Genomic DNA, 67,611 nt, shown 5'->3' with positions numbered 1-67,611 from the left:
TTAGAAAATTCTCATTGTTTTCCTATAAATTTAAGTTGTTGCAGTTTTTAAATTTAAATAATAAATTATGTTTGGCTCTATGATCATTTGGTCATCGGTTTAAGACGGTTTTTTGTGACAATGCTAAAATGAGCCTTATGGCTCTTTGATCATCAGTTGAAGATTGTAAGAAATATGATCATGCAGTGTTCATTAAAATATTAATTTTTTGGAGGACCAGAGGACCTCGTTCGGTTGAAGATTGTTTAATATGATTTAATAAGCTTGTTCATATGAGAGTATAAAAGATGCCTTGAGCCAACGTTGATGATGTATTTCAAAGCCAGAGATCCTCAAACTGAACGGATTTGTGGTTAGTGACGTAATCATTGGTTTTGCTTTCGAATAAAGCTAGAAGATGCAGAGCACGACCAAGCGATGGACGATTCTATTGTGGACACCTTTTTGCAGAACAATGCCATTTTGCTAATAATTGTGTTCGTAAAGCCACTTAGGATTACAATTTAATAGTTTTCTTTTTTATTTATAAGAGAGAGATCTAAAGTTTAATTTTAGTTAAAAAAATATTTTGAACTACATTATTACTAACTCATTGTAGTTTTATATTATATTATCTTTTTTTTGAAGTCATGATATTTTGGTATTGCAAACCCAAATTGAATAATTACATTACTAATTAAAATTTTGGATATCTAAGATGCGTTAGTGACCAACTTGACCAACCGTTACACTAACATGTCTTGTTTTGCTATTAAAAACTGCTATTGTTACGACACATCTGAAGTTATAGATAAAAATGATTAAAAAAAATTGTCAAACTTTCATTAATAATATGAAAAATGAATAAAATACAAGTTATACAACCGTAAAAGTTGTTTAAATAGTCTTAACAAACCCTAACTTCAAGTAGGAAAGAAAATAAACAAATAACAAAATATAGAAAAGATCGTAAAATATTGAAACCCGAATTACATGCATTAAACGACATTAATTCGCCCAAATTCACGCTGAGCTTGTAGCCATGTAACAAGGTTTGAAGATCTCATCGTTCTCTTCGAATCCATATATAGTGGACCAAAATTAACACGCCAACTGAATGTTATGTTAATCCGAACAACTTGAAAAGCCCAAAACATCCACTTCAAGGATATGATAGCACCAAATAAACAATTAATCTTTGAATTTCCAATTCTCCAATCACTTTTCCTAAATAAATAATACTTCATTCTTTTAACTTTTCCGCATTTAAAATAACACCAATTATGTTATTACACTCTGAAACGGTCATTCCATACTTGTCCCGCGTCTTTATGGTTGAGCTGACATGCAATCAATTTTTTATGGTGACGAAGGAAAAGAAATATGGGTTTTATGACCGGTTAAGCGTTCAATGTTTCTAATGGAACCAAAAGAAGTAGTCTTATTTGCTTTTTGAAGTGGTACTCAAACACACGGTTGTCTTTTATATTCCAATAGAGGAATATGTGCAAATGAAGAAAATAACATGGTCAAAAAGAAGAAAAATATTCCAATAGAGGAAGGGATTCCTCCTAAAACCTTTGGACCAAAATGAAATAAAAACAGAAAAATACATAGCTAGTCAAATATTCCATGCTTCTATTGTCTCATTTTATTTGGATTTCTAATTAATTGAATAAAATGAGTGGAGGAAGAGGTGTGACATTGTGGTATTCCATTATCTTATCAGAAAGATTCAGTCTTGCATCGATTCGATTCATATATAAAAAAGTATTCATGACTTTGGTACCAGCAAGACCCAACCCTTTGGCCCAGTCAGGTAAAGTTGGGCCGGCATCCGTTAAGAGTAGAATCCAACCCTTTGGTCAAATCTGTTTGGGTGGAGAGTTGGCATCCGGAGGAAAAATATAAAGACTCCTACATTGTAAAGGAATTTTTTTTTTTTTTTTTTAATATTTTTTATTGCAATTGTGTAGATACTAGAACATACTTAAAATATTGATAAGTTACCCAATCTCGTCTTAGAGAGCATACTAGGTATTGCCCTGTTGTACTAATGCACAGGCTTTCATTTTTGTATAGGGTGGTGCTATCTACACACAAAATTTTACCTTCACGAATTTTTCTTAATTTTTGGTTGTCGGGTCAAATGAATTAAAGGAGATCAATGACAAAAAAATTAATGAGAATGTGCGGGAGGTAAAAAGAGGTGTGTAAATGATACTACATTTTTTGTTATATTAGATGTTAGATTAGCCAACGATGATGTTCTAAACTTACGTAAGAGCTCAACACATTTCCACCACTGTGGTAAATGACCCGTTGCGACACTACATTTTTAAAATATATTTGTTTCTCTTGTGTGAGTTTCCATAAATTGGCCTCGGATGACCATGACCATGTCGGGCCGATCCAAAATAGCATGTTTGGCCCATGGCCAACCCAACAAGATGCAACTACTGCCATTTCTTTTATCGGACATTCTGCCCACCCAGTATTGTCGAAGTCGGATTCTAAATTCAATATAAATAACTTCGTGATAAACATGTTTAATAAGTTTGAAATCAACTTATTATATGTGCTCAACAAGGAAATAGAAGTTTGTCAATATCCTTCATCACTACGGGACAGCCGTTTCTTAGATAGAAAATCTTAGGTAGAGATATTTAAATCACGTCATTCGTAAACTTCTCACAAAGATAAGACTTTTTGTACGTATTCAGTTTCACTTGACTAGAAAATCCGTCTTTCACGTTGATGTACTTATATCACGAGCTTTTATCTTATCGTTTGGAGAGGATGACTAAATTTAAGTCGTGAGATTATGTTTTTAAGTGGAGTTATTCCACAATCACGTTTTCTCTCTTTAGTGTTTTTCTTTTCAATAATTTAAAACTTGTGAAAGAAGAGAACATGAAAAAGGAAGACAAGACAAGTAAATAGAGATTAGATGGGCCTATGAGATACAACAAACAAGTACTAAAATACAAAATGATTCGAGGTTGATTGATTCTTACGGAGTTGTTTATGGATCAATAATTAAACCAATTAACAAACAACAAAAAAAAGTGTAAATAGCTAGTAACATCAACACTAGGCCACCTCCTCCATGAGAGTGATATCCGAGATAGAGAGAGAGAGAGAGAGAGAGAGAGAGAGAGAGAGAGAGAGAGATATATATATATATATATATATATATATATAAAAACAAAATGGTAAGCCAAATACGTAATTTGTGGGGCAAAAGTTCAACAGCCGGCCCACTCGAGTAAAAAGTGACTCCTAACACAAACTTACATGCAAATAGCGCGAAAGCTTTGATCATCACAAAACCAATCTCTTTTGTGTGTTTTTATCTTTTTGACGTTTCTTTTACTACCCCACTTGATAAGATAAGAGGCATGCTATTTTTTTAAGAGTGGAATTGGTTAGGCAGGCGATCATACATTTGATTGTCAACAACACATGTCGTTGAGTGTGCTCGGGTCAATCGTTCATACGTACAAATGGTGAAAGATTTATGAAGAAAGTTGAGATTTCATTATAAAATCATAAAATCAATTGGTAACAACACATGTATCCGAGTCTTGTTCTGAGGTCAATCACTCATACGTACACATGGAGAAAGATTTATGAAGAAAGTTGAGGTTCTATTATAAAACCAATTGATAATTTAGAGAGTATTTCAACTAACTTATAAATCCATGCATAGTCTCTCCTCTCACCAATGTGGAATTCATTCTCAACATGCCCCCTCACATATGACGAATTTTTAAGCCTAACACATGGCCACTGTTCTAAAAATCGGCCTAGACATTGGGCGGTGGAGCCTTGTCCTGATTTTGGGCAAGGCGTTTGGAAAAATAAGCTGGAAGTTAGGCGGCTCATAGGCGGAGAGCTAGGCGGCCCTAGGCCCTTTTTTATATTTTTTTATTAATTGTGTGCTTTTTTCTTTTTTGGTTTCATGGTGGTATACTTATGGAAATGGTGTACCTAATTTGCAAATGATGGATTTACTACAAGTTCATCTAATAGTGAAACAAATTGGAGCACTTTTTAGGGGATACATACAAAGAAAAGAAATAAACTAGATACAACAATGTTAAATAGGCACTTATTTGCATTTTATCATTCTTTTATTATCCATACAAGTATAGTTTTTTTTAGGTGTAAATAGGCACTTATTTACAAGATATATAATAAATTTACATAAATCTGCATAGGTGCCCGCCTAGCTGCCTAGCAGCTAGGCCCCTGCCCGCCGCCCGACTAGCGCCTAGCAATTTTTAGAACCTTGCACATGGACACACAACAGGGTGATATGGAGCGCATGTGGCCGTCTAATTTCACGCGTAAGACAACCTGCTCTGATACCATAAAATAAGTTGAGGTTCTATCATAAAACCAATTGACAATATGGGGGACAATATGGAGAGTAGACCAACTAACTTATAAGCTCATGCAATGTCTCTCCTCTCACCAATGTAGGATTCATTATCAACAAGTTACATGGAATGTGAATGCATGTTGTGATAGTATCTTATTGTCAATCACTTATTGCTAGCAAATGAGAAAGTTAAAATGCATTAAAGTGCATGATTTACATGAGATATTGTCGCTATTTCATTCTGGTTATAGGTTAGTTTTTCTTGTGTGAATGATGAACGATTTCCAACCGTTTTGCATGTGAAGATTCAGATGTGGGTGATTGCCTTCCGCATTTATCGTTGCATGCATGCAACTAGCTAATTTTTGCCGTGCGAAATTGGAAGAGCCTTTGCATATTGCGTTTGAACTGGTAATTAGGCAGAGTGATGCTACAAGTACATACTAGCACTAGCCGAAAATGTTTGACTAAAATGAGCATTTCTTTTGCTAATCAAGCAGCCAATATCTTCGTTTGTGTGCCTTGATAAAGTGAAAAACTAATCAAATCGGCTCTTTGCGATTTATGATGCATGCGCTTTTGTTTTTCATAATAATCTTGGGCAACAAAAGGCACATGAATCCATGATAAGGATCTAAAATGATAGGGAAAGCTGGTAAACAGACACAAAATCAATGATGATCAGGTAAGGAGAGAGGTGCACGTCAAGGTTAGCATTATATGACACAAACATGTACTGTTATCATGAGATTTCATGTTAATAGTACAACGTCATGTGAATAAAAACTTACACTTATATTATATCATTAATAGGAAATGCTACAATAGTAATGCACCCATATATAGAAGTCAATAATGTCCATGCCAAAGAGGTGGTCTTCTCTCTCTAGTCCTCTAATTGTAAGTCTTTTTTGTGCCCTTTAGTTTACGTTGGTCAGACTTTGAAGGCATTGGAGAAGGTCTAGAAGCATTAGACAAAGTGAAAAGGCATGCATGTTATACTGCACTCGCAGAGTTTACAGAGGCCACAAAGAAAATGGCCACCACATTAAATCACATTTGATCCACATGCATGTTAATTTGATAACTAATCTAATTAACATAATTAGTGGTAGGAAAATGGGGTTTTCTAATCCTTCTGAAATCATGTGATCTCCATATGAAATGCATTGCCAACCAGCTGCCCGCAAAATGGAAGTGTCTTCCCCATGATTTTATGGTTTGGACTCGGCATGGCTTCAGAACTTGGTCTGCAACATTAATTAGTTACTGTAAGAGATTAACTATTATCATATCCTTCGATCTTAAACAATCTTATGAGAAAAGAGAGCAAATTTATCAAATCCTTGATTTGTAACTCACTTTTTTCCATGTAAATATAGGGAGAGAATTTGCTCCCTCTTTGAATGTGTACACTCAGTACACTATGATAAATAGTGATACACGTTATGTTAATGAGAGACACGAGAGTATAAATTTACTGACACATGAACAGTGGCAGAAGAAGGATGGGGGCATTGAGTGCTTATGCCCCTAGTAAGGTGTTTTCGTTTCTCCTGTTGAATTCTAATGTTGACCGCAAAAGAAGTGAGATAAAGGAAACGAGTGATGTTCATTTTATATTTGTTGATGAGGAATTTAGGGTTTTGTATTGACAGAAAGACAATTAATATAATATGTGTTTGATTAAAGTATGTGAATGCTACATGTATTAATAAATATAAGTGCATATTTGTCTTCGAGACAAGTGGAGTGCCATCAATATTTAGGGCACGCTTAGCTTATGAAGTACGAGAACTCGTTGTGAAATATTATAAATGAAGTATTACAATCAATGTTTGAAGTTTCTATCTTACTTCTCCATTGCAATAAATTTCTAACTCTACTATTACACACTAGTGTATACAGTTAGTTATACGCTAAACCTTCTCCTATGAAGAAGAAAACCAAAATAATAATAGAAACTTTAACGAAAAGCACCTGGTACTGTTCACTTTAACGAAAAACCACATTTTTACACTAAAAAGTCAATCCTAGTACTATTCACTTTACCCTTTATTTTATCCTTATCATTAAAACTCAAAATTTTCAAACCATTTCCATTAGTTTTCCTAATAATATATGCAAAGCCTGTAGCTATTGATGAATTAGTGACTAGGTCGTTGCTCTTTTTGTCTTTGTTTGCTTGCTTTTTGTAGGGAGAGAATCTCCATGTGTGGTGTTGTCAAGTCTTGATTAAGCTTTTTATGTTATGTTTTGTCTGCATAAAAACAAAGTCACCAGCTCCCACTACATTAACTTTTGACAAATGCCCTTCAGTGCAGTCAAGTTTTCGTTCGTAGACATCTTTTTCCACAACATTAGTAGACAAAACTAAATCCAAAAGTCACATACGGCAAGCTATAAGCCTATATGTTTGAAAAGGACAGAGGACATGTACATACGAGTCGGAGGAATGAAAACCACTTTTTTTTTCACCTTTTACACATTTTAATTAATTTTTTTATTGCTCTATTTTACTTATTTAATTAAATTATTAAAAATGAATGATAACGTGTAAAAAGTTAAAAAAAAGTGTGTGAAAATTAACTCTCACGTTCCATTTAACATAGAACATATTTTTCTCCTTTTGCAAGCATCTTAAACCAATAAATGACTTGAACAATAATTCCTTTTATATTGGGCAAAAATGAAAAAGGCACACGAGACATGATGATAGGAAATGAATAATGAGTTCAGTGAGTCTGAGTTGTTATAGACAGGGAGGGGTTCCAACTCACCTATATTTGTTTTATTATTTTTTGTATAAGCAATATTTTATTTTAGACTAATCAAAACTATAAAGAAGAAAATGCAAACTCAAATGCATAATTGAAACACATATGTTTTTTTAATAGAAAAAGGTATGATATTCATTGATATGAAAGAGAATACATACCTAGTTGAGAATATGGTGCACAAATGGGCTTGATAGAAACCTTGCCGTGGATTTTAATCTGGTCGAATTGAAACACATATGTTGTAGTCAATGTGATTATGTCCTCGTTTGCTTTCTATACTTGTTAATTACGGTATCATTCAATGTTACGGTGTTTTAATTGTTAGATTTGATTCCATAACTATTTAGGTCTTTTATTTCCAATTTCAATTATTTATTTATGTATCATTCAATATTCATATTAATTAAGCCAAAGTTGCAGTGCCAATCTAAAAGAGAATTAGAGGAGCAGGTAACAGTAATACCTAAATCAATTAAATTGTAGCTAAACAGCAAACTTGCAAGCTAAAAAAGTAGATATATATCATCACCAAAACCACCATTCCTGCCCTACTTTTTAACCAATTTTCCCATGGATATATGCTTTTGTCCTCAAATTTTCCAGATCTCCATGAAATTAAAGGATCCAACATATTATGCATGCAGGATCAGAATGTTGGGGAAATTTGATAGTTGACCTCATTGGAATAGATGTAGAAGATGCACATACAAATTGCAAAGCAGTTTGCCTACCATTTGATTAAGGCTTTTTAGCCAAATTCGTCAAATAAGATCGAACACCTGCACATCCATGAAGCTCTTCTGTTTAGTTTCCGTCAATAACTCCATTTGAAGAAAATATACAACACAAACTGAAAATTTATGTGCTTTTTTCTGTTTACACATGTAAAATATGAAGACTTGTAAAATGTGAATACTTGGATATGAAGTCAGAGAGGCTAAGGGGAGGTGGTGGTGATGATGGTTTAGTTGCTTCTTTCTTGTTGACTCAAAAGAAATCTCAAGTCAAAATCACTTCCCTAGTTGTTCCTTTTAATCCTTCAATATGAAACCCAGAAAAAGCAAACCTACTCAATTCATCAATGTTTGACTTGGATTCATTTTATTTTATTTTTCTTTAATTATTTTCTTAAATTTCAGAATTAGTTAATAAGAGGCAAATCAAATATTAGTTTAGCGTATTTTTCTTCTTAGAAATGAAAGAGATTCTAATAAAGCGTTAAAAAAGAAAAATCTGTTGTATGCATAATTTACTGAACAATTATGGAGGCCTTAGAGAGAGGGGTGCGGCAATAGGTAGAGAGAATGAGAGAGATGTGTAATTGTGGGTATGTTCTATTCCACCCCATTGTGCCTTTATTTATAGTAGTAGAAAGGGTTAATTCCTTTCCCTTTAGGATTACAACATTTAATAGGTAATCTACTCCTAATAAGAATATAAGATACATTTCCATATCTACTAGGATTTACACAATCACATTCCTAATCTAATAGGACTGCAACACTCCCCTTTAAGTGTGTAAATACTCAAGTAAATGGCACATCAGGTCTTCAGCGATGAAGTAAATATAGTTAATGAAGTCGTCGGCACAATGAGTGAATGTGAGTCTCATATCAACATAAGAATGCATGAAAAGTAAAACTCACAAAACTTTACTATGGTAAGACCCAAGGTGGGAGAAAAACCCATAGTTTAAGGAGAAAGTGAGAAGTTGCATTAAGTCAAAACTATACGTCTTTTGGACGCAAGTAGAAGAGCTCACAAGGTATGATCAGCCCAGGATGGGTGCCTCGTTAAAACCTAGTTAGGTAGCAAAAACCCAGTAGGAAATATGCTCCTAATTGTAGGGAAAAAGAGTACATTAAAATCAAGTGAGTATACTTTTGGACACTCCCCCTGAGTTTGACATAACTTCCAAATGAGAACTACAAACATTGTATATGAATAGTTAGGCATACCAATTCCTCGGACAAGCTTCTGGAAGGTTGACTTCAGTAGTGACATCGTGTAGAGGTCGGCAAGGTTGTATGGGATCGGCTTGCATGACTTCAATCTCCTGATGATTTGCTGATGTAGATGCAATATGTCTTGGCGTTGACTTTGTTGATGTATCATGGCTTGGTCGGATGGATACATGCGACATAGTCTTTATGGATTGTCGTTGAGATTTCAACGATGGATGAAAACAACAAGTACTTGGAATATGCTCAACAAGAACTTCTAACCATGTCTCACTTGTGGCGTAGTGAAGTGAGGTGAGTCTTGGAGCGATTCGAAGATTTTGTAACTAAGGTCATATCGTGTACCTCCAAGATATTGTGATGTCTCTTAACGGTAAAGACATAACCATTCGGGGATTTTACCTTGTGCGGGTTTGATAAGTAACATGTGTCAGCATAACAAACAAGGCAAGCATCATTTCGAGGATTAAGGGGGTTGGATCCACTAAGATGCATTAGGATTTGCCCATGTAGTACCTTCAGGGTACGTCTTTAATACCAATTCAGTGGATGCGTGTAAGCGCGATGTTGCATCTTTACCAAAATCAACAGCGAATGAGATGTCCTGTCTAAATACAATGAGCTAAGTACAACGAAGCGCAAAGTTGAACTTTAGATATGGAATTTCGGATTCCATAACCTCTTCAAGGGTCTCATTTACATATAACGTATGGACGATCAAAGGTATACTCAAAGGTAACACATTCGGGGTGTAGTTCAACTGGTAGACCAAAATACTGTCAGAACAATGCTTCAAATTTAGGTCAAGGCATAAATGAGTTTTCCTAAGATCCTTCATCTCAAATTCCATCTTCAGGTGCGAGGCGGTTTTCTCAAGCTCTTCCGGAGTCTTAGTGAGATTCGTGTTAACGACATAAACTGTAACTCTAGTAATTTGGAATAAGACTTCATAGTTTAACACGCAAGGGCATAATTCATATCACTGGCTGATCAAATAATCACTCAGACGAGTATACCTCATCTGTCGGATTGTAAATGAACGCCTCAAACAAGTTAAGAGGGTGTTCCGTGGTTTTGGAATTATTTGAACCAGTCCATGTAATTCTTCAAGAACATACATGTAAATCTTCGTATCTATATCCCCATGGAGAAAACACTAATCACATTTCATAATGCTGTTATCAATCACAGGAAGTTTGAGAGAAACCTTACGCCGTAAGGCGTGCATTATATCGCACTGTTTCATTCATCTCAATACGCTTCCTTTCCCACTTGTAACACAATAGGGTTACCTTGGGCAATAGGAATGACAGGTCCAATACACACTTTGGTAAGGAATTTGACCTGGATTGTAACTTTAGTTGTCCAATTAGTTATACGTTGTCACTTAATCAACAGAACATGGTCTGATATCGTCGCTTTTCATTTATATCGGTAGCTACGAAATAAGTGAAAACATCATCGATGATAATCTCATTTCAATTCCATTTTCTCATCCAAACTAGTATACTGGACCAAGAACTTTAAGTCTCGGGAGAAATCTGGATTAATCTGCGATCGAGTTTATATTCATTATTGTGCCGTATCTTCCTCTTCTAGGGAAGTGAATCCTACGAACCGAATGATCTATCGTGTTCCAGGCCAAGACAAATTGATTGGCTATCCGCCGATGTATTAGACCGTCTAACAGGGGCGTCCAAACCATCCGGGCAGCACACCCTCCAAGGATGTTGACTCGGCGTCCGTTAAGTACGTCTATCCTTGTAGACATGTTTGCAGTTAGTATATGATCTTGTCACTTTAGCTAGATCAGAGGAATGTGTCTGGAGCAACATTCTGAAAACTAGAATTCATTGCACTTGCTTATCATACTTGTGCGGTATGGGGATTGAGATGAGACATAGTGGGCAATGTCCACACAAATTTGCGTTGTTCTACAGAAACGTTGACATTCTTATCTCCTTCTAACGGCGGAAATACTGTCTCATTAAAGTGACAACCTGCAAATGAGCGGTAAAGAGATCATGTGCAAGGGTTCAAAGAGAGCTAGTGTGAAAGAGAATTATGATCGACAAAAGATACACATCATTCTTTGAGGACCCATGGTGGTACGTTGCGGCAGTGCAACTTGGCACATGGAATGCATACCCAAATGCATAAATACGAAAATCATTAGGTTCGTACCCAGTAGCCAACTGTAACGTCATATAGGTTGGGTGGCAAGGGGCCTTAAGGTGGACCAACATAACTGCATACAAGGATTGCATAGCCCTAGGCAGAAACCGAAAACTTAGTACGTTTACCAAAATTCGGGCGATCATTTAAATTGCACTTTATGATCACTAGGCAAGGCTATTTGGGGTGAATCATGGGAATTCGATGTTCAATTATAAACCCAAAGCAACATGCAATACTTTATCGAAAACTATCGATATAAACTCTCTGGCATTATCAAGTCTCCCAGACCTTATGGGATAAGTAGAGTGGTGAACCCTTAATCGGCCATGAGGTCTAGCAGCAATGTGTGTGGACAAACATGTGACCAGTTTGTCGATTCATCAACCAAAATCATAAGTATTTATATGGTCCACATTTTGGTTGGATTAGTCCACATATATTCCATTGAATCCATTGTGAAAAAAGAGTCGTGTCATATCTTCGTGAGGAATGATATTGAAAATCAATTTCCCTAATGAGCATGCTTGGCAAAGTGTGCTTGTAGGCACAAGATCCTTACTTCAGGTAAGGAGATGTGGTGTAGCATCATTGTTCGACTTAAGTGTCCCAAAAGGTCATGCCAAAGTAAGTAAGCTCAATCACCAAGCTCCAGGCTGGTTACATATGGTGTATTCCCAATTAAGAGACAACCTATTGGCCCCAAATCAAAGTTTCGGGCTCATTTTTGGAGGTGGTGCAAAGATATTCACTCTGTTTTCTTCAGTGGTTTCATTTATGATCATTGTCATCTCGAATATCCTTAAAAACTCAACGTCAGGGAGAATTTAAGGTCTCTTAAATTGTGATTCAATACCATTCATACAACTAGGAGCGTGCCAATGCTTTTAATCAGGTTGGATAGACCTGAAGTCGTTGTTAGAGATGTGATTTAGGTGTAAAGTTAGTATGCGTAGTACGCATTCATCCAGACAACTAACTTTCCTACATTCCTACCTAATCACGTGTTTAATTGAATCAGTCACATGTATTAAGAACACATGATTAAATTAACTCATATTCGAGGACAATATCAATAAGATTATGCATAAGTAAAACATACACCAAACTTGAATCCAAGAACATGAAAAAATGTTCATAAAGTAAATAGTTTACTAAGGGGATTCGGCCAATAAGGCCATCCATGTCAAAATTCTGCTCTTCCAAAGGTGTTTGGTGAAGTAAAATTAGGCTCACATATTGACTACTAGAATGATACTTCTTAACAACATTGGTAGGGGCACGAACATGTGCATAACCAATGGTCTATTCCATCGAGATAGAAATAGATTTTGCAGGGTTAAGGTTTGGGAATACTATCCCTTATTTTTGAAGTTTTAGGTCTTAGGTACCAAGGATCACACTTCGAGCATGATGCCACACCTTGGTAAACCCTGATTCTACCATATGTTGTAAAAACAAACTCGAATTGGATTATGAGATAATGTGCCATTCGGTGTATCCCAGCTGAAGCAGTGCATCACCATTCAGTAGGCTTTGACTGAACTGGGTCGAGCTATTCGGTAGACTCCAGCTGAACTGGGTCCATACCTTTCTCTCACGTTTGTGGTAGTAACCCGATTTGAGAATTTGGTAACTTCTGCTTTCTACACTACTGCTTCAGAGGCGAGTTAAAAACATGGAAGGACGAGAAAAGTATTCTCTAGTCAAAATTCAATTGGATTTATAAAATTCAGAATTATACTCATTCATAGACGTAATCATGGTGTGCTTCATGCAATGTTTTTCATGATTAGACAGTCCATAGGAACGAGCCAAAGAGCCATGGAATCCTCGTTCGGGAGGTATTTCCATTTGTAATGCTTTGAGCATAAGTCTTCGAATGAAGATCATGGCGAAGGCTTATTCAGCTCTTCCATGCCATTGTTGGCTTCAATGGTTTCTCATCTTCTTGATAATCAAGTGGAGATTCACGTCTTGTACCCCACATAAAGTGGTTTCTATTAGAAACGTCCAAATCAGGAAAATCAAACTTGTGACGGTTCAACAATCCACTAAATTTGGAGGGAACAAGGTTTTAATTGGTGCTATGGGAATGAATCATCCATAAGCATCAAAGTTAGAACATTTGAGTTCTAAGACATGGTTTTCATGAAAAATGTCGAGTTTTCATCGGTGTATTGTTTTATGAAAACTTTGGGTTTCAAATGCACTAAATTTGAAACTACATGTTCAATTTAGTTTATGAACGTTTAGTTCATAAAAGAGAGGTTCCTGAAAGAACACAGAATGCAATATATAACTAAGTGTAGTGGATTTGGGTTGCTTCAGGAACTCAAGTGTGAGTGCTTCGGGACTACGAAAGTATGTCAATGGTTAAAAAAAAAAAAAAATTTATTGAATCGTTAATGTCCAAAAGTGATCTTCAGGTCAATAATTTTGGATTCATTATCAGATTAATGGGTTGCAGGTCACTTTTAATTAATTCAATAGATCGGGACCATTTGGGGTCGATTGTAGAAGCAATAATAATAATAACATTCGGATTAAAATGATTTAAAATGCTAAATAATAGCATAGGGTTGAAAATATAGCCCCAAAGCAAAATTGGGCTAGGGTTGGTTGCAAGGGGTGGGCCACGGCTGAGATAAACAGCCTATCAAAGCAGAAAAAAAAAACTCGGCTCCTATTGGGCTTGGGAAAGGGTGTTGTGCAGGCCAGCTTATAAAGTAAGCTTCATGCTTGCAGTGGTAAGCGGGCCAGTCGTGTGAGGAGCCCAGCGATGTGCTGGCTTCTGGGGACACCTAACTTAGCTTTCGGGCTAACGAGCTGAAAGCACGGGCTGGAATGAGGAAGGGGCCCAGCAAGGTTTGTATGTTGTAGGCCCAACAAGTTTAAACCCAGGCCGGAGGCCTGGTTCATACATGCAGGTAGCCCTCATAGTTCTAGCGCCCAAGCCCTGAGCTACGGGCTCGGCTTGGCATTAGGTCGGCGCGGCTACGGGCCCAATTTTAACCGTAATTTTTTCCCAAAAATAAAAATTATTTTCGAAATATCCTAGGGTTTGAGAAACCCTAATTGCTTATATTTTCTTTCGATTCTTTGACTCACATATTCCACATAGCGATTTAATTGCGTAATGCGTGAAACAAATATATATATTGACAAATATATGAAACATATACAATATATATATATATATATATATATAAATATATATCGGAAGGAAAATATAAACATAGGGGGTTCATGCATCATGGGGAGTGTTTCATGCTTCAAGGTCGTTTCAAATATCTTACTTTATTTTAAGCGTACCTGATTGGCAGAAAACAACAAGAGCCTTTGAATGTGTAGAAGATCATTCTCCAAAAGCCGGACTTGCATCTCCAATGTGTTGTATCACGTTCAACATAGAAAAATTAAATTGAATCAATACCATATAGATCAATTCAAAATAATAAATTAATCATAAAAAGAATGATTAAAACGTAATACTCCCCTGATTGAAAATTAAACTCTCTTTAGCGCAACATCAAGAACGTACTGATAACGTGTTGTAGGCATAATTTATTGAACAATTATGGAGGCCTTAGAGAGAGGGGTGCGGCAATAGGTAGAGAGAATGAGAGAGATGTGTAATTGTGGGTGTGTTCTATTCCACCCCATTGTGCCTTTATTTATAGTAGTAGGAATGATTAATTCTTTTTCTTTAGGATTACAACATTTAATAGGTAATCTACTCCTAATAGGAATATAAGATACATTCCCATATATACTAAGATTTACACAATCACATTCCTAATCTAATAGGACTGCAACAAAATCTTATATTTAAGCATACAAAACAGGAATATGATCCTAGATATCAACGGTTAGAAATTATTTTGAATTTTTTATTTAAAATTGAACACAAACAGTATCTAGCGAAAGCTGATCATAAGATATACGATAAACGGCTAAGAATTGATCTCTAAGATCCTCTTATTTAAAATTCTTGTAATTTAAGTACCTACTAGGCTTCATTTTACTCATCAAAATGAAGAGAGGTAAAAGAGAGGGTTTTTTTTAAATATCAAATAAATTTTCCAGAAAAACAAAAGATGCAAACAAATTCAAAACCCAGATAACTGCAGAAAGTCAGAGTCAGAGCCACTTTGAAAAGTTTTGAAAAGTTTCCACCACTTTAAATTCATCCACTGATTGGTGATTCCCCCACACCTTTCTTTTCCCTCCAATCAATTGCGCCTTCCCACTCTCTCCCCACGCCCAGAATCCTCCAACCCCTCTCTGCTTTCCTTCCTCTGTTCTTGCTTTCGCCGGCAAAATCTCACCTTCCATTCACCGCCATAGCTGGCCAGCTCTAAAGGGTACCGAGATTTCACGCATGAAATCGGGTTTCCGCCGGCGTTTTGGCCTGACCCAGTTACTTTGAGCTCCGGATCTTCGCAGCAATGGTTGCAGAGCCTTGGATTTTGAAGATGGGTAACCAGGTAAGCTCCAATCTCAAGCACGCTCTTCCTTTTCAACCTTCGAAGAAATCATCAGTCTCCAAATCTCAACCCGCCGCTGGCGCCAAAACCCGGAAGCAGACCGTTGGCATTCTCTCCTTCGAGGTCGCCAATGTCATGTCCAAGACCGTCCATCTCCACAAGTCCCTCACGGACTCCGAGATCTCGAAGCTCAAAAACGAGATCTTGAAGTCCGAGGGAGTGCTCAACCTGGTCTCCGCTGACGGGGCCTATCTTCTCGAGCTCGCCATGGCGGAGAAGCTGGAGGAGCTGAACCGGGTCGCCGCCGTCGTGGGGAGGCTCGGGAAGCGGTGCGTCGAGCCGGCTCTGCAGGGGTTCGAGCATGTCTATGCTGACCTCGTTAATGGGGTCATTGATGTGAAGGAGTTGGGGTTTTTGGTAAAAGACATGGAGGGTATGGTGAGAAAAATGGAGAGGTATGTGAATGCTACTTCCAATTTGTACAGCGAAATGGAGGTTTTGAATGAGTTGGAGCAGGCCACCAAGAAATTTCAGCACAATCAGCACGAGGAGAGCAAAAGGGCTTTTGAGCAGAAGCTCGTTTGGCAAAAGCAGGATGTCAGGCATCTCAAGGATGTCTCTCTTTGGAACCAAACGTATGATAAAGTTGTGGAATTGCTCGCCAGGACGGTCTGTACTATTTTCGCCACAATTCAGGCTGTTTTCGGAGACTCTGTTTTGAGCAAGGACCGTGTTGGGTTGATTGGTGGAGCTTCACCGCCTACGGTGTCCGGTCAGATTGATGTGAGGAGGGTTTCTCAGGTGGCTTCTGAGCCGTTAAAGAGGGTTGCTAGTAGGAAAGAAGGGTTGCATTCGGGTCCGGTTGAGAAGGCTGTGGTGCTGAAAAAGGGGTCATCTTTTAAGCCTCAGTTTGATTCGAGGAGAGGTGAATTTGGGGCGTTTCGAGCGGAGGATTTGAACCCTCCGTGCGGAGCAAGCCCCGGGAGGATTTTCATGGACTGCCTTAGAATGAGCGGTACAGTTGATGATGATGATTATGGTGGTGCTGGTAATTATGATGACAGGAGTAGCCAAATTTCGGGTTGCAGTGTTGCAAATGGCGGTTTAAGGAGAGAGTATCCGAACCATTCGGGTTGTTTTAATCGAGCACAAACGGGTGTTCACCTTCAATCCAAGTGTGGCGGAACGAATGGTGGTGCACGGTTTGGTCCCAAGAGTAAGTTAATGGTTTATGCCCCTCCTTCTACTGTGGGAGGCTCTGCTCTAGCTTTACATTACGCAAATGTTATAATTGTTATAGAGAAGTTGCTTCGATATCCTTATCTAGTCGGCGAGGAAGCGAGGGACGATTTGTATCATATGTTACCAACGAGTGTAAGGATGGGTCTGAGGACTAATCTCAAGTCCTATGCCAAGAATATGGCCATATATGATGCGCCTCTTGCGCATGATTGGAAGGAGACTCTTGACGGGATTTTGAGGTGGCTCGCCCCATTGGCGCACAACATGATGAGATGGCAGAGCGAGCGTAATTTTGAGCAAACGCAGATTGTTACGCGCACAAATGTTCTTCTGCTACAGACATTGTATTTTGCTGATCGAGACAAGACAGAGGCAGCTATTTGTAAGCTGCTTGTTGGGTTGAATTATATATGCCGCTACGAGCATCAGCAAAATGCATTACTGGATTGTGCAAGTAGTTTTGATTTTGAAGACTGCATGGAGTGGCAAATGCAATGCGGGGCTTCATTTGTTGATTGATTGACTCCGTCATTGGATTTGAAATCGCCAAGGCGGTGGCTGTGATAAGAAGTTGTTCTTAATTCCGATCACTTGGATAAACATGTAGATGATAGTTCAACAGGATGTGAATATATCAACGTTTCGCAATTCACACTGAATACTTTGTCCGCTCAAGATTTGATTGTTGTAGTTTGTTGCAAGGTATGTGAAGCTTTGACTTGTGAAGTACATAATTCTAAGAAAAGTGTCTTTTGTTGTAGAATTGTACATATGTTGGTGTAAAGTTAATACTTCTTCTTTGATTATGCTAGATTATGTGCTATGTGCCGAAAAATGAAAGAGAACAAATAGAGTTTTCGATGCACGAGTGCAGTTTCCTATGAATCCAAATGTTGCATTTGCAGTCTGCAGACCTCTGTGAGTGTATGCGTGTGGGCGGGGTAACGAGTACTTCTTTGGGAAAACCTGCCGTGACTGAAGGTGCCTCGTTGCACTCAAAAGAAAGCATCAACGTGCCCTCGGGTCTGAAGCCGTCCTAAGTCTAAAGGTTGAATCTTCTTTTGCACACTAGCTAAACATTTTATGGACATGACGAGCATTGATCTGCCAGGATGTGTTCACCACCCCCAGCCAATTCGTCTGTGTTGTTCTTTTTCTTTTATTTTTTACGACATTACTTTCATAGAATGTATATCGGAATTACTCTGATTCTTAAATTCCCCGCTTCTAGCAAACCACGGGTATTGAAATTCTTCCAGTTACTAACTTCCTCAGTGCTCCCTACCACATAACATTCCTTCCTCGATCCATGACTTCATTCGTTCCGGGTAGACATAATTTTTTTTTGGGGGGACAGAGGACAATCAAATTCATTGAATGAGAAATGCCCATTACAAGTACAACAAACTAGCCCAATAAAGTGGCGATAGCCAAAGCCCATCAGCAAAAAAAGCAGACAAAACAAAAAACCCAGAGCCAGAACCAGCAAAGGCCGATCGCCACTGATGCCATCACCTCGACTGCGACCACAAAGGTAATTGCTCGAAGAAAACCAACTTCGCGCTGAATTCAACGAAGGAATTGCACCACAAAGCAACCAACAAGAAGGAAAAATCCCCAACCAAAATTTGCCACCAAAACCGCCATACCGGAGATGAGCCAACATATATGAACCACCAAAACAAGCCCCTAGAAGTAGAACCAAAACCAAAACAAAAGGGAAGGGGATGAGGCTAAGGAGGCATCTAAAACACGCTCGCTTTGAGCAAAACCGCAGCACGCTTGGCCCCGAGTTTTTGACCCGAGTTTTTGACATGTCGGTTGGGTACATAGATGTGAATTAAGGGCCGAGATCTACTGACCAAACCAGGTGCGTCGCTCTTGGCTTTGAACAGAGGTGGAAGATATGAATGTTAGGGGTTGTGGGGCGAGGGTTGAAGGCTGGGGATTGGGTTCGTCAAGACAAAGAAGACGGTAATAAACATCAAAATATGGTGAAGAACATCGAAAAATGGTGAAGGATGCCAGGAAAACTCACAAGCATAAATAAAGAAAAGGAAAAGAGAATAGGGGAAAGGGGTTGCCGGCCGACCCCAACCCAAGGAAGGAGTCGGCGGCATTGAGGAAGTTTGTGATTTACTCTGTGTGAGAGAGAAAAGGGAGGGAGCGGCTAAGGTTTTTTGAAAGGGTATTTTCGTTCCGGGTAGACATGAATGTGTAATTCTGAGCATGCTCTCTCAACTTTAATTCTCTCAACTTTAATTCAATTAGAGTAATGATTCATAAACTAAAAATTTATTACTATTAGTCCCTTAACTCATCAAAACGTGGATCTATGGTCCCTTAACTAAAAATTCATTACCAATGGTCCCTCAACTTTAATCCAATTAGAGAAATGATCCCTCAACTTTAACCCAATTGGAGAAAATGGTCCTTCAAATTTATCCAAATTGTAGCTATAGTCCTTTCAACATAACTTATTTTGATAAAATTCTGATGAAGTCGACAAAAAAGACCATAGCTACATGTTTTGATGAGTTGAGGAACCAATGCTAATAGAGTTTTAGTCGAGAAATTATTACTTTAATTTGATTAAAATTAAAGGATCATTGCTACAATTTACTCTTCAAATATTGAACAGGTTAGTACTTTAGATTTTACTTGTTGTATTTGACATACTGAAACTGGCAGTTTATTGACCTGGATTCTTCTGTGTTTGATGCCCTGTGATACCATCCATATCATGCATTAATCCTTTACTGAGAATGCTAAATTTTCTGCAACACTTTTACTTTCATCTCTTTCATATTCTCTTTTTTGGAATGGTAAATGGGGTAAAATTAGGCATAATTTAGATGGATTATTTCAATTAATAAACAGAAAAGATCTGAAATTGTGAAGGATTGTGTGAGGCTCTAATAATAATAAATATGTATTTACCGCTATATGGTCCAAGTAGGTTGTTGCTTGCAGGCATTAAACTGGTGGTAGGAGGTGGAAGAGGGCATTGACTCTGCTTTTGAAACAGCCTTATTAATATTAATGGGATTTGACTATTTACATCATGTTATACTTGACACTGTCAGCGAAAATGAGACTAAATTTAAGAATAAAATTTGCAAATTAAATAATGTATCATCAATAGGAATGAACACGTTTATCAACGTTTAAGTAATAATTCAATCATCAACTTTCATGTTTTTTAGGTACTGTTTGGTACGTAGGACGGGACGGAACGGAGTGAGACGAGGCGTTCCGTCCCACGTTTGGTGCGCCTAAAACGGGTGGAACGCGTTGTTCCACATGACGAATTTGGATGAATTTTCGTTCTGCCTCACCCCCTTAAACGACTCGTTCCACATCCGTAGAACACAAAATTATAACCTCTCCGTCTCATTCTTCTTCCTCCTTGTTTCCATCCGAGGGCATCTTTGCTCCCTCTCCATTTCGTCCCGTCTCATTCTGTTCCGTCCTGTCCCACCTGCATACCAAACGATACCTTAATTTTCAAATCTTTGTCTACAAATTTAATTTTTCTAGTATTACCCTAATTAAAAACTATCGAAAAAAGTAGAAATGTAATAAATGTAGCGCTCTTTTTATAACTATTTCGTTATTATATCCAACAAGGGTAATGGAAAATTTAATTTTTTTTTATTTTTTATACTAACTCATTTTAATTTTTTTGTCAACTTATACTAACACATCTAAATTATGGGTGAGACATTCAAACTTATTACAGAGGAGGAGATAGCACATTGCTATGATCAACATACTAAGTTATGGATTGTTAGACAAATAGACAATATATTTCTCATTTTGCATCATAAGATATTGAAATTGTATCGATTTATGCTTTTGGTTGAATTGGTTGTGTTATCCATCGTTAATTTGATAACATGGTGAGTGTGAAATCTTTATATAAACTAACGTATAAGCAACATTTGCCTCACGTTGACTAAAAAACTCATCAATTGCATGAATAATTAGATGTTCAAGAGACAAAAAATATAATTCGTACAATTTTAAAACCTCATAGAGCAATGTCAAAAAGAAAAAAAAAAAAGGAACTCGTCGCTCACTTTAAAAACAACTTTAAATATGAAGGGAGCAAAATACAGTTAGTTCAAATCTCATTGCTCAATTTAAAACACAGGTAGTTCAAATTTTAACCTGTGTGGGTAACCAAAAAAAAAAAAGAAAAAAAAAAGATTATCGGTTATCCTAAAAGTTTCTGGACCAAGGCCTGTTGGCGGCAAGCCCAATTTAAGGCACCACGTGGAATTGCCAATAACTGCCTTTGCGTTCCGTTCAAATCAATTCCTCACATTTCCTCTTCATTTTCCTTTCCTTTCCCACATTTTCTCAGCAGCCAAACGCAGGAGGATCAACCATTTCGAACTTTCACCCTCGCACTCTCCAAACTCCGTCGCAAAACGACGTCGAGTCTGCCAACACCGCTGCCAATGAGCTACAGAAGGTTCGTCCTCTCTGATCCGAACGTATATTATATATCAGGATCTCGAATTTTAACAGCTTCAGCATTTATTTTCTCTGGGAACGCAAGCTAATTTTATTATTAATTTTGAAATTTATTGGTTAGATCTTGTAATTAGCACTAAGTAGGAGGTCAATTTTAGATTATCTGAGGCCTTAATCTTGGTTTGCTTTAAAAATGCAGGTTAATTTATTTTGCGTGTTTTTCCTCTTGTAATCAAATTTATCCGATGAGAGGAGAGGGGATGAGATTAAATGGTGATTGGATTTAGTGTTGGTTTAATTAATTTACAAGTTGAGGATAGAAGTATTGCTAATAGTCGGGATTAGTCGGGATTAGTCGGAAGGAAATCTGTGAAAAAGGGGACAAGGTGTTGGTTTGGTACTTGCTTTAAGCATTCCTAGTCCAGAAATACTACAAACGTCATGCTTTTTCTGTTGTTTCGTACTACTATTATGCGTTTATTAACTTTATTTAACGCGTTAGTTTTGTTTAATTACAAGCCCTTGCCACAAACCGGTGCTAGGACAATCTTAAACTTCCTTTGCACTGTCACGTTTGAGTATTGTTCAAGGTAGTGGTGTCAACCCCTAATATGTTCTTGTGGTCCCCAGGTACATTTGTCTAATACTTAACTATGTTTGCTCTTTTTGTAGGGAGCACCGTTCCTCCAAAGCATCCCTTTTGGATGGCCTTGAGGAAGGTGGTCTTAGGGCCTCCTCCTCATACTCCCACGACATTAATGAGCATGACAATGACAAGTCCGTGCAAAGTTTACAAGACCGAGTTGTTTTTCTCAAGAGAGTGAGTGCAATAAACATCTCTTTACTGGCTAACTTTGTTGCTTTGAATCTTTGTTTCATAAATATCTTAACATGCCTTATATTCTATGAGACGTGAAAATATTTTGGGTGAGAGTAATTGAGCATAGACTGAGGCACTAGACACCCCACTCATACAAGACTATGGAGGCAACTTATCTCTTATGAAGACCCATGGATTGATACAGAGGCATGCAAAAGGATGAGTTAATAGTACATTCAAGAAGAGATCACTTGGTTTATGCTTTTGGCATATGATATAGTGCTAACAGATGAAATGTAGGAGGGAGTGTGGAAGCTTAAACTTTGGTGGAAAGTGTGTTGGAATCTAAAGGTCTTCGCCTTAGTAGGTCAAAGACAGAGTATATAAATGCAAGTTTTATGGGAATTGGTTTCAAATGAGATAGGGGTGAGGATCGAAGATTCGGAAGTACCGAAGAGTGAATGCTTTTGTTATCTTGAGTCTATCTTGCAAAAGAACGGAGAATTGAATGAAGATCTCAACCATAGAATACAAGCGTATGAGTGGCTGCAATTGAAGATAAGATGAGAGAGAATCGGTTAAAGTGGTTTGAACATGTGAATTGAAGATCTGCAGATGCTCCAATTAGAACATACGATTATGAGATAGATACTTGGGGCAAAAGGGGTAGTGGAAGACCTAGGAAGCCTTTGAAAGAGACTTTAAGAAAAGACGTGGAGTAATTAAAGATAATGGAAGACTTGACGCATAACCGAGCGCACTGGCGTTCTAGGATTCATACAACCGACCCCACTTAGTAGGACAAGGCTTTGTTGTTGTTGTAGACATGAACATATCTTTATGTAACATTGTATAAGTTCATATGAGCCCTGCTGTTTTAGAAAGTGGGTATATATTCTGTTGCCATAATGTGTCGACTGCTTAGGACTTGAAAAATTGTAGGGTATCTATTCAAGGGTGCTAATAGAACATACAGAATTACAGACTTTCCTATGAATGGTAATAACTAAAATTCATCAAAACAGCATGCTTGGTGCATAAGCATGAAAGGGGTCACCGAAATCTGGCCCATATTCAGATGCCTTTGCTGTCTGGTTTTTTGTTGACGGAACTCAGGTCAATCGTTATGCCACCCTGTGAACCAACTCTAATTTTTTTGGTCTATGCTGTTATTAGTTACCATAATGTTTTTGAATGCCAGCAGGTTTTAGTACGCTCAATTGTTAACATCATTGGATAAATTTCTAAGATGCGTATATACTATCCTCGAATAATTGTACAGGAATAATCCAGGGTGAGTGCCAAATTGCCTTGAAAATCCCCAGAACATGTGCAGTGTGTTCGATTTCAGTACGAATAGACACAGCTTGCCTGTTCACCATGCATAAGTCTACATGCACCTGATCACACGCGTGCCGACTCCTTTATCTATTTATACATTCAAAATGTCATCGATTGTCATTGATGTCAATTGATATATTTTAATGCATGCTTAGATTTAAATGAATGAGTGGCGAAAGAGCACTTGGGTGTCTATCTACAAGAATAAGGGCGATGTACAAAATTGCATGAACTATAGGGGTATTAAGTTAATGGGTCATACAATGAAGCTCTGGAGAGAGTAATTGAGCATAGACTGAGGTAAGAGACACGGGTCTCGAACAACTAATTTGGGTCTATGCCAGGGCGCTCAACTATGGAGGCTATCTATCTCTTACGAAGATAGATAGAAAGATATAGAGATATGAAAAAGGATTTGCACATGGTCTTTATAGATTTGGAAATTCTTTGGAGGATTTTAGAGAAGAAAGGAGTATGAGTAGTATAAATCCAAGCTATAAAGGATATGTATGATGGAGCAAGGACTGCAGTAAGAACTCACGAAGGACAAACCGAAAGCTTGCTCATAATTGTAGGGTTACATCAAGGCTCATCTTTAAGTCCTTACCTTTTTGCATTGGTAATGGATGAGTTAACGGGATATATTCAAGATGGTATTCCTTGGTGTATGTTTTTCGCAACTGATATAATGTTGATAGATGAAGCTCACGAAGGAGCAAATGCAAAGCTTAACCTTTGGAGAGAAGTGTTGGAATCTAAAGGTTTTCGCCTAAGTTGATCAAGGACAGAGTATATGGAGTACAAGTTTAGTGCAAATGGAGGTTCAAATGAGTTATAGGTGAGGATTGGAGATCAGGAAGTACCTAAGAGCGACCGCTTTCGCTATGTAGGATCTATATTGCGAAAGAACAGAGAGTTGGATGGAGACCTCAACCATAAAATACAAGCTGGGTGGATGAAGTAGAAGAGTGCATCCGGCGTGTTGTGTGACCGTCGTATGCCACTGAAGCTCAAGGTAATATTTTATAGGATGACAATAAGGCCAGCAATGCTTTATAGCACGAAATGTTGGGCGGTGAAGCATCAACACGTACATAAAATGGGTGTAGCGGAGATGAGAATGCTTCGCTGGATGTGTGGGCACACGAGAAAAGATAAGATTAGGAATAAGGATATCTGATGTAAAGTAGGAGTAGCTGAAATCGGTTATGGTGGTTTAGACATGTGAAACGAAGGCCTAATGATGCTCCGGTTAGAAGATGCGATTATGGGACAGAGGTTCAGAGCCGAAGGGGCAGAGGAAGACTTAGGAAGACTTTGGAAGAGACTCTAAGAAAAGACACTTGGATCTAACGAAAGACGTGGCACAAATTCGAGCGCAATGACGTTTTAGAATTCATACAGCTGACCCCACTTAGTGAGAAAAGGCTTTATTGTTGTTGTTATGCTTAGATTTAGACAGGTCTGATGCTAGATACTGTTCTTCTTACTGAAAGTGAAGTTGAAGTTGTAGTTGATAGTAGACTAATGCAATGGTATGGAGTTGGCAGGGTTTGATCAATCTTTAATCTTACAAAATGAAATGTTCGATTTGCAGTTAACAGGTGATATTCATGAAGAGGTGGAGAGCCATAATCGTTTGCTTGACCGTATGGTATGCTTCTAAGGTTATTAAACATACTCTACTTGTTAGACGTTTCTTTTTCTCTAGTATTGTTTGTATGTTTGAACTTGTTTGATTATACTGTAAAACCAGGGCAATAGCATGGATGTGTCAAGGGGTATATTGTCTGGAACAATGGATCGATTTAAGATGGTACCTAAACTAGATCTCCTACACTAGTTTTTGCCTTCATCCCTCTCTTTTTTCATTTATATATATATATATATATATTTATGGGCAATGGTCTGAGAGATGAAGTTGTTTGCTATGTAGGTATTCGAGAAAAAATCAAGCCGGAGAACGTGTGTACTTGTGGCATATTTTGTGGCTTTCTTCTTAATCATATACATTCTATTTAGGTAAAAAAAACATTATTCATATGCTCTCTTACTGCAATATTGATGTTTTTATTGAATGGGGAAGGATATCTTGGCCTCAAAAAATTGTGAATTGCATTCAACTATTCTGATAGAGATAGCTTTTGACTGATGAACGAGTTGTCAGAGGCGAGAATCAGAAGTATCAAGGCGGGTGGATGTAGGATGGTGAGGGTGTGAGATGCAGATGTTAAGATGGATGTGTTATTATAAGCTAGGATCGAAATTGGAATAAGATGCGTGTTTTTATTAGTTAATGAATGTGGATTTAGGAATGAGGATAATAATTCAAAGTGAGGGGGCGGCAGTAATCGAAGAGGACAAGAGGAAAAGGTGGGATAATGTGCAATGAAGATCTAAGGTCATGCCAAAATTAGAAAAGAGAGACAAAAGGAATAGTAGATCCAAGATAATGGGTAACAAAGAAAGATCATAGACCGTATAGGAACCCAGTTGCTGAGAAAGAGGACTCGTGGAATCATTCCAAAGAAAACGAAACTGTATGGGGCATGGAGTTGTATGGATTGTTAAAATGTCTTTGATATTGCAAGCCGCAACCGTCAATTCCAGAAAGTTCCTCGATACTATATAAGACCACGCAGGAAGTTTTGGCTTTTATGTAAGAATTCTTAGAACTGATTCCCCTACTTTTAATCGTTGATGAGGCTTTGTTATTTTGGTAGTTCATTACTACTCTCCCCATATCATTCATGCGTGGCTTGATGATTAAGTTGATCAATGAAGGGTCGCATATGTTTGGAATCATGATTACTTAATCAAATTGTGCGGTTGATGTTGGTTTGCTGCTTGTTTGCAGGATTCGCAAATACTTCATGCAGAGCTGAACCAGAATCATACATGCTTTTTATCTCAAATTTTTGATCAAGCGAAGAATGTGGTGCAAATGTATCTCTCTCAAACAGCCGAGCATCTGAAAATACGATCTGAGAGCGATCATCAGCAGGAACATTTATCATTTCTCTATAGAGTATTATGCCTGAAAGGATTGCTCAGCCGCTGGAGCTGAGCTGCTTGTTAAATTGTACAGTAACACATAAGCGACATTTGCTTCTCGCTTTACATTTATAAAGCCTTACCCTTGCCTATACTGTTGCACGGTTTTCTTGATCTCACCGCCCTATGTTGTTACCGGAAAGTTAAATGCAGCTCATCGTTCGGTTTGTTGGTTAGGGCGGGGTGATTTATGAGGTAGTCGATGTTAATGTATGGATGTCAATTAGAAATTGATTTACAGAAAAGCAAGTTCTTCGTCGTCGTAAGCGTTGTAGGTGCAAGTGCAACTGACTGTAGGCTGTAAAACTTGGCATCAGGGCATGTAAACCATTTTTGGATTTGGGTTGTTTTGCTTGGAAAATTGTGGTAGTATAGTCAAGTTAGTGTTGTGCCTGTGAAGTGTTATGCTTGTCTCAAAACAACTCCCAAGACCTTGACGGCCGGCCTATAAATTTTATCCCGAGACCTTGACCGCTCAACCACTGAGCTATTGAGGAACAACATGAGATTAAATCTCAGAGAGTTCAATTCCGATTCTCAACCCATTATCAATATGTTAACCTCAAAACTTCTTTGCAGTGACTCCGCTCCATGCCTCATGAGGGGATGCAACATGACTTTCTATACTTATCATTCAGGAGTATTTTCGCACTTGCTCATGATCATGGTTTAAATAGATTGATGTTGGATAATTTAGGTTTGACAATAAATCTAGCTTGAATAGCAATCTTTATTTTATGGTATGTATTACTAAGTGGTTTTAAAAATCTACGGTTAGGTCTTGCATATAGGTTTTTCATGATTTTTTGCAACGGTTAGATCTCGCAATGGTTAGCTCAGTGGTTGTAAGTACTATTGTAGCCGGAGCATTTAAAAAGATTGTTGTTGTTGGATAATGTAGGCTATGACAATGGAACAGTTAGATCATGCAATGGTTAGCTTAGTGTTTGTAAGTACTATTGTAGCTGGACCATTTAAAAAGATTGTTGTTGTTGGATAATGTAGGCTATGACAATAATCTAGTTTACTAATTATAATTATAAAACGTTAATTTAGTCGAATAAATCAACATATCACTTCATTTAGATTTTTTTTTGCCAGAGAATTGAGAATAATCCAAGTGCGGGATTTCATAGTCCCCAGGAATTTGCAGTAGGAAACGGATAACAAAAATTTAATATGAGAGAATAGAAAAGACCTAGTACTTCAAAGGCATGTGAGAGGTATTAGCAAAACCTTTTTTGGATGGTGTTATTTGCAACTTTCTCTTATATGCCTTTTATAATGATCGTGGTAGACTTTTCTAATCTATCATATCTAATTATTTTGTCATCATCAATTCTTTGATGCTTGAGCTTAATTCGTTGAAACTTGAAAATTTCTCGCCCAAACATAACCTTAGATTGTCAATAACAACTCTTAAAATTAACCATTTAGATGTAACCATGAGCGTTGCATTGCAATTTGCAGCTCAACTTGCAAGTCCCCGTTTTTGTTGAAAATTTATCGTCCAAACAAATATTAGAATGTCAATAACAACTCTTAAAAGTAACCATTTAGATGAAGCCGTTAGAATTGCATTGCAATTTGCAAGTTTCTTTCAGTAACCCAAGACTTTGTCAATTTAGCTTTAATCCTTTATTTTAATGGCCAAGTGGCCGGTAGTAGTTTGCAGACAAAAAAACAAATCATCTGATTAAGTATTCCAATAAAGAGATTAGGTTTTATTAGGGCCATAGGGGGATTAGGTGCATGACCCAAATTGAGGAGCTAATAAGGTGGGGATGCCCTTCTTTTGGGCCCCACTGACAATGGGGCGCATCCATAAAAACTTAATTAAGTTTTTTTAACAAATTGTATTATCTACATTAAAAGGAGGGGTGACTTAGCCTCATAATAGGCCAACAATAATGTAGTTCAAAACCTCTCGTTTACAAGTACTTACAAGTGAAGAGGAATACTACCAGATTGTAGTACCAAATGACACTTAATTAAATTTTACACAATGAAATCTGCCGACATTCTACGTCAATTTGATCAAGCTAGTCAGAGATATAATTAGGAGATTCAACCTAGTAAACTCTATCTTTGGTAATGTGAAATGAAGAACAGTTATGGTAAATTAAGGCAACAAATTAATTGAGTCACTAATCAAACAAATATGCTAACCAAGTCACTAATACAAACAAAGGTTGTTAATCAAAGTTCTTGCCAAGTTTGCTTTTGAATTTGGAAGAGTTCAAATAGCAGCTGCGGACTTTTTCAACCCTTGTCTTAATACAACTTTGTCCTACATGATATAGTTAGACAGTTGTAATTTCTTTTTAAATTAAAAAATGCAGCAGCAGATTAAATGTAAACATCTATGCCTGGGGAACGTGTCTTTCTCATCAAATTATTGAGTTCGAATTCTTTTTTTGCAGATTATTATAGTAATGTACACTAGTGATCTGTCAACAAGAACACTGGAAAACAAAGTCGTATTTCGAAAATAAGATGTAATATGTATCGAGCTGGATTTATACTGGTGGATGTAGAAACCAACCCTTAACTTAGTTGTTTAAGATGTAAGCAACATAGTGGTCCATCAATTAACCATTCAAATGAGCCATGTGTCTTCTGTTTCACCAAGATCAATGAACATCTATCCCATCCATAATTTCTTTAACTCGGGTGGTAACACCGTCGATGCATGTCACACTTATATATCAATTAGAAAATTAACCTAAAACAATAGCTACCACAAAGGAAAGAAAAAAAAAAGAACTTATGTACATCGGAAGTAATAGTGTACTCTTTTGTTCATGTAGAACTCGGTTACATATTAGTTTGCTAATGATGCGAAAGAAACAAAGTAGTTTCAGTGCTGAAGGAACAACAGGATCCGACCTTTATGTGAAGGAAAACTTACATACATCGACAATATACCCTTTTGTTCCATTTAGGACTCATCATTACATATACGAGGTCGCTAATGATGAGTTGAAAAACAAAACAGTATGAGTGCCAAAAGAGAACAGCCAAGTTTTTCTCCTTGTGGTAGTGAGATATGGTGCCAAATAAGCTTTGGGAAAGTATACCTTGGATGCTCCACCATGTATATTTCATTTGTTCTTTTTTTGTTGGATATCATTGTCGTCAACTCTACATTACAAATGTGTTGGGGGTGTCTATATATATATGTTGCATGAAATAATAAGAGGTCATATATTAAATTTTTTTACCTTTTTATCAACACTACAATAGATTAGCAATTTCCCTAATTTGGATTGCAACAAAATCTAACTTTGCATGTCGGATCCCACTTTCTTTGATAAACATAAATGGCTAATCTAACGCTAATGAATGATTTCTTCTATTGTTTAAATTAAACACATTCAAAGAATAAATTGTATCATATTTTGATAGTATAAAAAAAGGGAACTGTTATTAGTATTCCAAAAATCTCATTCTACACTCCTCACAAATGTATTTTTCTTTTTAATATAAAAAGTTTGGAATGCCAAATGAAATTTTTGAAATGCTAATAATAATTTCCTAAAAAAATATTATAATAGTAGAGGTGGAGTGGTTAGGCTAGGATTGGATGGGATGGGTTTACTTTGGTGGATAAAATTTCTTCTTCAACTCACTGCATTTCGAATTCAAAATCTCATATCTTCTTAATTTATCTTAGAGTAGTAAATCACTTGTAGTAATATGTGTGTGTGGGGTTGCGTGGATGGGTGGGTGGGGGGCGTGCGTTGGGGGTGGGTAGCCACAATCCTTTTTAACTTTGAATACTTTGATTGCAAGTTGAAACAATAAGATTCAGCTCTAAATCTCTATCGCCAGATTACAAGCTGAATTAATTAGCAGTTATTGAAACATGCACTCTAAGACAGGCCAATTCCTGAATTTGCTCTTTTCAGCCTATCTCTGTCCTATCTTTGTCTGTCTCCTTCTCCCTCTTTGCTCCAAGTATAAACAAATTTGAATTTTTACCAGTCCTTGTTTAGTTTTTCTGGCCAATGGACTTAATTATTTCATAATAAATCCAATGGTTCTATTTTTTAATTTTAACTACAACTTGCATGGATGCATATCAGATGTTTCCAAATTTGCTGCCAATAATTCTGTAATCAGTGGTCTTACTCATGACTCAATTCTTAATTTTGTTATTTTTTGAAATCCATTACTAATTCATTCTTAACTAAATTTCATGATTGCTAGCAGCTTTGTCATTGCACAAGTATATACTAATTCCCATAGTGCCAGAGTACCATATTAGTCGAATGTCTATAACACAAGTACTATTTCTGATGGTCCTAAATTATTTACGTTTCTTTGCATTTCAACAATTTCAATGATGTTAGTTAAATAGACAATGTTGTATACACTCTCGACATTTAGGTGGTGGAGGGGTTTTCATATGGCACCGTCATATCGTTCTCATGTCCCCAAGTTCTTGTTCCTTATGCTTCCTATTTGTCTCGTACCCCAACCAATTTGTTCGATTGATGCTTCTCCCATTTCGGACCAACAATTAAATCTAAAGTTGTTCTGATCAAACATAAAAGAACACACTATACATTATGGTAGGAGAAATCCAGTCTTAACTATGAGGAAGTCAATACGTCCGTTCTCTAGGTCTAGGGGCTATAAGGTACCGTTTGGTACGCAGACGGGACGGGACGGGACGGGACGGAACAGGATGAAACGGATGATGTAAATATTGAAAAAGATAAGGAGAAATTTTGTCATAAAATGTTATAAATTTGTGTTCCACGGATGTGGAACGGGTCGTTCCAGGGGGAAGAGGTGGAACAAAAAATCAGCCAAATTTCGTCTCATGGGACAACCCGTTCCACAGTTTTTAGGCGCACCAAACGTGGGACCAAACGGCTCGTCCCGTCCCGTCCCGTCCCGTCCCGTCCTACGTACCAAACGGTACCTAAATTACCCTAACTTAACTGCTGAAGTCCAATGCACCTTGAGTCAGGCTTGACCTACTTATCAAGATCGTAAGGTTTTATTTCTCAAGTCTTTTATATTGTAAATTGTTGCTACACTTGTTTGATGTTCATTTATGACTTGTATCAAGTCATACAACCCCAACATTAAGCCCTCATTATCTCATCATCGATCTTTAGACCTATTCCAACCCTTGAAGTAAAACTCAAATTTTAGGTTCTAAACCCACCCCAACTTGCTCAAAACCTTGGGCCAAATATGAGTTTTACCCAAAACTCATGTGGGGCAAATTCCAGCCAGAATTTAACACAGGGTTAGTGAGTTGGCCCACTTGTTCGCGTGGAAAACAGAAGCCCAACCGTGCAAGTCTCACGTGACCCACGCATAAACATGCCAGGTTGCCAAATACTTCGACAGCCCAGGGACCCCGCCCATGTGGGCTCGTTGGCCACTTGTCGACCATAATAATGATCCTGTCGGCTCTCTGCTTTAATCTAATGGTGCTGGCCAACACTGACCGTTGGTTGATCCAACGGTCCATATTCAAATGTACTTAATATTTGGTTTTATATTTATAAATTCATTGAATCTAATGGCTGAGATCTAATATATATGATCAAATCTAACGGTTTAAAAAGATCCAACGGTCCAAAATTCAATCTAATGGCTAAAATAATTTAAAAAAAATTATATAAATCAAAATTCACCCAAAAACTCTATAAAATACCTATGTATTTGTTCAAACACCCACACAAAATTCAATTTTCTCCTACAATTCTTCCAATTTTTCTTTCTACCATCTTCCAAATTCATTTTCTTCCCATTTCCAAAATTTTCAAGATGCCAAAAGATCATATTAGAGGTCATAATTGGTCAAATGAGGAAGAAGTTGCTTTGTGCTTGGCATGGGTTTGTACTAGTGAAGATGGTGCCGTTGGCATGAATCAAAATAAAAAAATTTTGTGGGCTAAAATTGTTGATAAGTTCATTTCCAACTCCAACACCAACCGAAGGGAAGTTGGTATTATTTACGATCGGTGGAAGGTTATCAACAAATCGTGCACTTTATGGAAGGGAAACTTGGAGAGAGTCATGAATGACATGTCTAGTGGAAGGAGCACCGTATAAGTGGTGAGTGTCTTCGTTCATAGTTTATTTTTCATGTACACAATCTTGTTTTGCAACTAATTGTATTTATGTATACCTTGCATAAGGTGACAAAGCAATGACGATTTACAATACAAGAACACGCCCAAAAACCAAACTTTTAAGTTGCATCATGCTTGAGACGTCCTCAAGGATTGTCCGAGGTGGGAAACCGATGCGGACCAACAATGGGAAAAATTATTTACTAATGAAGCCTCAAACGCAAAGGTTAGCAATCAAGGTAACAATTCGGTGACCCCAACTTCTTTTACAAGGCCCCTAGGAAGAGATAAGCAAAAGGAAGCAAAGAGAAAAAGGAAAGATGCAAGATCTGATTGTTGCAACGATTTCTTCTGGATTTGAAAAATTGTTTGAACACCGAGAGGCTCGGGAGGAAGAAACGGTTCGTATGTGCTTGGCATTTGAGAAGCAATTAGAATTGGAGCTAGAAATGTTCTATTTTGATATAATGAAGGAGGACCTCAACAAATACACTCCAAATAGGAAGAAATTCTTCCGTGATAAAAGAGAATTATGCGAAAGAATGTTGCAAGGAGTATATTTCAAGATGATGATCCATCTCATGCCTATATCTCAAGTCCACCATCTAATACCTTATCCGAAGTCAAGGCGCAAGTCAAGCAAATTATGATGATGAATGAACCCTAAACCCTTATTATGATTAATTTTTTTATGTTGTTTATTAATTATCTTTTGTATTAATTTTTATGTTGTTTATTAATTATCGTTTGTATTATGTTGTTTATTAATTATCGTTTGTATTAATTTTTATAATGTTTATTAGTTATCGTTTGTATTAATTTTATGTAGTTATTAATCAAGATTTATTAATTATGGTTTATATGTGTTTCATGTGTTAAACATTTCTATCATGTGTTTTATATTCTATCATGTGTTTTATATTCTTTTATGTGTTTTATATTCTTTTGTAGTGTCCATGAGTTTCATAATGTCGATTTAGTGATGTTACTTTAAAAATGTTAGTTTAAGTTTATTCTTTAGTAATCTCAAGTACAAAATTTAACACATTAAGATTGGAGCAAAAAAATTATTTATGAGTTAAAAATTTTAAGTTTAACCTAAAAGTTAGACATGACCTTATCTGACATTTTACATCAATGACTTGTACGGTACAAAATTTTGTTTTCAGAAAAGTAGCACAGTTGGAGTCAAATAATTAGTTTTTTCTTTAATTTAGGTCAAAGAGAGACAAATAACGAATGTATGGATTTTGGAGATTATCCCTACTTAAAAAATAATCATATGAATACTGTCCTTTTTCTGTTTGTGTGTCAACAAAAGAAAACATGGGTTACAACCTATTATAGGAAAGAAGACTGTACATTAAAACAGCAAAAAAAAGGAGGCCATGGAGAAAGAAGTAGTAGTAGCCAGAGCAACACCATCCATTAACCCATCCATCCATCCATCCATCCATCCATCCGCAGGTCGTTTCACTCTCAGTCCTCTCCAGCTTTTCTTGGTACTGTGATGCACACGGATGCACACTCGCAGACAAAACACACAAAGGGATCCTCTCGGATCATATTATTGAAATTTGATCTAACTGCTAAAAATATGAAATTTTTTTTAAAAGTTATAATAACATTAACCGTTTAATTAAATTTCAAAAATTCGAATTTATTAGTTGGTAAGATTTGATGGAAGCGATCCAGAGATGATCCCCTTCTCTGATTGAGATGTCTGTTGGGCCCCAGACAACGGTGTGAACGACACCTCCCCACGCGCACGCGACCCCACGAAACCCTAACCCTTCCAAGACCCCCCCTCCTTCCCTTCCTTCTCAAAAAAAAAAAAAAAAAGCACACATCACTAGCCAGCCACTAATCTAATCTTCTTCTTTTTATATACACAGAGAAAGAGAGATTAGCCAGCCACTAATCTAATCTTCTTCTTTTTATATACACAGAGAAAGAGAGATTAAAGAGAGATTAAAGAGAGATCAAAAGAGATCGAGACAAGAAAAAAGGGTATAACCTCCTCCCTCAGCTCCCCCAAATCATAACAGAGCCTTGCTTATTAAACACCAACCCCATAAAACACTTTGTAATTTTGAATTAGTTGTGTCTACTTATGTATATTTTTATATAAATATACTATCTTATTTTCGTTTCAGTCTTTTCCTTCTGTGTGCTAGTATTAGTATTAGTATTACTGTGCTTTCTTAATTTTAATTTATATTCTCCCTTTCTTCTTTGTGCTTAATTGTTTGTATCAATCAAGTTTAAGGGTTTTTGCATCTGTTCCTTATTCTCTCCACTAATATCATCTCACCACTTCTCCATCGTCTGTTCATCTTATTTGGTTACATCTTCATCACCTGTGTAACTCAATCTCTAATGGGTTCCTCCCATCACCAATTAATTCAATCTAATTCTCTCCCTTCTCCCCAGGTTCTCTGATCAACTTCTACTACTCTCTCTTACAAGGTTAAACAAGCTTCCTTTGCTTTCTTTTTTTCCTTTTTTCTTCTTGATGAGCTGTATGTATACATATATAGATTTGACTTGGTGATCTCAAACTGTGAAACGAGTTAAATAGGGCAAATTGAGGAGCTTGTCTTTATAGTCTTATTTAGGTTTAGTTTCCTCCTCCTTGTCATACTTTCCCCGAATTTGACCATCAATTGCCACTCTGGCGAACCCCTGGTGGAGTGGTAACTTGGGGCTACCGGGCATGGACCCGGTAGTCACCAATTCGCCAACTCTGAGCAAGCAGCGGGAGCTCGAAATTTCCATAAACGAAACCAACAGCGGTAGAAGCAGTGGCAGAGACGATGATGACGACAGAGACCACGATGAGCCCAAAGAAGGCGCAGTCGAGATTGGATCCCGCAGGCCAAGAGGTCGCCCTCCAGGATCCAAAAACAAGCCCAAACCCCCCATCTTCGTCACCCGGGACAGCCCCAACTCCCTCCGTAGTCACGTCATGGAGGTTGCCGGCGGCGCTGACGTGGCGGAGAGCGTGGCGCAGTTCGCCAGGAGGCGGCAGAGAGGCGTGTGTGTTCTCAGCGGGAGTGGCTCGGTCGCCAACGTAACCCTCAGACAACCTGCGGCTCCAGGAGCTGTGGTGGCGCTTCACGGGAGGTTTGAAATTTTGTCTCTGAGTGGGGCGTTCCTTCCCGGTCCTGCCCCTCCCGGGTCTACTGGGCTGACGGTTTATTTAGCCGGTGGGCAGGGGCAGGTGGTTGGAGGAAGTGTGGTGGGGTCACTAGTGGCGGCAGGCCCAGTGATGGTGGTGGCAGCAACATTTGCAAATGCTACTTATGAGAGGCTGCCTCTTGAGGAGGATGAGGAGGGTGGAGGAAGTGGAGGAGGAGGAGGAGGAGGAGGAGGAGGAGGGCATAATAATGGAGGTTCCCCAACTGGTGGTGGGAGCAGTGGAGCCCAATTGGGGGGTGGGGGGCATCATCAGCAGCAGCAACTTCCTGATCCTTCATCTGGACTTCCCAATATTTACAGTCATCATCTGCCTCCAAATCTGATCCCCAATGGTGGCCATGGACATCTTGGGCATGAGGCTTATGCTAATTGGGCGCATTCAAGACCACCTTTCTAATAAAAGTGAGATGAAACTGAAGAGGTGGGGGATTTTCATTTTGTTGTATTGAAATATAAATTTTAGAAACAAGATAGAAAGTGAGAGATGTGAATTAAGATCTAAAAAGAAGGAGATAAACTTTGGGGGTGTGTTTTTGTGGATGTTACAATATAAAAGCTAGCTTAGTTTTAGTTTCTTTGAGTTTAATTTGCTGCCTTTTGATGATGTTCAGTTTGCAAGGAAAAGAATAATAATTCATGTCTAGTTTCCAATTGGGTTTCTGACCTTTAATTCAGTTATGCAACTAATCAATTGTTCATGAACTGGTGTATTATTATTATTATTATTATTATTTAATTTCTTATTTGTGTAATTTTGCTTGGCGGAGGATTTCGGTTCGATCTAATTTTTTATTATATGTGCCAGTAATTCATGGTTTGTCACCTGATATGATGGATTGGACTTGGAAGATAGTAAATACTTGGAGAGGGAGCATCGGCTTTCACAAGTTTTATGATGTGATTTTTTCTATGCAGCTAATTAATCCACTTCGTATCTGTACTCTTCTTAAAATTTACACCTCAAATTTGCTCCAACATGCAGGAATCGAATTAGCAGCAACAGTTTGTGACCTAACATTTTATTCCTTTTTTATATATATGTTTTTAGGGTTAGGGTTAAAAGTTAAAACGGGTTAGTTATATAACTACAGAACTGAATTCACAAATATAGTTGCCATTCTGCAGAGAAAGTGTGGGTTTGGGCGAAGAAAAACAGGGTGTGGCCTTCTCTTTTGAAATAAAATAACAATTAAAAACTTTTCCGTTTCGCCAAGAAGAATTCAATGATCGTCCACGTCTATTTTTGACTTTATCATCAGCTGTTTGTTATAGCAATTGAATCCATATATCACACATTTTTTTTTCTCAGTATAATGTAACGTGTGGGCAGGGTTTTCTTTGATTTAAAAAATATTTCCAATTATATATTTAACTCTTTCCGTGTAATCTCAGAGGAATTATATAAGGAAGTTGAAATTAAAATGTGTACCAAGTTCGACTTTTTTTTCCTGTACGTTCTAGTTGAATTTTTAGGGGTGTGCCCATTTTCCACTCAATCTAAATTTTTAGCTTAATTAGTCAATTACCACTTAGACTTTTATTTTGGTGCTAAATTAGCACATCTGTTTGTTTGTTTGTTTGTTTTTAATTTTTTTATTTTTAAAACAAACGATATTAGTTATACTAAGGGAGTGAGAAAGTGGGTTAAGCCTCATAATGAGCTAGCAATAATGTATTCAAATTTGCCTTTGGCGAGAACATTGTTCTAAAAATCTCCATTGAGCATCGCCTAGGCGCTAGGCGGTTGACCACCACCCCGATTAATGCTTAGGTGTTTGAAAATTAAGAAAGAGCGTGTACACATGTTGAGGCACCTACCTAAGCACCCACATAGCCCACCCAAACCTACCTAGGCACTTGCCTAGGTCGCAACTCATTTAGACAGAACATAGATAACTTTCATTTTGCATTTTTTTCTCAATAAATTGTAAGAGACTTGTTGCATACTTAAATGAACACACTTTATGTCCTTGTTCCCCATGTTTTCATTATGTTCTAATACTTCATAATATATATGTCATTCTATTTTGTAGTTTATGATGAAATTATATATATTTTAAGTATAAATAGACACTTATTTACACGAAATATAATATATTTATTTAAATCTGTTTAGTCTCCCTAGGTGCTCGCCTAGGTGTTAGACCCTAACCCACTGCCCGACTAGTGCCTAACGTCTTTTAGAACCTTGGGCAAGAATCGAATCTAAGATCTCTAATTTATAAGTGAAAGTGGAATACCATTAGTACTAACTGGTTTGCCACCTCTGTCAGCCAACTATATCGTTAAGTTTAAAGGTAATTTTGTGTATTTCTATCTAAACCACCTTAATCACAATATTTAAATTTATTTAAACAACTAAAAAAAAGGGAAGGGAAGGAAATATACTGCATAAGGCCAAGATAGGAAGATTGAGTGAGAAAAGGAGAGGAAAATAGAGTGGAGGAAGGATAGACAATTGGAGTTGGGGAGGAAGATATAGGAAACACGGCGAGGGAGATAGGTGGGTCCAGTTTCAATCTTTTAATTTATTGAAAACTCAAACTAAATAAAAAATGAAAAAAGTAATGAAATAAATATTGAAAAGAGAAGAAGAGAGACAATGGGGTATATCATACCTCACTTAGTGACCTTCCTCCACTCCCCACGCCTCCACTTACTGCATATAAACCACAACAACCCCCCTCTCAGGCGGCACAATCACTACCACAACTATTCAAATTTCATAACACGCATCTCAGACTTTAACGGACAATTTAGCAGAAATTATTAAAGGTGTGGTACTTTTTTTTTTTTTTTTGGAGAACATTTAAAGGTGTGGTACATTGGCACCAAAATTGGAGTCTGGGTGGTAATTAGACAAATCTTTTAATTTAGGTAGCAAATAGACACACTCCTAATATTTTAGGTAGTATTTGTGCAAATTCTCCCAATATATATAAGTGAAATAAAATAAAATATTTTGTATTCCAGTATTAAATTCTGCTGGTGGAATAAACCAAACAGAGAAGAAGGGGAATGAAGAAAATAAAAAGAAAAAATTGGATGAAGTGGGATTGATAGTGGGATAAAAATGAAATTTGATTGGATCTCTAATTTTTTTTTCTTTTTCTGTGTGTAAATAATTTCATTTTATTTTTTGTTTTTTTATTAAAGAGTGATTAAAAGAGTATGAAATAATGATGGTGGAACAATTTCTCTTAATAAGTGCATATTTTATCTTAATAAGTTAAGTTTTACAAACCAAACTTCCGAATGAAATAAGTTAAGTTTTACAAACCAAACTTCCGAATGAAATAAGTTAAGTTTTACAAACCAAACTTCCGAATGAATTTGGATTAAGTTACAAACCAAAAGAAAAACATAGTTTATAAGCAAGAAAGTGCATGCAACCAAAATGAAGCTTAAGTAAGTTCATTCCCTTTAGCCCCTTCGACCCCTTCCCCTTGTTGATGAATGACCCGTTGCCGTTGATGGTGGACCCTTTCCTCTTGTTGATAATTGAACCCTCATTTGTGTTCGTGTAGATGCTCTTAAAATGGGTGGTTGCGGATGTAGTGATGGGCAACGTTGAACTTGAGGTGGTGGAGGAGGTGGCATTTCACTTTGTGTGGGATTCTCCTCACCTCCCATATTAGGCAACTCTAAAACGATAAAAACAATAAAACACTAAATATATTTAGAAAGTGAATGCATAAATTATAAAACTAAGAAACTAAAAATATGAAATCAAATACTTCACTTACCCTTCTCCAAGTCTTCAAGTTCCTTGTAGAACATGAGGTCGTCAATTGTAGGCTCCTTGTAGAAGGACATTTCATTCCCCCTTAGCCAATCACTTGTGCACACCAAAGCCTCAACTGTTCTCGGTGTTAGGGAAGCTATAAAAGGATCTACAACTCTTCCACCAAGACTAAAAGCATTCTCACTAGCAACGGTGCTACTAGGAAGAGCAAAAATGTCCTTAGCAACCTTACTAAGAGTTGGATATGTTCCACAATTGACTTTCCACGAATCCAAAATATTGAAACCCAATGTTAAGCTTTGGTAAGGATCATTGAAATACATATCCATTTCATTGGATATCTCGTTTTGTTGGGCCGCCACTTTTTTTTGTTGGATCTTCCTTTGCATTCTTGTAGCAACATCATCATATTCCAACCCCGAAGAATTATCTACCACAACACTTGGCCTTTGATCCACGGTAACACTACTACTACTAGAAACCTCTCCCTCCTTATACGCCTTAAACAAATCTGTCAAGTTTTTTTAATACTTTTCTTCACATCCAAGATTGCCTTACATGAATAGCAGAGTTCCTTTAGGCTATAAAGAGTGCTTGGGCTATAAAGAGTATTGGGTTAACCTTTTCAATGTCCCCCCAATACTTGTCAAACTTAAGCTTCATGGCAGTTGCCACACTTTGCAAAGTGGCATTAGAGGAATTGCAAATCTTTTCTTCTATCTCCACTTGCACTGCAATCACCGTGCCAAGTATTAAGTTTAAAGTTGGAGTAAGGGTTGCACTAAGTGTCAAGGTGGTATCATAAAACTTTTTAAGAAAGTGAGCAAAACTCACCGCCCTCTCCCAATCTTCGACCACCGGAAGACCTACCCGTTTCACCTTGGTTGTGACCCCATTGATCTCTTCAGATACCTCCTCTTGAAAGTAAGAGATGAAAGTGTTGCACTCATCCGCCATCCTTGAAAACACTTGCTTAAATTTGAAGGCACTATTGAGCATTTCATAGGTGGCATTCCACCTTGTGACAACATCAAAATGAATATTCGACATCTTATCAAATATCATCAAGACGCAATATTCCCTAAAAGTCTTCAACCTCGCGGGAGATGAGTGTATGAACTTGACACAATTCCGTATCCCTTCAATCTCACGACTCAGCTCCATCATTCCATCTTTAACTATCAAATTGAGAATGTGACAAGCACACCTCATGTGCAAGTGAGCCCTGTCAAGTAAAAGAGTACCATTGGACTTGAGCCTTCTCTTCATTTATGTAATGGCGGTGTCATTGGCACTAGCATTGTCAACGGTAATGCTAAATACCTTATCTATGCCCCAGTTATTCAAGCATACCTCTAGACACCTCCCAATATTGTGAGACGTAATTTGAACAAAATTTAGGATCCTTTTATGCAAAGTCTAATCATTGTCCAAAAAATGTGCCGTCACCACCATGTAATTAATATTTTGGATTGAGGTCCAAGTATCGATGGTGATACTCACCCTCAAACCATCAACCACCATCTTGATTTTTTCCTTCTCTGTAAAATACAATTCTAAAACCGCTGCCGCCACCTTGTGCCTATTTGGAAGCTTGTATTTTGTATTCAAGTCATGGATCCAATCTCTAAAGTCTTCTTGATCAACCGCCCTAAAAGGCATCTCCACTTTTATTATCCACTTCACACATTTCATATCAAGTCTTTTTTGATTGAAAGTGTGAGCGACAACTTGACCCCCCATCACCCCTTGTGACAACAATGGTTATTTCGAATCTGGTGCCTCGTAGAGACTAGAATCCGAGCATTTCTTCAAATGATTAAGAATACCTTTCATCCTATGTCTAGAGGACTCCGCCGGCACTTGCATTTTGCAATGATCACATTTACCTTAGTGGCACCATTCCAAGCCGGACTTGGCCCCTTAGTCTTATTACTTTTTTTCTGTTGACCCACCCTACTTGCTAATGTGGCCACCAAAGGTATCTGCCGCTTGTCCAATTCAACACTATCCTCCTCACCTTCTTCTTCCTCTATTTCTTCATCTTTCTTCTAACCCTATATCAGCATCCATATCCGGATCATCATCACAATAATCTTCATAGTATTTAGTTTGAATGTACTGTGGCTTTTGTTTTACTAAAACCGATATCCTAAGTGTACTAGTAGATTGTGATTGACTACCACTACCATGACCAGACCCGTCCATCTTGACAATGCATAATAATACATCACAACACAGTTCAACATATATATAATATTCATATATCTCATCTCATATACTGATCAAACACATATATATCACAACCATAAATTGATCCATAAACTGACAGAGTGCACATTCCATAAACTGATCCATAAGCACGTATATATCAAAGTCAAACACATATTTATCTCAGAATATAATCAAAATATTCTATGTTAAAGTATTTTCTCTCCAAATGTAAGTTTGAGCATGCCACGGAGTCTAAAGACAGCATAAATATCTTCAAAATCGACACATTAATTTATTCATGTTAGGAGTATGGCATTAATTTTGAATGCCAAGAAGAAAACTTTATCACTTTTCTAAAAGAAAGAAAGCAATGTCTGCCACATTAATTTATTCATGTTAGGAGTATGGCATACAATACAACACAAAGTGAAGTGAAGAGCAGCACAAGATGTGTTCAAGTCAGTGCAATCAATTACGAGTGTGATATACATAACAATGGGAAAACTACAAGGGGATGAGAAAAATGGACCGGAGATTATGAGGGAAAAAGCAGGGCATGCAAAAAAAAAAATATTTGCTGCTCAATATCTTCTAGTTAAGAACTAACCACTTTAGATATGCCTGTTACCTGTATATTCGATGCTGCTATGTTGCTGGAATTAGACAAGGAAAGCTCTACTGTGGTCTACTTCCTTCTACAAAATTTCTATTTTAGATTTTCCTCAAGTCGTTTGAATATTGGTGAGAATGCTCTTGCAATAAACATAGAACCATATCTTATACATTTTCCATTGCAAAACATTTGGAAAGAAGATACTTTGACAAAACACATAGAACCATATCCTGCATGCAAGTCCTGCATTTACCCACCCTAATTCGAAACCCACAATCCTTAAACCCTTACTCACACATTCGAGAAAATACTCAAACATCAAGTTAATCAACATGAAATTTGACCCTAAACACTAAAGAACAAAACCCCAGTGAAAATCAGAAACCCTTACCTGGATTTTGGGATTCGATTGGTGTCGGATTCGAGACTTCCTTCTTATTTTGGGATTCGATTGGTGTCGGATTCGAGACTTCCTTCTTACGTTTGCGTGAGTCAATGGAGGAGGTGGAGCGGCGTGAGTTGATGGAGGACGAGGAGTGGCGTGGATTCTACGAAGGAGCGGAGCGGTGGGAGCATGAGCGGCGGGACTGTGAGTGAGAGTGTGAGTGACTGTGAGAGACGAAGAGAGTGAGAGAGAGTCTAAGAGACCTAACAAATGACCTAACTCAATGGACGGTTGGATTAGATCTTCTTAACAAATCCAACGGTTCAAGTAATTTCTAATTAAAATATATATATATATATATATATATATATAATATTCGGTTCGGTTCGGGATTATCGGACTTTTTCAAAGTTGTGGCCGAATCCCAAACCGAAACTTTCTGGACGGGTTCGGTTTTGGGTACCAAATTTTTCGAGAAATTCAGTTCGGGCATTTTTCGGGAAATTCGGTTTGGGCATTTTTCGGTCAAAATGTGGGATGGGTTCGGGACGGTTTGGGATTTTCGGGAAAAAATTACATCCCTAATCAAAAGTGAGAGCAAAATAGGAAAAAAATGGCAAAAAGTTGACAAGGAGGGTTCTCTTAATAATAGTATAGATATAGCAATGAGACGGTATAAAAAATAAAATGCTAGCTACGTTTTCCTTTTATATTGTTCTTTAACTTTTTTTCACTCATTGCATGCCATTTGGACCTTGATTTTACTTAAAACTAAATATTTTATGTGTTTAAAAGGTATCAATTATCTTTTCATTTGTACCCTTAATAAATCAAATCTAGCCCATTATTTATTTATTACTTCAGTCATTCATTACTATTATTATTATTTTTTATTTTGAAAATGTGGTTGAATCTTGGCCTTTACTGTTCTACATCAGCTCACACTTAGACCATGCATGATCTGCCATGGAAATACCCACATATGAGACACATCATTGGGCTCGCCTAATCAACCCAAAGGGAAAGCTTCCTCAATCTTCTAAATCGTTTTCTCCCTCTGTTAGCCTTAAAAATTATAAAGTCTACGTGGCGTGCAAACCAAGTAACTATGAACTAACTACGTCTTACTTGTGAATGCGAGCGTGCCAACTCGCGGCCGAGCTTGGTCAAGCGAGTAGTATAGGTGTGGTGGTGGTTGTGTCAAATACGATGCTGACTTATGCACTTAGTGGCTAGGTTTGAGAAAGGAACGAGTCTGCCTTAGGTTCTAGAACCTGAAGACGAGGTTGGCTAATTCAGTGTGAGGTTCAGGATTTTCTCCACCGGGTTCGGCTACCTCCACAACATTTGTGAGAATATAGGTGCGCTAAATCGGTACTAGGTTGTAAGGAAAAATGTAGTCAAAAGATAGGAGCGTTTTTATAGTGAACGTGGTTCGGCTGTTTGAATGTCGAATTGAAAAATGTACCTAAGAGTAACCAATTATAGAACACTGCACATCGCTGGGAAGCTAGTGAAATGACCTTTTCGAGAGAAAGAATTAAGAATTATTCACCTTCCAAGATTTAGATAGATAACCAACCAGCCTAGAAGCAATGTTGTTTACTTGTCCAACCTGAAGGTGCTATTATCCTGCTTAATTTTACGGTTCTGGTTTCGTTTACTTGTCCAAACTAAAGGTGCCCTCGATTGTCAACACAATGCTATTGCCTCATCCAAATTGAAGATATTTTGACGGGAGGGGGTTAGGATAGTTTGTATTTTTCTTGGGGGTGTGAGAATGGTTTTGCGTAGAGCGGTTGAGTTGAAAGGAATTTTCATGTTGCAGAACCTCTTTTATTTATAGGGATGGTCTTCGTAATAAACAAGTATGCCGAGGTAAAGTTCTGATGCGACTGTGCCTACTTAGCATTTTCCTGGATATTCCTCTATTATCTTTTCCTTAGCCGAAACCCAAACTCTATCCAGCCTCAGTTTCTTTAATTGAACCAAGACTCTGAGAAAGTCCTATATACACTTAATTCATATTGATCTGATCAAGAATAAATTCCAATCCTTAAAATGATTCACATTTTATTAGAACCCATCTTGATCAATGGTAATTACATTTTACTGATAACTCGACCAAGCCATGTCCAAACTTAATTCTTTCATAGTCCTACTTCCATAAGGACTCGGTCAAACCAATCTTCTCTTGTGTTAAAAGTCCACTAACCTGAGGAATTATTATTGGGCAGAGAATTATAGATTCTCAACTCGGGTTAACCCATTGTCAAGCGACGTTAGTTCATGCCCAAACATACTTTTACTTGAAAAAAAAAATCGTCGCCACAAACCTGGCGCAACGTAATTCGTAAACTCATAGTTATTCCACTACTCCTTGACCAAAAGGTGACCATGATTTCCACCGTTGTCTTAGGTTGTATAGGGTGCATGAAAAACCTCTCCATTCTTATGGATAAACATAGGATTCTAGGTATTTAGTAGAAGAAGATACGAAAGCTGACGTCGTAATCATGATTATTCTCCCACCCCTGCCGTGTATCATTTGCTTGGTTGCCTCCTTAGAGACCAAAAGCGCTGTTTTCATGTTCACATGGTGGCCATTTCAAATCAACCAGCGGTTCTGATTGAAGAAGATACAGAAGATTAAGGGTTCTACCATTTTTTTTCCTTCAGTTACTTGATTTATTTTAAATTTGTAATCAAAAGAAATAACAATAGTAAATGAAACAATTCAAAGAAAACAAAGAGCAATAATGGGTTAGAACTGATTTATTAGGGGTAACAGTGGAATGAAAATTTCTAGTTAAATACTTAGTTTTCAGTAAAAGCAAAGTACAATTGGCATGTAATGAGTTGCAAGGCCATAAGGGGAAAGGCAAGAAGAAAATGTAGCTAGCATTCCTCATAAAAAATGCAATAAGACATAGTTTTTTAAAGAAAAACTAATGAAAAAGGTTTGAAAACTTTGAGTTTTAACGATAAGGACAAAATAAAAGGTAAAATGAATAGTAGCATAATTGACTTTTTAGTATAAAAATGTGGTTTTTCGTTAAAGTGAACAGTACCGTGGACTTTTCGTTAAAACTCCATTCTTTTTATTAGTACTCAGGCATAGTTTTTTTTTTATTAGTACTCTACATTGTTGGATACATCATACAAAAAATTTTGTTATGAAATAACTTCAATATCCTATTATAAAATGTAACATCCCACATCGCCCAGGGGAGTGGATCCTCTAAGCCTTATATGTATATTCCCATTTCTACCTAAGACGAGGCCTTTTAGGAGCTCACTGGCTTCCGGTTCCATCGAAACTCCAAAGTTAAGTGAGTTCGCGCGAGAGCAATCCTAGGATGGGTGACCCACTAGGAAGTTCTCGTGTGAGTTCCCAAAAACAAAATCATGAGGGCGTGGTCGGGGCCCAAAGCGGACAATATCGTGCTATAGCAAAGTCGAGCCCGGGAAGTGGTCCCGCCTGGGTTGGGATGTGACAACTGACACACCCCAACCGAGATCGAGGTGTGTTGGCTGTCACGTGAGGGTGAGTGCTAGGAGTGAGATACACGAGTAAATACTTCTAATCAGAGCATAGAAAGTCTAGGTGCAGTTCAGTAGGACAAGTACTAGTTATACAGTACCAGAAGATATCATACGAATATTTTATTCTTTCAGATCCGTCGAAATCCTCAAAGCCACCAACAGCAAGTCTACCTAAAACCTGGAGGGGCGCAAAACAGAAAACGTGAGTGGGCAAAAACAAAGCTTTTCAAAATCATTTCATTTATCAAGTGCTCTAACCCTTTGCCGTAAAACATGTATAATTTTTCCCAGAAATAGTATATATATATATATATATATACCAATTCAAATCATGCTTCACATATTCATAATCATGAGTATGCCATGCCAAGATATAAACAGAATAAGTAACTCAGGTGAAAATAAATTCATGGAAAATAACACATTACCCGGAACCCCTGCAGAAGTCTGTACGGCTGAATTCATAGCTCATTAGTCAATCTAGCCGGAGTCATTGCAAATGACCTATACGGCACTACATTGCACACGAGTCAGAACCACTGTAATGGTCTGTACGAAAAAACTGGGTGTAATATAGTTATGCTCAGTGCTACTCTCTCATGATAGTTGTGTGATAAATCGCTAGTCACCTACGAGTCAGAACCACCTATAATGGTTTGTACGACAAGACTGTGCACTTAAATTGGATCCAATGTGAGCATATGGTGCGGGATGTGACATTATAAACAGGCATGTGCCATATCTCTGGCTAAATCACTAACACCGGGGTGCAGGTTTATAAGCTCAATGTTTCTCAATTAATCACAACCGTTATTCACATTCACAATTCATAAACTCACCTGGGCTTACTTGAGCGTCCACATCACCATAATTATATATAATGCATTATATACTAATTCATATACTGAACATAAATTTATATGCATGGCATTTCAAGGCATACTTTCATTTAAACGCATTTTCTGGGAAAATATCAAGTATATACTAAAAACCAAAAGCCCACTCACTGGTATGTCGAAGGGTCGTAGCCCCCGAGTCGCCTTGATTGCGCTTGTCCTCGGGATAAGTCTCCCCTATATGCGAAACAACTATAAAAATGTTAATTTAAAGCACATAACCAATACTATCTAATAACTTCATGAACATCCCCATATGATCTACACAACCTCATGAACATCCTCACATGCTCAAATAGGGTGTTTGAATATACCAATATGATCTACACAACCTCATGAACATCCCCATATTTTTAGAAAAAATTTCTGACCTCTCACGCGTTGGCCAAGGCATGGCCAAACGTGCCGCCCACGCGCGGGCACATCCTCGATATTCCGGCAAATCTTAAAACCCATCGTTCTAGATGATTTGACGTCCAATTTCTTCCAACGAACCATTCCGAGCTTCATGAGAATCTCCTAAAGCTTCATGTGAGCTTGAAATCCCTAAAAATACACGATTTTACAATTGCATGAATAGTGACAAAAATCGGGTTAGGGTTTTCACGAGTTTTCGAAGAAGTTCTTACCTAAAAATGGTACCATTCAACTTGTATGAACCTCAGGAACACAATGGTGCCCTTTGAACCCTTGATCTGTGCGTGTATGGTTGGTTTTGAAGTTCGTCCGCACGTTTTGTGCGGAATTTTTGAAAAATCCTAGAGGGAGGAGAGAGAGAAGGCACGAGAGAGAGGGAGAGTTTGTGTGTGTGTGTGTGTGGTCCATGTGGGTCACCAACCAAAACCAAAGAAAACACTTTGAGTCCTAAGTGTTCCAAAACTTATGAAAAATTTAGAATTTGTCCAAATAAATTTAAACTTAAACCACACCACCACATAACTAATTATATCTCAACATCCAAAGGTAATTTAGTAACTTCCATGCCATCGATAATTTATTTCGGGATAGGCTGTGACATAAAATGACTATTTAGGCCCTATATATTTTTAAAAAGAAAACAATGGTGACTAAATATTGGTAGATTGAGTGAAGCACTTTCAATTGACTTACATTGCTTGAGTATTTTTGCATCCATAGATGAAATTTCCGGCAACACATGCATGATTAGATGACAAGCATGTGTTGCAGTAGATTTCATCCATAGATGATGATCATGTAAAACTAAGTGATTTGATTCCTGATTTTTAGGAATTTGATTATGGATTTGAAGTGAATGATTACACTGTTTTTGGTAATCTAAGGGGGGTGAACATCTCAAAAACACTAAACAATCGAAGAAGTACAAACTAGGCGATTCCTAGAAATTCTCAAAATGTCATCAAACAAAAGATCACCAATCCAAACAGGAGGTTCTTCAAGAAAAAAAAAAAAACCCCCAAATCAAGGTTGTAGCTGTAATTGGCTAAATAGTTTGCAACATAATTCTTCTCTCTTTAAATATGCTTGAGAATTATGAGTATTCAAATTGATTCAAAATCTCATGGCAATTTTGTCCAAAAAAAAAAAAGAAAAAAAAAAAAAAGAAACCTTCTCATGGTAATTACGCAAAAGAGAAGCAAGGGGATGAAAATTACCAACCCCAGCCAACTGCACAGCCTGGATTAGATTCACAGAAGTAGTGGAATCCATTTCCACTATAATCCGAGAAATCCCTTTATTAGCTGCAAGTAAAGGTAAGGGAAAGTCTCCCCATATTTTGATTTTCATACCCATATTTTAGTAAACGCAAAAAACTAATAAATCAAAACGATTCAAATTCCTTTTTTTTTTCTCATATGTAAACATACCCTAGACTCCTCTACAACACAATAAGAAATATATAAAAAAGGTCATTTTGGTTCCGTTCCTTAATCAACCTAATTGTTAGGATGAAAGCTTATTTGTTTAAATAGTTTGATCAAGGTCCGTAGCATTATTTAAGGGATTTAACTCTTACATTTATGCCACTTAGTACTACAGTTTGGTGATATTCATCTTCACTTATAAGTGAGGGGTCTTAGGTTTGAATCTCGTGGATGACGAATTCGATACCAAATTAGGTTGCCCATTGTGTAATTTAGCCGAACTCCCCATCCCCTTAGTGTATTTGTAATAAAAATAAATTCTTGGATTTATGCATTCAATACAAATTATGAAACTTAAACAAATTCAAATAATATTTTTACAATACAACAACTACTTAAAAATCAATAACAGAGTAATATTATTCTTCACATAGTTCTAGCAATAAAAATAAGGAAAACTAATGAAAAGTCCAAAGAAACTTTAGTTTTAATGAAAAATGACAAATAAAGGTGTAGTGAATAGTACAAGGGAAAGGTAAAAATGTGGTTTTTCGTTAAAAGTGAACAGTACCAAGAGTGTTTAGTTAAAACTCCCAAAAAATAATGTACCATGTAATTATTAATATATTTTAAGAAATAACTCTTGATATATTTAAAACATAAAATAATGTACCACGAGGGATGAGAACTTAATTTATCAATAAAAAAAATTAGTATCTAAACATAGAACCTACCACTTTTTTTTTTTTTTTTTTTTCAGTTTTTAATTTATTAATATATATTAAGCTGTTCTGATTTGAGACACGTCAATTTATTGAATTTAAGCTATTTACATTTCAACTTTTAATATATATTTAATAATTTTAACTCAATTTCAATTTTCAGTGTATATATATATTTTAATCAAAACGTAGCCATGAAAAATGAAAATATACCAATGTCAAATAAAAATGTACTATACCAAATGAAAACGTACCAATGCTAAATGAAAACATTTCAGCGTTACATGAAAACATACTCAGTTATGGAAACTAGATAAATTTTTTAGGATTAAGTACTTAAAACTCTTCAAACAAGTACTTAGGACTGGTTTGGTATTGTTGTGCTTTGAAAAAAAACTGCTTCTGCTGTGCTGTGAGAATAAACTTATTTTTGCTGCTTCACGTTTTTAGCTTTTTTTTCACCCAAAACTGTGAAAATAAGTTGTTTTTAAGTGTTTATCAAACACTTTTTTGAGCTTAGCTTTTTTTGATACCCACTTTTTATAAAAGCACCTCAGTACCAAATCAGTTCTTAATCTATTGAAAATGTCACATCTGCTAAGCCCTAGTTAATTTTTCAAACATAGATTATATTCAAAACCCACCAACTGGAAATATCATGGTCAACATAAATTTTAATTGTCTCAAAATCTAAATTTCAAACATAGATTATATAATATGAAATCAAATGATTAAACGAGTATTAAATTGAGTAAAAAATGGAATCAAATTGAAATTACATCAAGCGGCAATCTCCTAACAAAGAACAGGTTTAAAAATTTAGATAAGAATTTAGGGAGCTAGTTTTTGCTCATGTGATTTCCTCATTCGCCGAATCTCGGCTCATGAAGTTTCCGATTCTTCTTTGTGTGTGATGAAGATGGTAATGGTCGCAGAATAGCAGACCAATACCATTTTAGCAATCTCCATGACCTTCTTCTTGATTGGAAAATGTTTAGCCAAAAGTAGAGATGTTTTGTTTAAGAGAATTAAAACTCTCATGCCTATATCAAAATCCGTCTTTTCATTTGTAACTCGTAGAGGTTTTGCCATCTTAGGCATCTCGAGTCGTGGGTGTTGATATGCAGCTATAACACATGGCTAGAAAGTTCTTCAATGGGAAATTTAAAAAAATGTAAAATATCTATCTTAGCCAAAAGATATAAATATTGATATAAATTAACATCTTTTTTATTTGTACATCTACGAGAAATGTAAAGCAATAGCCCCATGAGTTGAAGAGGAGCCGGTCAAAATTTAAATATGGAGTAATATGGAGGAACTAAGTTCCCATTCTTATTTTTTTTTTCTACTCCCTTGATTAAAACATTATTCCTTTTCAATTTTTGATCAAGGTCCTCAAATTTTAATAAACATCATTAATTATTTCAAAAATAAACTATTTACATGTCAAGATAATTAAAATTTATTCCTAAATATATTCATTTAGTGTTTGAAACATATCATTTGGTTTATTTATATTTATGGCTAAACTTTTATCATATATTTCCATTTCTAGTTTGTACCCATTTTTAATTTTTGCAACCTTTTTTTTTATATATAAATTGTACCACCTTTTCTTTTAAATTTTAATTTATACCCATATATTAATTTCTTTTTGTCCATTATTTTTTAAAGCTTCTCCATAAATGGGGGTAAGGCTAGCCGACATTCACCTCTCCCAGACCCTGCGTAAAGCGAGAGCCTTGTGCACTGGGTACGACCTTTTTTTTATTTGTACTCATAATTGTTTTAACCTTTTATTTGTACCCATAATCTATTTATAATGTACCAATTTTTCTTTACAAATGTACCACTTTATTATATGCAAAATGTATCCTTCTTTTTTGTAAGCACCATTTTTTATGTAAAATGTACCCTTTTTTTAATGTAAAATCTATTTATCTTTTTAATCTAAAATGTATTACCATTTTTTTTTTTATAAAATGTACGCATTGTTTTTTTTTTTTTCAATGTACCCATTTTTGGGATAGAAAACGTGCCCCCTTTTATATATATATAATGTATCAATTTTTTGTATGTAAAATGAACCCACACTTTTATATAAATGTATCAATTTTTTATATGTAAATGTAGCCAAATTTTATTATATAAATGTACTCACATCACCCTGATTTGAGTACTGTTCATGTGGTCGTAATTATGGATGTTTCAGGAGATTTTAAGCTCATAGGAAGCTTTAGGATGTTCGTACGAAGCTCGGAGAAGAAAAACCAAGCAAATTGAATGTCGGGAAGTCAAGTTTGGAGAGTTTGAAGTTTGGCCGGAATTATCGAACTCTCTCCGGCGAGTTTTCTTGGATTTCAAGCCTTGAAATTGGTAAGGATGTGTTCTTCTAGTTGTAAGCTTTAAATTGAGACCAATTTCATGAATTTTGGTTAAGAAACGTCGGAGATATAAGGATTCAAAGATTTTTCCAGTTTTCGGCGACGATGACGGTCACCGGAGTTTGAAGGTAGGGGATGATGGAATATTCCGTCCACTTTGACGGAATATTCCTAACGACGTTGGTTAATTTAACGGTTTCCGTTACTATTTAACAGAATATTCCACGAAATATTCCTAACGGGGTTAAAGGATTCCGTTAGGGTTCGTGGCCGCGCGTGTTGCCTTGCGCTTGCCGGCGCGTGGGACATCATAAAAATTATTTTAAAAATATGGGGATGTTCGTGGAGTTGTGTAGATCACGATGGTATATTTATATACCTCATTTGAGCAATGTATGAGAAGTTATTAGCTAGTATTGGCTATGTGTTTTAAATTAACGTTTTTATAGTTGTTTCGCATATAGGGGAGACTTATCCCGATGACGAGCGTAGTCAAGGGCTACTCGTGGGCTATTACCCTTTGACATACCAGTGAGTGGGCTTTTGGTTTTAAGTATATACGTATATGCTTGATATTTTCCCAGAAAATGCATTTAAATGAGTTATGCTTTGAAAAATGCATGCCTATTGATTTATGCTTAAACCATGAGTTATAATTGTATGCATAATATATAGTTGTGGTGTTGTGGACGCTTAGGTAAGCCCAGTGAGTTTATGAATTGTGAATGTGAATAACGGTTGTGATTAATTGAGAAGCATAGAGCTCATAAACTTGCACCCCGATGTTAGTGATTTAGCTAGAGATATGGCACATGCTTGTTTATAATGTCACCTCCCACACCATATGCTCACATTGGATCCAATTTAGGTGCACAGTCTTGTCGTACAGACCATCATAGGTGGTTCCGACTCGTAGGTGACTAGCGATTTATCGCATAACTATCATGAGTGCGTAGCATTGAGGATAACTGTATTACACCAGTCTTGTCGTACAGACCCTTACAGTGGTTCCGACTCGTGTGCAGTGTAGTGCCGTATAGGTTACTTGTAGTGACTCCGGCTAGATTGATTAATGAACTATGAATTCAACCGTATATACTTCTGTAGGGGTTCCGGCTAATATGTTATTTTCCATGAATTTATTCTCACCTGAGCTACTTATTCTATTTTATGTTTTGGTAAGGCATACTTATAATTATGGATATGTGAAGCATGATTTGAATTGATATATACATATATATTTATGCATATATTCTATTTATGGGAAAATTATACATGTTTTACGGAGAAGGGTTAGAACGTTTGATAATGAAATGATTTTGAAAAGCTTTGTTTTTGCCCACTCACATTTTCTGTTTTGCGCCATTCCAGGTTTTAGGTAGACTTGCTGATGGTGGCATTGAGGATCTCAGCGGTTCTGACGGAATAAAATATTTGTTGGACATCTTCTGGTACTGTATAACTAGTGCTTGTCCTACGGGACTGCACCTAGACTTTCTATGCTCTGATTAGAAGTATTTACACTTGTATCTCACTCCTAGCACTTCCTATTTATTAGTGCACATTAGTAGCTTTCGGTTTTTATTTATTCATATATTTCTTATCTTTATTTCTTTCGCACTGTGCACATGGCTACGTCACCCTTACGTGATGGCCAGCACGCCTCGATCTCGGTCAGGGTGTGTCAGTTTGGTATCAGAGCCTAGGTTTAGCAATCCTATATATCTTATGAATAATCTAATCATTATGATGTCTTTTGTCAGAACTATGCCACCTCGTAGAGAGCCATGTCACTCAGCTGAGCCTAGTTTCCCTGATATTGCTCAATTAGGGGAAGCTATATCTAATGCCATTCAGTCTTCACTTCGTCATCCTCAAATGACACCTCTTGAGACTGTGTATAATCTGAAGCTGAATCATTTCATGGGAAATGAAGGACATGAGGGAGCGGAGAAGTGGCTTAATTATGTCGAGAAGACTTTCCTTGTTATGCAGAGTCAAGGGAATCTTAATAGGTGGGTCGAGACGACTACCTGGTTTTTGGGTCCAAAGCCTGCATCCTGGTGGAGACATGAGTTGTTTCAGAAAAGGTTTATTCCCCCTGAGTACATTGATCGCAAGAAACAATAGTTTACTCATCTGAAACAAGGAAAAATGTCGGGGAATGAGTATTACAGGAGGTTCACTGATTTGTCTTGATATGATCCGGAGGTTGCTGCTAATCCGGTCGAGATGCTTCGTCGTTTCAGGTTGGGTACTAAGAAGAAATGGCTTTCTATAACGACATTGACTCCCTATGCCACTTACCAGAAGTTTTATGAGGTTTTATAGCAGATTGAGGACTCAGAGAGCATGCCCAGTGAAAGTGAAGATGAAGAAGAAAAGAATGGGAACCAGAGGCGAGATGATAAAGGTAAAGGTCAATCATCTTAGGGACCTCGTAAGACCCAGAGTTTTAAGAGAAGCGGTGGCAGTTCTAACTTTTTTAGTGGAGGTTTGAGCTCTAATGTGCAGAAGAGAGGTGGTAGATTTGCTGAAGGCCCGAGATTTCAGAGGCAAAGGGACTTTGGTGGTTCAGGTGGTATGAGTGCTCCTCTATGTCGCATGTGTAATAATAGGCATTTTGGAGAATGTAGGAGAGGCAGCAGTGAATGTTATACTTGTGGACAGGTTGGGCATAAGGCTGTATATTGCTCTCAGAATCAGCAGAAGCCCCAACAACCCTCTTTACCACCACCTGCGCGAACCCAACAAGCTTCAGGATCTAATGGTTATGGTTAGACTGGTTGTGGTGGTGCTTATCATTATCAGGGTGACGTCGCTCTTTATACTTCAGGGCAGTATCAGTACTCACAGGATCCTCATTATCAGGGTGGTTACCCTCAGTATCAAGGAGGTTCTATGCCATATCAGCCACATTCAGTAGGTGGATCCCAATGGTACCAATGGGGACAGCCCCAGCAGGTAGAGATTGCTGCTAGAAGTGCAGTATCTTCAAGGCAGTCTGGTCAGCCAAGGCAAGGACAAGGTGTTCATGCTAACATAGGTCGTGGTGGACGACAGCAGAATCAGGGACGTATCCATAATATGACACTGCAAAAATGCTTAGAACAATCTTGATTTAATCATGGGTACATTAAATATTCTTGGTCATTTTGCTAGAGTATTGATTGATTGTGGTGATACACATTATGTTGTTTCTCATACATTTGCTCAAGTGACGCAACCTCATCCTACACCCCTAGGATACGATTTAGAGTTTTCTATGCCTAGAGGGGAGAGATGTTATGTGGATTGGGTATATCCAGGATGTTCAATTATGGTGGATGATGTGGTTATGCCAGCTAATCTTATGTCGTTGGACATTGTGGATTTTGATGTGATTTTGGGCACTGATTGGTTACACTATAACCGTGCCAAGATAGATTGTTATGGAAAGACAATTACTTTTCATCGTCCTAGATTACCTGAAGTTACATTTGTGGGAGAGTTTAGCAGAGTGAGGTATGATGTTATTTCTGCCATGAAAGCCAAACGATTGTTGTCAAAAGGTTGTCAGGGATATTTGGCTCATGTGGTGTTGAATGATAATACTCCTAATAGTGTGGAGGATGTACGTGTGGTCAGACATTTTTCGGATGTGTTCCCTAATGATTTGCCTAGATTACCACCAGATAGAGATGTGGAGTTCGTTATTGATCTGCTTCTAGGTATGAATCTTATATCTTTGACTCCATATAAATGGCTCCTGCTGAATTAAGGGAATTAAAAGTTCAGTTGCAAGAATTAGCAAATAAAGGTTTTATTCAGCCTAGTACTTCACCCTGGGGAGCTTCAGTCTTATTTGTGAGAAAGAAAGACGGAACCTTGAGGCTATGCATTGATTACAGACAATTGAATCGAGTAACAATTAAGAACCGTTATCCATTATCCGTTATCTCGCATAGATGATTTGTTTGATTAACTCCGAGGTGCTTGTATGTTCTCTAAGATTGATTTGAGGTCTAGTTACTACCAGTTGAAGATTAGAAGTGAAGATGTCCCTAAAATAGCTTTCAGGACTCGACACGGTCATTATGAGTTCCTTGTGATGCCGTTTGGGTTAACTAACGCACCAGCAACTTTCATGGATTTAATGAATCGAGTATTCCAGTCGTATTTGGATAGGTTTGTCATTGTCTTCATTGATGACATTCTGGTATACTCTAAGACTAGAGCAGAGCATGCTAGACATCTTAAATTGGTGTTGAAAGTTTAAGGGAACACCAGTTATATGCTAAGTTTAGCAAATGCCAGTTTTGGTTAGATCAAGTGGCATTTTTGGGACATGTTATATCAGCTCAAGGTATTTGAGTAGTTCTCAAAAAGTGGCAGCTGTGGAGAATTGGGAACAACCTCGAACCGTCACTGAGGTACGGAGCTTTCTTGGCCTAGCAGGCTATTATAGACAGTTTGTTAAGGATTTTTCAGTGATTGCTTTACCATTGATGAGGTTGACCAGGAAAGATGTTAAGTTTGAGTGGGATGATAATTGTGAGCAAAGTTTTCAGCAGTTGAAGTATTATCTCACTCATGCACCTGTTCTAGCACTTCCAGATGATAATGGTAATTTCAAGGTATACAGTGATGCTTCTTTGAATAGCCTGGGTTTTGTTTTGATGCAACTTTGTAGAGTGATTGCTTATGCTTCAAGACAATTGAAACCTTAAGAGAAGAATTACCCTACTCATGATTTGGAGTTAGCGGCTATAATCTTTGCTTTGAAGATTCGGATACATTATCTTTATGGTGAGAAATGTAAGATCTTCACAGATCATAAGAGTATTCAGTATCTTTTTACTCAGAGAGATCTAAATCTTTAGCAAGCGGAGGTGGATTGAGTTACTTAGTGATTACGATTGCACGGTTGAGTATCACCCTGGTCGTGCAAATGCGGTGGCAGATGCACTTAGTAGGAAGACTCCAGTTAGACTTAATGCCATTTATGATTGTCATGTTCCTCTTCTTATGGATTTGAGGTCCACTGGAGTGGAGTTAGGAGTGGAAGATAGAGAGGAAGCCTTGCTAATTTTCAAGTTAGGCCAATCTTAATTGATCGTGTGCTCGAGGCATAGATGAATGATGAAGAGACCCAGGAAATAATTCAAGTGAGGAATCAGGGAAAGAAGAAAGATTTCAGAATTTGAGAAACTGATAGTATGCTTATGCAGGAAAGCAGAATGTATGTGCCGAATAATGCAGAGTTAAAGAAAGAAATCCTTGATGAAGCACATATTTTGGCATATGCAATACATCCAGGAGGCACCAAGATGTATCATACCATTCGACCATTTTATTATTGGTCGGGTATGAAAAGGGAAATTGCCGAATATGTGAGTATGTGTGCCGTTTGCCAACAGGTTAAAGCTGAAAGGAAGAAACCGTTTGGGTTGATGCAGCTGCTTCCCATTCCACAGTGGAAATGGGAAAATATTACCATGGGTTTGGTATACAAGCTTCCTCGTACACGGAATGGTTATGATAACATTTGGGTGATAGTTGATCGGCTTACTAAGTCAACACACTTTATTCTAGTAAGGGAAAAATATCCATTAAGCCGATTAGCTAAGCTATTCATATAAAAGATTGTGAAGTACCATGGTGTTCCAGTTGATATTATCTCCGATCGGTATCTTAGATTTACTTCCAAGTTCTGGATAGCATTCCAAGAAGCTCTTGGTACAAGATTACTTTATCGTACGTCATATCATCCTCAAACAGATGACCAATCTGAGAGGACTATCTAGACATTAGAGGATATGCTGAGATCTTCAGTGCTGCAGTTTGGCGATGGTTGGCATGATTGTTTAGATTTGATGGAGTTTGCCTACAACAACAGTTACCAATTCGAGTATTGGTATGGCACCATTTGAAGCACTCTATGGCAAGTCTTGTCGAACGCCATTATGCTAGTCAGAAGTTGGTGAAAGAGTTTTGGTGGGCCCGGAGATTGTGGATGAAAATACTCAGAATATACAGGTAATTAAGTCTAACCTGAAAGCGGCCCAAGATCGACAAAAGAGCTTAGCAGATAAGCATGCCACTGACCGAAGGTATAATGTAGGCAATTGGGTATTTCTGAAGCTATCACCATGGAAAGGTGTTGTGTGGTTTAGAAAGAAAGGCAAGCTGAGTCCTAGGTACATTGGACCATATATGATCACTGAGCGAGTCGGTGAGGTTGCGTATAGGCTTGAGTTGCCTTCAGAATTGTCTAAAGTGCATAATGCATTCCATGTTTTGATGCTTCGACATTATATCTCAGATCCTTCACATGTGATTCCTCCTCAACCTTTGGAAATTAATTTGGATTTGACTTATGATGATGAACCAGTGACTATTTTGGATTGGAAAGATAAGGTTCTAAGGAATAAGATAGTGCGTTTGGTGAAAGTCTTATGGAGAAATCACTTAGTGAAAGAGGCTACTTGGGAAACAGAGGATTAGATGAGAGAGATATATCCACACTTGTTTTATGACTATTAGTGGAGGTATTTGTTGTGTATAATTTCAAGGAAGAAATGTTATAAGGAGGGTAGATTGTCACAGCCCATCCCGAAACATTTAGTTTCTACGGCGTGAAATGATGATTTTACCCTTGGATGTCGAGATTGTGATGTGTGTGAAATGCATTTGGGATGTAGACTATTATGTTAAGTTCCTAAGTTTTGGACTCAAGTAAAAATTAAACTTTTGGGTTGTTTTGGTGGATGACCAAGTGAGGACACACACACACACGAACACACACACAAACAGCACCCCGTGCTCTCTCTCTCTCTCTCTTTCTCTCCTTCTCTCGACCTTCCTACCATTTCCATACAAAACGTATGGACGAACACCAAACTCACATTTCGCACATGGATCGATGTCAAGAAGGTAAGATTTGAACTCTTTGCAAGTCCCTGAGTTCATATATGCTATTTTTAAGCCGTGAAACCATAAAAAACCTGAGAAACCATCACCCCTGATTTGAGTACTGTTCATGTGGTCGTAATTATGGATGTTTTAGGGGATTTTAAGCTCATAAGAAGCTTTAGGATGTTCGTAGGAAGCTCGGAGAAGAAAAACCAAGTAAATTGGACGTCGGGAGGTCGAGTTTGGAAAGTTTAAAGTTTGGTTGGAATTATCGAGCTCTCTCCAGCGAGTTTTGGTGGATTTCAAGCCTTGAAATTGGTAATGATGTGTTCTTCTAGTTATAAGCTTTAAATTGAGACCAATTTCATGAATTTTGGTTAAGAAACGTTGGAGATATAAGGATTATAAGATTTTCCTAGTTTTCGGCGACGACGACGGTTGCCGGAGTTCGAAAAATGATGTGTTCTTCTAGTTATAAGCTTTAAATTGAGACCAATTTCATGAATTTTGGTTAAGAAACGTCGGAGATATAAGGATTCTAAGATTTTCCCAGTTTCTGGCGACGTCGACGGTCGCAGAAGTTCGAAAGTAGGGGATGACGGAATATTCCGTAAACTTTGATGGAATATTCCTTATGGCGTTGGTTAATTTAACAGTTTCCGTTACTATTTAACAGAATATTCCTAACGGGGTTAAAGGATTCCGTTAGGGTCCCTGCGCATGGCCGCGCGTGTTGCCGTGCCTTTGTCGTGGTGTTGTGTAGATCACGATGATATATCTATATACCTCATTTGAGCAATGTATGAGAAGTTATTAGCTAGTATTGGTTATGTGCTTTAAATTAACGTTTTTATAGTTGTTTTGCATATAGGGGAGACTTATCCCGAGGACAAGCGTAGTCAAGGGCGACTCGGGGGCTACGACCCTTCGACATACCAGTGAGTGGGCTTTTGGTTTTAAGTATATATCTATATGCTTGATATTTTCCCAGAAAATGCATTTAAATGAGTTATGCTTTGAAAATGCCATGCCTATTGATTTATGCTTAAACCATGAGTTAGAATTGTATGCATAATATATAGTTGTGGTGTTGTGGACGCTCAGGTAAGCCCAGTGAGTTTATGAATTGTGAATGTCAATAACGGTTGTGATTAATTGAGAGGTATAGAGCTCATAAACTTGCACCCCGGTGTTAGTGATTTAGCTAGAGATATGGCACATGCCTGTTTATAACCTCCCGCACCATATTCTTACATTGGATCCAATTTAGATGCACAGTCTTGTCATACAGACCATCATAGGTGGTTCCGACTTGTAGATGACTAGCGATTTATCGCATAGCTATCATGAGTGCGTAGCATTGCGCATAACTATATTACACCCAGTCTTGTCATACAGACCCTTACAGTGGTTCTGACTTGTGTGCAGTGTATTGTCGTATAGGTCACTTGTAGTGACTCCGGCTAGATTGATTAATGAGCTATGAATTCAACCGTACAGACTTCTGCAGGGGTTCCAGATAATATGTTTTTTTCCATGAATTTATTCTCACCTGAGTTACTTATTCTATTTTATGTTTTGGCATGGCATACTTATAATTATGGATTTGGGAAGCATGATTTGAATTGATATATACATATATATTTATGCATATGTTTATATTCTATTTCTAGGAAAATTATATATGTTTTGGGGTTAGAGCGTTTGATAATGAAATGATTTTGAAAAGTTTTGTTTTTGCCCACTCACATTTTCTGTTTTGGGCCCCTCCAGGTTTTAGGTAGACTTTTTGTTGGTGGCATTGAGGATCTCGGCGGTTCTGACGGAATAAAATATTTGTAGGACATCTTCTGATACTGTATAACTAGTACTTATCCTACGGGACTGCACCTAGACTTTTTATGCTCTGATTAGGAGTATTTACACTTGTATCTCACTCCTATCACTTCCTGTTTATTAGTGCACATTAGTAGCTTTCGATTTTTATTTATTCGTATATTTCTTATCTTTATTATTTCCACACTGTGCACATGGTTACGTTACCCTCACGTGACGACCAGCACGCCTCGATCTCAGTCGGGATGTGTCACTTATAGTTCAAGCATTGTATGTAACCTTGAAATTGTTACATCATTAAATGTTCAGGTAGGGAACTCAAAAGTGAATTAACGGTGATTAATTTTTTATTTCATAACGCCCACTCATAATTTTATTAAAATAAAGCGTACAAGTACCCTTGTTGTAGCGGTACCATATAATTGGGAATGTAATTGAGACGGAAATGTAATTTTTAAATTTCATATTTTCATTTAGGAGATGAAGCATGATTGGATTTTTGATATATTTATAACTTCTTAAATTTTAACTTAGCAACTCATTTAGAAGTCTATTGAAAATAATCTCAGTAAGCAACCATGATTGGAATATAAGTTTATAAAATAGCTCCGAAACTAACATTATTGTTAAAAGTGCATTTCATAAATCGCTACTAATGGAGTGATGGCAATTAATTTTTATTTATTTGATTTTTTAAACAACGTACATATTTCATTCAAAAATACAAAATTAATTCATGAAAATGAAGAATATGACCTCAGAAAGAAAAAAACTTATAACCTCAAAAGAGAAACTTATAAACAAAAATCTGAAAACACAGTGTGTTAATAACAGAATGTTGCGGTAAGCAAGTCAATAGCTTTCATAATTCCATCGAATATTGAGGTCGCAATCTTTATCAGTCAATCTTCCAGCAAGGACTTCTGTTAAAGTTAAACAAAACTTTAAACTTCTCACAGTGATTTAATCAAGAGTGAATTTTTGCTCACCACTATTTATATGGTGTATGTTCACTATCTTATTTATCACCGTTAGATGAGTTTGAATTTTAAGATTTGTGCTTATTCACTAAACGAATCTCGAAATTCAAACTTATATAACTGTAATAAATAGGATAATAAGCATACACCACACTAAATGGTGGTGAGCAAAAAAATTTCCTTTAATCAATTAATCATCCCCCCCTTTAAGGATTTTCTACCCAACACTCAAAGGATCCTAGAGACAATAACAACATGGTGGACCGCCTTCACATGGATTCACGTGTTGTAGTATAAAAACCTCAATATAAAATGTCTATGTGGGCCTCTTTTGGTTCAATAATTAGGGAGTAGATTAGAATAATGTGAGATTATATTCACACACCTCAAATTACTTCTCCCACACTTTCTAAATTTTTTATTATTTTCTACACACTACTAACACTTAATAGAAAAACATTAAAAAATTAAAAGTGTGAGGGAGTAATTTGAGGTGTGTGAATATAATATCTCTAGAATAATTAGGGGAGAGAATACTACTCCATTAATTAGTAGCTCTGTCAATTTAACAAGGATAATGCTTTCTCTCAGCTCTTTATTAGGTGTTATTTAGTATTACAGTTTAGTAGAATTCTTCTTCACTTGTAAGTGAGAGGTCTTAGGTTTGATTCTCACCAAAGGCGAATACGAACCAAATTATTGCTAGCCCATTGAGAGACTAAAACCTTTCCTTCCTCCCTTAATGTAGATAATATCGTTTGATAAAAAAACAAGCTCTTTATTAGGTGGAAAGTCCTCATTCCCTTTCTAACAACATGATTATTTCGTTGTACAAACATTTTATTTGGAAGTGTTTAATTTTTTTATTATCAGCTAAAGATTATTTTTGCATAAATTTCATTCAATTTGGAAATTAGTTAGTCATAAATGTATGTTGAACAAATAAAAATTATGGTAATAAGTAATATTCTTTAAATGAACCGTCAATTTCTTTGTTTCTTATGCATATTAAAACCGTACTCAATTGGATAAAAGTTTTTATATTCCAAATGATGATAGAGAGAGTGAGTACTTCCCTCATCATGCACTAACTACTAACTCTCTGTTTTTTTTTTTTCTTTCTTTCTAATAGGAATCAGCTGCTGGTTTCGTCATGACAGTCCACCATTCCAGAAGGTTGGAAAGACTCACTAGCTCTGTTAACAAAACAAACATATTCTCCTTTTGTTCCATTGCCTCTTTTCCTAGTGTAAGCACATGACCACTTGCAATGCAATTTGCAAATTGCAACCATGTATATATAATAGTTGATTTGTATATCTTTGAGACTGCAAAAAGCCAATTAACTTACTATTTTAAGGGGAATCCACTAAGTTTGCATTAATGAATTGTAGACCACACATTAAGGTCTTTTATAATAAAGTCAGTGAATAATTATAAACTAATTAAACTTGGATGGCGGGGATGCAGTAGGGATGGCAATTCTAACCATTAAATTTGATAACCGTGGATAATCACCCGAATAGATTAGATTTTGGTATGAAAATTCGGGTATATTTTGGGTATGGAGAAAAACCATGAATATTATTCGGTTATGGTTTTGGATATGGTTATAGAGGTCCCCAATCCGTATCCGTCCCCGAATCCGAACCGAATAATATATAATATAATTATTCATAATATTAAAGTATTAAAAAATGTATACACACACACATATATGTATGTTCATTATTTGCCAAATCCCTTTTGATTGTAAATACAAAAATTGCATTATGTGAGTTGTATTTTGTGGGAAAGTTCATAAGTTTTGATATGAATCAAAATCTATGAGAATTCAATACTTATGGGAGATATCAAAGATCAGCCAACATTATCAATGTTTAACTTTAATTTTTATGCTCCACAAGATCCATTCATTAAATCATTTTATACATCAAATATTTAATAACAAAATTAATATTTACTAAATTATTATGTGTCAATTGAACGAATGTATTTTTTGTATTGACAAAGATGGATATAACCATTAACATAAAGGGAATCCGTTATACGGTGTGTATGGTTATGATAATACCCGATGGTTAATTTGCGATTATAAATATGATTAATTTTCGTGATTATGGTGATGAATATAGCATTTCTATCCTCAAACCGAACCATTGCCATCCCTAGGATGCAGGCGTCACCGAAGAGGAGAAATCAACGAACATGTTGGCTTTATGCTGAAATTTAGTCATCTTACGCCCCTGTCAATGTCATGGAGTACACGCCAGCCCCTCGATCCAGTGAAGTGTGTGTTTAACCTAATTTCCAAAGACCAATCAAAACTTATCGGGTCCTTTCTGGAGAGTGAAGAGGCAAATTCACAAGTAGAATAGAGTGAGCAAGTTTCAAGTTCCTTTACCAATGAAGTCCAACGTGTTATTGTCAAAGAAAAATCCAAATTTTGTACATCAAAGTTTAAACTAACAAGATTACCCTAGTTTCTTTCAACTAAGAAAAATTCTCAAAAGGAACAAAAATGTAGGCTCATAGTTGATTTCATTATATTACTGTATAGGCTCAGGTCATACATATTCATTATTTGTATACCGTTCAGATTGTTGGGTTATCTTGAAATGCTAGAGGGATTAAATTTTTTTTTGTCACATTCGTGTACTGCGTAATGTGTCAAATGATGTAAATGTCATGTTAATTAATGAGTTTATCTCATTGACTGTTGATTATATAATGTGTCAATTGCCACATCATGTGATACATAATTGTGGTAAAAAAATATGATCTTCCTAACATTACTCGGTTATCATAAATTATATCATTGAAAACCTACAAATTTAAAATATAAACTAATATGCCCTAAAATTTTAACTGAAAGCAATGGGCCGGGTGACACACACACACACACACATATGTGTATGTATGGATCACATGTATATAATCAATTGAAGAAATAGTTACTAATTTATCATATCTGTCTCTTAATTGATTGGATTAATGCATTATAATAACTCTTGGTTTGAAGGACTTGACTAGGGGTGCAAGGTTGAACAACATTTTCCATTCCGCCATTAAAATTTCCTATCCGAACCAGAAAATTTTCAAATCCGAATATTTTTTAAAAAATAAAGTGAAAATTGTAATCAATTTTATGCATAATGTTTACAAAAAATTCTGAATTTCTAATCCAAATTTTTTCAAGTGTTCCAAACGTATTCCAATAAAAAAATCCAGTTTTTTATTTTTATTTTTTTAATAATTATTACAATTATATATTTTGTAATCAACTTTTATGTTTTAGTTTTGGATACACATACTAGTAAAAATGATAAATATACTAGTATACTAAATTAATTGGAATTCTAGACAAGTATAAAACAAATATTATGACCGATAAACTGCATATACAAAAAAAAAAGTTCTAGAATATACAAAACTTGTGAAATATATAAATTTTCGAATTATATTTCCGGTATTGGAGTTAAGCTTTGTGTTGCCCACCTTATAGCATTTCATATATTTAAATTAGTTTTTCTCGTACCGTTCAGATTCTTAAAACATAAAAAGCAAAAAAAATATTACAAAACCTAGGGGACCAAAATCTTCTTGAAGTTCCAATATCAATTACTAGAACAGATTAGCGTAGTACGGACAGGGACAAAACATTTTTCTGCATGCGTACATAATAGTTATATATATATATATATATATAGAGTCGCTGTGGATCGACTGTTATGCCTTAGAAAATGTAGCCATCAGAATCCATGAATAGGATCAATTAACTATAGTAATGCTACCTCTACAAACTACTTAATTTAAATTAACGTGATAAGAGCACCAGAACCAACTTCGCGAGTATTATATTTTATATAAAAAACTCACATACAAGAAAGAGCAAGTCTTATCGGAACCCAAGATGAAGATGAGGATTGCCCGAAGGAATATTGAAATTCTGGGAATGTCCTTCAATGAGAGAAAAGTAATTCCCATTATCATATATATAATTGAGGTTGTATTATGATATTCCTTGGTCTCCACATTACGGTTGCCTTAAGTTATATAACATTGTGCATGCAAAATTTGGAGGCTGGTTGTTCTCCGAACATAGACATTAGACAGATATGTTCAGATATGTTTTTGATATAAAAAAACTGAAACCAATATTAGCTAACACTTGACTACTTAACTAAAAAACCATGTTATAACAAACAAGTTCACCAGTTCATCATTGAAACAGATAACAAGGACTTTGCTGCCAAAAACGAAGCCCGAGAGAGGCAGAAACGCACGAGAAAATGGCAAAAAAGGGGATTAAAAGTGAGTTGCAGGCAAAAGTGGATCCTGTTTTGACCGGTCTATTTCATTGGGATTCTTACACGTGGTATATTTCTCACCTCCTGCAAGTCCCTACAAATCTGCTTGCTGTTTCCCACCCGGCAAATGCGGGAAACATGTTATTTTGTAAGAGTGAGCCTTTCGCACACTCTTTTTTTATTTATCACATTTTTTATTAATTTATATCTTTTGATTTTTTTTTTTTAATTTATTTGATTTAATGGTCGAAAATTAAAAATTTATTTAAGAAGTAAAAAAAGATGTCTAAATATCTCACCCTCATTTTGTATGAGTGCATACTGCATTATATACGTTTTGTTTTAGTCTTCTTTTCAATTATTTTGCTAATTGCTATCTAAATTTTGTTTACTTACCCTTTTATTCAAGGAAATGAGAAGGGAATAGTGATAATACTCTACGAGTGAGTGTTTTAAGTCAAGTACAACGATATTAAAGAAACTATTCATGTGCGTCATCAAGTTAATGATTTAACTCATCGTCTTTTTCGCTATTTTTTTAGTACCTGATTTGACAAATCTCCAACCATCATATCAAATTTACTGGTGGTTTGCGTGTTCCAGCCCATTCCCAATTAGAAAAAACTCTCCCTTCACTTATGATTCAGCTCCCCTCAATTTTGAAGGATGATTCGGTGCCTGTAGTTAATAATAAAAAATTTATCTTCTGCAATAAGACATATTTATATCATTTCTATATATGATTGTGATTTATGACTAAATCTTCTTTCAAAAGATAAAATGTTGACAATTAACTAAAGTAAAAGGCATGTATTTTGAATTCGTCTCCAAGCAAATAAGAAGACGAGAGTTGGACCAGTTAATGCCGGTGGAGGCGAATCCCATTTAAAATATGTGGGTTGGAACTTTTTTTTTTAAAGACTTTGGCATGATTAATTAATTAATTATCCATATATGTTATATTTGACATCCAGGTCTTATCTGAGTCTTTGACTATTAAAATGTTGCATTTGGAGAGACCAAATCCAAATGATTCCTTTAGTTTATTATTTGATCCATCGAGTGTATTGCCCAGAAGATACAACGAAGTTGTAGGCTTGTTTTCTTAATATAGATTGGTTGTACTGAATATCTATTAGTCATATTTGTGTATAAAAAAAGTATCTATTGGGAGTGCGTTTGGCTGTGGATAAACAAAGAACTCATGTTGAGCTTGAATGTGATGC

At 36.8% G+C, this 67,611-nt stretch overlaps 3 protein-coding genes across 4 annotated transcripts; all 3 read left to right on the top strand.

Moving 5' to 3' along the window:
* The first annotated feature begins 15,418 nt into the window (after positions 1-15,418).
* LOC126597633 (protein PSK SIMULATOR 3-like) lies at positions 15,419-18,249 on the top strand. The gene is made up of 2 exons (XM_050264439.1): positions 15,419-17,716; positions 17,827-18,249. The coding sequence occupies exon 1, from the start codon at positions 15,734-15,736 to the stop codon at positions 17,531-17,533; it is 1,800 nt and encodes a 599-aa protein (XP_050120396.1). The 5' UTR covers positions 15,419-15,733; the 3' UTR covers positions 17,534-17,716; positions 17,827-18,249.
* A 3,070-nt stretch (positions 18,250-21,319) lies between these two features.
* On the top strand, positions 21,320-26,805 carry LOC126597669 (bet1-like SNARE 1-1). The gene is made up of 6 exons (XM_050264482.1): positions 21,320-21,494; positions 22,169-22,316; positions 25,255-25,311; positions 25,414-25,473; positions 25,594-25,679; positions 26,515-26,805. Exons 1-6 carry the CDS (start codon positions 21,481-21,483, stop codon positions 26,540-26,542), a joined length of 393 nt encoding a protein of 130 aa, XP_050120439.1. The 5' UTR covers positions 21,320-21,480; the 3' UTR covers positions 26,543-26,805.
* A 7,970-nt stretch (positions 26,806-34,775) lies between these two features.
* Positions 34,776-36,664, top strand: LOC126595665 (AT-hook motif nuclear-localized protein 20-like). Of its 2 annotated transcripts, XM_050261963.1 has the most exons (2): positions 34,777-36,159; positions 36,193-36,664. In XM_050261963.1, exons 1-2 carry the CDS (start codon positions 35,529-35,531, stop codon positions 36,408-36,410), a joined length of 849 nt encoding a protein of 282 aa, XP_050117920.1. In that variant the 5' UTR covers positions 34,777-35,528; the 3' UTR covers positions 36,411-36,664. The 2 variants fall into 2 exon arrangements, with proteins under 2 accessions (XP_050117919.1, XP_050117920.1); XM_050261962.1 differs by having other exon boundaries at positions 34,776-36,664.
* Positions 36,665-67,611: the final 30,947 nt, after the last annotated feature.

This window comes from Malus sylvestris, chromosome 13 (assembly GCF_916048215.2).
Source record: "Malus sylvestris chromosome 13, drMalSylv7.2, whole genome shotgun sequence".
NCBI lineage: Eukaryota > Viridiplantae > Streptophyta > Magnoliopsida > Rosales > Rosaceae > Malus > Malus sylvestris.
This window is presented reverse-complemented; position numbering and strand designations above follow the sequence as displayed.

Excerpts from the sequence above, each read along its gene's own strand:
- LOC126597633 (XM_050264439.1), top strand. The coding sequence starts at position 15,734 with ATGGTTGCAGAGCCTTGGATTTTGAAGATGGGTAACCAGGTAAGCTCC.
- LOC126597669 (XM_050264482.1), top strand. Across the intron at positions 22,317-25,254 it reads GAGTTGTTTTTCTCAAGAGA|TTAACAGGTGATATTCATGA; the intron begins GTGAGTGCAATA and ends TTCGATTTGCAG. Across the intron at positions 25,312-25,413 it reads ATCGTTTGCTTGACCGTATG|GGCAATAGCATGGATGTGTC; the intron begins GTATGCTTCTAA and ends CTGTAAAACCAG.
- LOC126595665 (XM_050261962.1), top strand. The coding sequence starts at position 35,529 with ATGGACCCGGTAGTCACCAATTCGCCAACTCTGAGCAAGCAGCGGGAG.